At 38.3% G+C, this 72089-nt stretch overlaps 1 protein-coding gene across 3 annotated transcripts; it reads right to left on the bottom strand.

The window, feature by feature from the left end:
* Positions 1-11827: 11827 nt before the first annotated feature.
* Positions 11828-70243, bottom strand: CENPC (centromere protein C). 3 transcript variants are annotated; one of them, XM_075544253.1, is made up of 19 exons: positions 70045-70243; positions 65497-65543; positions 59796-59866; positions 59084-59178; positions 55315-55411; positions 51952-52225; positions 48092-48283; positions 46290-46852; positions 36440-36619; positions 34438-34690; positions 32334-32474; positions 30425-30492; positions 26361-26420; positions 24158-24262; positions 23116-23247; positions 22466-22561; positions 18856-19010; positions 14138-14228; positions 11828-12528 (listed from the first exon to the last, which is right to left on the bottom strand). In XM_075544253.1, exons 1-19 carry the CDS (start codon positions 70060-70062, stop codon positions 12458-12460), a joined length of 2709 nt encoding a protein of 902 aa, XP_075400368.1. In that variant the 5' UTR covers positions 70063-70243; the 3' UTR covers positions 11828-12457. The 3 variants fall into 3 exon arrangements, with proteins under 3 accessions (XP_075400368.1, XP_075400369.1, XP_075400370.1); XM_075544254.1 differs by having other exon boundaries at positions 46290-46840; XM_075544255.1 differs by lacking the exon at positions 26361-26420.
* Between the last annotated feature and the right edge of the window lie 1846 nt (positions 70244-72089).

Below are 72089 nucleotides of genomic sequence, written 5' to 3'. Positions count from 1 at the left end.
TTCAGTTTTCTTTAAATTTTCAGTTCTTCTGCTGGCACTAAAAGAAAAGCTTGAAATAGTCTCAGCTGGTCTTTCAGGGACTTTCCTACTAAGAAGATGGCTTATGAGCAGGAGCAACTAGTGACCAAAGATAAAGTTGAAGCAGCTACAGGAAAGAAGCAGCAGTAAATTTGTGTAAGTCAAATTTTCAGTTCATAAACTAGGAGACTTCCTAAGTATTAAGGAATTTCTCAGACTGACGAATTACTTCCTTTGCTCTGTTTCTGTGTAAGCACTATAAATGGCATGATTCACATGCTAGAACCGTTTTCCCTGTATATCCCAAAGCTTACACAATACTAAACACACTGTGGACACTCAATAAATGCATTTTTCAAGAGTAACAGAATTTTTATGTTTTATTAAATTTTCTAACAGAAAATTTTGTAGTGATTCATTCTAATAAATTTCAGCACACACTTGAAATACATACACATGTATATAAGCATGCACTGGCATGTCAAACACTGAGGTAAACATTAATTTTATTGTATTAGAATACTTTTCCCTTGTCAATTTGATGATATGTTAGAAGTTTTGTAGATTAGTGCATGAAAAATGTGTGTCATAGGGTGATGTTCCATTTTTTCAGTCTCATTTTTCTATTTAAACATAAGATTACCCAACAAAATATAAGAATTATCAAGTACTATCACAGGTAAACAAAATTTTGTTGAAAATAATTTTTAAATGCTTGCATCAGGCATCCTATGCCCTCCTTGCCATCGATTTTAGACCACTTGTTCCCTTTTCCTGGGTTTCTTAACACCCCCTTCAATGCAATGTAACCAAGAAGAGTTACTGAAACCCAAATGAAGGCCGAACATGACAGTGGGACAAGAGGAAAGTAAAAGGAATTAGAGGAAAAATTAGGAGGCAAAGGGCATTTATAGAGGTCTAAATACAGGCATGTACATATGTAAGTATATTTATATATAATTATAGGGAAATAGATGTATTTATAGGTTTAGTATTAAGGTAGCAGATAGACATCAGGCCTCTACACAAGTTCTCCCTCAACATGAGAATACTTTGTTCCAATAACCGGGTTTTCGTGATACTCACCTTCCTGACACAATCCCTGAAAATAAAATGGGTTCATAAGTAAATGTGGTGAAGAAAGCTGATGGTGCCCGGCTATCAAAAGATTTAGTGTCTTGTGTCTTAAAGGCTTGAAGATAAACAAGTGGCCATCTAGTTCAGAAGAAACAAAGTCCATGTGGTAGAAGCACACCAGCCTGTGTGATCATGAGGTGTCGATAGGTTCAGGTATGAGGCATCAAAGACCCAGAACAAAAAAATCATATCATTGTGAATGAGGGAGAGTGTGGAGACCCAAAGCCCATTTGTAGACAATTGAACATCCTTTTACAAAAGGGTCATAAGGAAGAGATGAGCCAGTTAGGTGCAGTATAGCACTGATGAAACATACAACTTTCTTCTAGTTCTTTAATGCTTCCTCCCCTACTATAATGATCCTAATTCTACCTTACAAATCCAACTAGACCAGAGCATGTACACGGGTACAGATAAGAGGTGCAAACACAGGGAATCCAGAGGGAGGGAGGGGAGAAATGAGGAGCTGATACCAAGGGCTCAAGTAGAAATAAAATGTTTTGAAAATGATGATGGCAACAAATGTACAAATGTGATTGACACAATGGATGGATGGATGGATGGATGGATGGATGGATGGATGGATGGATGGATGGATGGATGGATGGGTGGATTGTGATAAAAGTTGTACAAGGTCCCAATAAAATGATTTTTTTTAAAAAAGGTTGTATCAAGAGGGAGCTGTCAAAAATTCAAAGCAGATTCAGAAGAAAACGACATGGCAAGAGGAATATCATGGCTGACCTAAGTTGGATTGTAGAATAAAAGCAGAGAATACCAGAAGATGTTTACTTTTCTTTTATTGACTATGCAAAAATGCTCAACTGTGTGGGTTGCAAGCTATGGATAAGATGTAGAAGAAGGGGAATTCCAAAACTTACTTGTGAGCATGAGGAACCTATACATAGAAAGTGGAATTTGTTTAATTACCTTGAAAGGTACATCATGCTTACAGAAGGGTGGTGACAAAAAGGAAGACCCTCACTCAGACTGACTGGTACAGAGGCCGCAATAATGGGTCCAAACAAAATTTTTAGGATGGTACAGGACGGGCTTTGTTTTGTTCTATTGGGCACAGAGTTGATATGAGTCAGAAACGACTTGATGGCACCAGTCATCATTAGAACGGTCACTATCATCTTCTCTCTTACTTTCTTCCAATAGACCTTAGAATTGAGGAACCAAGAAGAGTAGAGGTAAAGCATATATTTGAGATGATAAAATTATAAAAAGTAGTAAACAAATAATTATAGTTACTCCTATCGCCTATAATATTTATGCAATACTCAACTACTTGGTTTATAAAGCACTGATATAAAATATTCATTTTTTTGCTTCTTTACTTTTTAGTATTCTGAAATTTGGTTATAAAATTAAACTCATTTAAAGTAAAGTCCACACTAAGGATAAGGTACAGGTAGAAAACATTGATTAATGAGCATTGATTAATGGGGTAATTCATTTTTAAAATTGGTTTTAAATTTATTAACAAAATCATACTTAAAAATAAAATAAAATTTCAAATTAAATAAAATCATACTTTATATTGAGAAAACTATTTTTTAAATAATGGCTAAAATGTTATTAAAGTTTTGATTTTCTGAGGTTTTTAATATAATCTCAAAACAACCACAAAAATATTAAATGTGTTTATATGTTGTTGTTGTTAGGGGTTAGGGAGTTTGGACATGGCGATCAACAACTGTCTGGTCTTACACTAGCCTCATATCTTTCATTGAGTCTATTGTTGCCGCCACATTGTCAATCCATTTTCTTTCTCTGATCCTCCCATTTAGCGAGCATGTCCTTCTCCGGAGACTTATCCCTCACATCTAAAGTACTCTAGATGAAGTCTCACCATTCTCTTCTAAGACGCATTCTGACTGTACTTTTCTTCCAACACAGATTTGTTCATTTTCTGGCAGTCCATAGTATAGTCATTGTTCTTTGCCAACACCATTACTCCAAAGCATCGATCCTTCTTCACACTTTCTAATTTGTAGTCCAATTTTGACCTGCAAATAAGGCAATTGAAATAAACCCTGGTTTATTTCTTTTGACTTTTGGAGTGTTGCTTCCATAGGTGTTGCCTATGGATCTAAGTAAGGTGAAATTCTTAACAATGTTAATCTTTTCTGTTTATCGTAATGTCATTGGTCCAGTGGCGAGGATTTTATTTTCTTGAGGTGTTATCCACACGGAAGGCACAGTCTTTGATCTCTATCAGCAAGTGCCTCAAATCTTCCTTGCTTGTAGCAGGCAAGGTTATGTCATTGGAATGCCACAGGTTGTTGCTGAACCTTCAGCTAATCCTAATGCTCCATTCTTCTGTATATAGGCCAGCTTCTCAGATTATTTGCTCAGCATACTGGTTAAATATGTATGATCAAAGAATACAACTCTGACACACACCTTCCTTGATATTTAACCACTCAGTATCATTTATTCTGTTTGAATCATTACCCGTTGGCTCATGTACAGGTTTCACATGAACACAGTTAAATGTTTTGAAATTCCCACTGTTTGCTGAGTTTGTTATGATCCATCCACATGGTCAAATTACTTTACATTGTAATAAAACACAGACAAATATCTTTCTGGTAGTCTCTGCCTTCAGCCAAGATCCATCTGAACCAGCTTGTATTTTGGCAGCTCTGTGCCAAGGTACTGCTCGAATGGTTTTGAATTATCTTCCCCAAATTTCACTTGCATCTTAAATTATATTATGCAACTTCTGAATTCCATTGAGTCACCTGTGCTTAGAATGAGTACAACTATGGATTTCTTGCAGTTGGTTAACCAAATAGCTATCTTCCAACTTGGGGAAGGGATACTGGCAAATGCTTCCAGTGCTTCATCAATTCGTTGAAACATTTCCGTTGCTAATCTGTTCATTCCTGGAGACTAGTGCATAGGAAGCAGCTTGCATTTCTTCCTTCAGTCGATATTGATCATATGCTACCTCCTGATTAAAAGCACTGACTAGCACATTTTGGTAGATTAACTATGTGTAGTCTTTCCATCTTCTTGTGATGTTTCCTGCTTCATTCAATATTTTGCTCACAAAATCCTTCAATATTGCAACTCTAGGCATCATTTATCAGTTCTTTCAGCTTGAGAAATGCCAATCATTTCTCCACTTTTGGCTTGCATATTTGATCAATCTGAGACTGCAAACGCGGATTGAATTCAATTTCCTTACATTTAGCTCAGATGGTTGGTGTGTTAAGTTAAATAACTGGTCTTTCTTAGATTATGTATATTATCTTAACATTGACCACATACTTCAGGACAAATATTGAAAAATGGCTTTTTCCTGGCCCACCAGGCCGTGATGATGATGTTCCTGAGTAGAGCAGCCAGTCCACAGAGAGAACAACATGGCTGGCCCCACTATGAGACATGATGCCCCTCAGTGACTAAGGGCGATACAGGGGACAGCACCGGAGACACAGTGTGGGAATTGCACCTGACCTGATCCCACCACACCGAGGCAAATCACTGGGGGAGTGCAGCGGAACAGCAAGGGAATGGAGTGGCAAGGTCCCCAGGGAATGCTGAAAGTGGACTTCGGGGCCAGGGCGTGGTGCCCCAACAGACTGGACTGGAAAACGCTCCTAAGGGCCAGCAAACGATCCCTGAACTAACTACAAGCTTTTCTCTTGTGAACTGTTTTATTCTGTTCTTTGTCAGTGGTTTGTTTTTGTTGTTTTATTGTCTGGTTGTATACTGTTGCTTTGTTTTCCTCTGTCTAGTTTTCGTGCATGTTAGTGACTCCACAGGTCTGTCTGAATAGGACAGGCTGGATGAACTATCTGGAGGAAAAATAACAGGACCGACAGTTTTGGGGGGACTTGGGTGGGGGGTAGGGGGGGTAAGGAAGTGGTGTTAACAAACCCAGGGACAAGGGAAAAACATGGGACCCCAAATGGTAGAGAAGGGGGAGTGGCAGGCCTGGTGGGAAATGATCAAGGGTAAGGTTGCTTAGAGAAGAGGTATACTCTAGCCCAGGTGGTGATGAAGCATGGTAATAGGGCAGGAGGAAAGTCAAGGGAGATGGAGGAAAGAGCTAGGAGTCAAAGGGCATTCATGGAGGTCTAGACAAAGACATGTACATGCAAATATATATAGGAGGATGGGGAAATAGATCTATGTGTCTATATTTATAGGTCAAGTATTAAGGTGGCGGAAGGACCTTGGGCCTCTACTCAAACACTCCCTCAATGCATGAATACCTTCTTTTATTAAATTGGAACTCTATGATGCTCACTCTCCCGACACAACGGCTGGAGCCAAAGTGTGTGAACAAGTAAATGTGGTGAAGAAAGCTGATGGTGCCCGGCTATCAAAAGAGATAGTGACTGGGGTCTTAAAGGCTTGAAGATAAACAAGCGGCCATCTAGCTCAGAAGCAACAAAGTCCACATGGAAGAACACACCAGCCTGAGTGAGCGAGTGGTCCCAAAGGGATCAGTTACCAGGCATCAAAGAACAAAAAATCATATCATTGACTGCACACCTCCATGATAGGATCGCTGAAGACAAATGGGTGCATAAGCAAATGTGGTGAAGAAAGCTGATGGTGCCCGGCTATCAAAAGAGATAGTGTCTGGGGTCTTAAAGGCTTGAAGGTGAACAAGCGGCCATCTAGCTTAGAAGCAAATAAGCCCACATGGAAGAAGCACACCGGCCAGTGTGATCACGAGGTGCCCAAGGGACCAGGTATAAGGCATCATGCAAAAAAAAAAAAGATATAAGTGTGTGTATGTATGTATATATATGTGTATATGTATATATGTATGTATATATATGTATATATATATCATATTAAATGAAGGGGGAAGTGCAGAGTGGAGACCCAAGGCCCAAGTGTCGACCAATGGAGATCCCCTCATAGAGGGGTTTAGGAGAGGAGATGGGTTAATTAGGGTGTGAGGTAGTATCGATGAAGAACACAGCTTTCCCCCGGATCCTGGATGCTTCCTCCCAACTACCATGATCCGAATTCTACCTTGCAGGGCTGGATAGGACAGAGGCTGTACACTGGTGCATATGAGGGTTGGAGGTACAGGGAATCCAGGGTGGATGATACCTTGAGGACCAAGGGTGTGAGGGACGATGCTGGGAGAGTGGAGGGTGAGTGGGTTGGAAAGGGGGAACTGATTACAAGGATCCACATGTGACCTCTTCCCTGGGAGAGGGACAGCAGAGAAGGGGGGAAGGGAGACTCCGGATAGGGCAAGATATGACAAAACAAGGATGTATAAATCACCAAGGGCATATGAGGGAGGGGGTGATGGGGAGGGAGGAGGGGAAAAAAAAGAGGACCTGATATAAGGGGCTTAAGTGGAGAGCAAATGCCTTGAGAATGATTGGGGCAGGGAATGTATGGATGTGCTTTATACAATTGATGTATGTATATGTATGGATTATGGTAAGAGTTGTATGAGTCCCTAATAAAATGTAAAAGAAGAAAAGAGAAAAAAATGATTAGGCAAAGACTGTACAGATGTGCTTTATACAATTGATGTATGTATATATATGAACTGTGAAAAGAATTGTATGAGCCCCAATAAATTGTTAAAATTAAAAAAAAAAAAGAAAAATGGCTTTTTGATTATGTGTGATTGTGATGCCATTCTGCCTCAATTTGTCATTTCCAGCATAGTAAACATTTTTCCAACTCGAAATGACAAATTCTGGTTCGTTTTGGCTGGTTCATGCCTACAATATTGTTTTCTATGCATTTCACTTTGTTTTTCATGATCTCCAATTTTACTAAAGCCATACTTCGTACTTTTCATGTTCATTTTCAACGGCTCATTCCAGCATTGTTTCTTCTCATTTTGAGTAGTTCAATACTACCAGATGAAGGTCCCCCACTTGGTGCCATCCACCATCATGAAGGTCAACTCTGCTTTGAAGCAGTCCTTTTCTGGCCAGTTTTGAGTGTTTTCCAATCCGAGGGAACTCAATTTCCAGGACCAAATCAGAAAATGGTTTGCTGCTATTCATAAGCTTTCTAGTGGCTCAAATTGCAGAAACTACATGCTCTTTCTCACTAGTCTGTTAGTGTGGGGGCTCTGCTAAAACTTGTCCACTGTCAGTGACCCTGCTGGTCTTTGAAATATTAGTGGCAAAGCTTTCAATCAGAGCGAGAAGCAAGCCACTACAATATAAAAAGTGACAGAGATAAGTAGTGGCTTATACTTTAAAAGATTGAAAGCTTTTACTAAAAACAAGGTGGCTAAGTCTTTCCCTGAAAAAGAAAAAAAATCTAAAAAATATTACTTATAATATAGTTTTAATGCTTTTGATCCACAATGAAACTAGTAAATTGCTGTTTATTTTTGTAATCAGAAAATGCTACATTGTATAATTAAACAATAAAATATGAGGGGGTAACCCCCCCCCAAAAAAACGGTTTTTTTTTCCAAAGCTATCTTTTTAACAAAACAACCTTATCACCTTTAAAGTACTCTCCATATATTTGTTAAATCTGCAATTCCATTCTTGGAAACATTTCTCAATCCCATCTGTTTGAATGGTTGACACAATTCTCTCGTTTTTTTCTTCACTTCTTCTACATCATCAAACCACTGTCCTTTCATGTCCCTCTTCATTCATGGAAACAAAAAGTCATATGTAGCGAGGTCAAGTAAATAAGGTGCATGAGGCAAGAGAGGCATGCTGGGCTGTTTTTTTGTTTGTTTGTTTGTTTTTTGCCAAAAACTGGTGCAGACAGCTGTGTGAGCACGTGCATTGTTATGGTGGCAAAACAAGTCCACTGTCTGCCACAAATCAGGCCTTTTTTGTCACACATTGTTATGCAATCTTTTCAGAACCTCTAAATAGATAGCTTAAGTAACAGTCTGACCTGGTGGAACAAACTTCAAATGTACTATTCCCCTCACAACAAAAAATTGAAAACAGCAAAAAATGACCACCATCAGATCTGATTTCACTTGAGCTTTTTGCGGGGGTGAGGTTGTGATGGCCCCTTCCACTGGCTTGATTGGTTTGCTTTCGGGGTCCTCGTCATGAAAATAGCACCATGTCTCATCACTAGTAATGACCGTGAGGAAAAAAGTCTGGGTCACTTTGGAGCTGTTCTTGCAAAACGGCATGTTTCCACTCGATGCTTTTTCTTGGTCAGTCAGAACCCGAGGCACAAATTTTGCAGCAACTCTTCCAATTCTCAAATCTGTTAAAATTCGCTGAACCAAGCTCCAAGATAGTCCAGGTAACTTCTTTATGCGTCCAACAGTGCGTGGTCATCTAACACAAGTGCACGAATTTAGTCGACATTTTCATCTCTCCAGGTGGTTGACGCACATCCAGGCTTGTCATCAATCGACATTTCAATCACTTTTATTGAAATGAGAAAACCACTTGTACACTTGAGTTTTTCCCACAACACTGTCCTTGTAAGCTGTGTTCAACATCACACGTTTCTGCAGCACTTTTCCTGAGCAGGAAACAAAATTTCAGTCTCACGCTGTTCTCTTAAATAGGCCATCACAAAAAATGAGGTTCGAGCGAAACTCTTTTTATGAAACAATTCACTGTGACCAGAGAAAACTTTCCCAGGTGACCCCACTCTGTGCACTAACTCAGAGTGAGATGCTTGATGCTTGCCTACCATGAAAAATGCATACTACGAAAGCTCCACCCAGGGGAGCTTTCATCCTTGTTCATTCGTGTCACCAGCTACTAATGTAGCACATTCGCTGATCCTGGCCACCAAGAGTTGTGTCACAGCTCACAAATTAGATGAACACTATTTCAGGCCAGCTCCCCAGGCAGCACTTCTCAGATCCAGCCACCTAGAACTACGTGCACTCACATGTTTGTAGTGATAGACGCTTCAGTGTCATATAGGTAGATCCCAGTTCCCTCTGGTCTCACTGCCCTATAAGTTCATTAACTGAAATGTCTCAGAATTACAAAGTATACCATACTTAGGGATTCAACTTGCTTACAACCAAAAAGGGATACAAATGAAGAGACAGACTGTTTGGGGAGGGATCACAGGCAGAGCTTCCATATCCCAAAGAGGAATGTGCTACCTTCTACCTACACATTGTCACCAGCCAGGATGTTCCTGTGAAGCTCCTAATGGCCTCTCATTGTAATCATGATAGATTACATCAAGATTCCTGGGATTTTGATTTCAGCATTTATAACACTTTATTACACTGATTTTTCATTTGTAACAATACTGTTGTGACATGTATACAAAATGTATTCCTTGCTATTTAATAGTAAAAAGAACACTTGCTTGATGAAGAGAAATATTTCTCTGTACAGATGTTAAAAAATTCTTTGTAAGAATGTTATCTTTATAATTTTCAATATTCTATTATCTTCTTTAAAAAGGAAAAATGATGATATTTATGTTTGGTATTTTACAATATTCTAGTCTTATACAACAGCTTATGTTAGTCTTTTTATTGAAATAGCTAATTTCGAAGTGCATAATCTTGGTGGGTGGGCTAGTTTCCTAAGTTACTGTCATTTAGAGTGCTTACTACACATATTTTTCTTTATATTTGCTCATCACCTATGTTCTACCCTCATGCACTTTTCTTTTCCACCTCCTCCGTTTTTTTGTTTTTGTTTTTTAACATTTTATTAGGGGCTCATACAACTCTTATCACAATCCACACATATACATACATCAATTGTATAAAGCACATCCGTACCTTCTTTTCCCTAATCATTTTCAAAGCATTTGCTCTCCACTTAAGTCCTTTTCATCAGGTCCTCTTTTTTCCCCTCCCTCCCTCACGAGCCCTTGATAATTTACAGATTGTTATTTTGTCATATCTTGCCCTATCCAGAGTCTCCCTTCCCCGCCTTCTCTACCATCCATCTCCCAGGGAGGAGGTCACATGAGGATCCTTATAATCAGTTCCCCCTTTCCAACCCACTCACCCTCCACTCTCCCAGCATCGCCCCTCACACCGTTGGTCCTGGAGGTATCATCCACCCTGGATTCCCTGTGCCTCTACCTCTCATATGGAACAGTGTACAACCTCTGCCCTATCCAGTCCTGCAAGGTAGAATTCGGATCATGGTAGTTGGGGGGAGGAAGCATCCAGTATCTGGGGGAAAGCTGTATTCTTCATCGGTACTACATTGCACCCTGACTGACCCATCTCCTCTTCTAAACCCCTCTATGAGGGGATCTCCAGTGGCCGACAAATGGGCCTTGGGTCTCCACTCTGCACTTCCCCTTTCATTCACTATGGCATACACACACACACACACACACATTTTTTTTTTTTTGCATGATGCCTTATACCTGGTCCCTTTGGCACCTCGTGATCGCACAGGCTGGTGTCCTTCTTCCATGTGGGCTTTATTGCTTCTCAGCTAGATGGCCGCTTGTTCACCTTCAAGCCTTTAAGACCCTAGACACTATCTCTTTCGATAGCCAGGCACCATCAGCTTTCTTCACCACATTTGCTTATGCACCCGTTTGTCTTCGGCGATCGTATCATGGATGTGTGCAGCCAATGATGATTTTTTGTTCTTTGATGCCTGATAACTGATCCCTTCAGGACGTGATCACACAGGCTGGTGTGTTCTTCCATGTAGACTTTGCTGCTTCTGATCTAGATGGCTGCTTGTTTATCTTCAAGCCTTTAAGACCCCAGACACTATCTCTTTTGATAGCCAGCCACCATCAGCTTTCTTCACCACATTTACTTGTTCACCCGCTTTGGCTTCAGCTGTCGGGAGGGTGAGCATCATAGAGTGCCAATTTAATAAAAGAAAGTATTCATGCATTGAGGGAATGCTTGAGTAGAGGCCCAAGGTCCTTCCGCCACCTTAATACTAAACCTATAAATATAGACACATAGATCTATTTCCCCATCCTCATATATATATTTGTATATACATGTCTTTGTCTAGACCTCCATAAATGCCCCTTGACTCCTAGCTCTTTCCTCCATCTCCCTTCACTTTCCTCCTGCCCTACCACCATGCTCCGTCCCCACCTGGGCTACAGCTATCCCTCTTCTCTATGCAACCTTACCCTTGATCATTCCCCACCAGGCCTGCCACTCCTCCCTCACTACCATTTTGGGTCCTGTGTTTGTTAACACCACTTCCTTACCCCCCTACCTCCCCCCACCCCAAGTCCCCCCGGAACTGTCGGTCCCATTGTTTTTCCTCCATATAGTTAATCCAGCCTGTCCTATTCAGACAGACCTGTGGAGACACTAACATGCACAAAACCAAGAGAGGAAAACAAAGCAACAGTATACAACCAGACAATAAAACAACAGAAACAAACCACTGACAGAGAACAAAACAAAACACTTCACAAAAGAAAAGCTTGTAGTTAGTTCAAGGATCATTTGTTGGCCCTTAGGAGTGTTTTCCATTCCTGTCTGTTGGGGCACCACGCCCTGGCCCCAAAGTCCACTTTCCCTCCTCCGTTTGTCCATGTCTTCTTCTGTGTTCCCTTTATGCAGATATGTACTGTCTTATTTATATATGTATATATACACATCATTAAATGTATATAATTATATATATATATTGCCATTAAATATTATCCTAAAACAGAGGGAGCCTGAGGATGATCACCATGAAACATCAACTTCAGGAATTACTACAATTACAACATTATCTATACAAAAGAAAGAAAAATTAAATGATTTGATTTATGCACTGCATTTTAATACAAAAATGGGGAGCACAGAAAGCAAAAGCAGAGGGCACAATCTCCAACACTAAAAGTGAGCGGAAATATACATGAGGAAAAGTAGTTTATATATACCTTTATAGATTACAAATAAAGATTATAAAGAAGAAATTCTCAATGTATCATTTACCACAGTTCCCTATTATTGAAACATTTAATGATATATTTAATGTAACAAATAAATAATTGGGCATATTAATTGGATCTGTTGTGAAAGAGAATTGTTTATTTTTCTTAGGGAATAGTGGTTTTGGTATTCCTGACATGTTATTATGAAAGGACTATAAATCTGGACATCACCATAGACTATGGCTTGTTACAAGAGAACCTAAGTCATCAAACTAACATATTTGTATTTAAAAATTTTAAAGGTCTTTTTAAAGCAAATCTATCCAGTGCACTAGGTTTTTGCTGAATACCTGTGGAAAAAATCACAAGACACATATGTCTGCCTAATATAAGTAATCATTAAGCTAAATAAAGTTTTATTTAACAATGTCACAAATAATTACAAATACATAATGTTCCAACTGTACAAACTTTTATATACATATTTACACATGTTTAATCTTTATGTCATCTTTCAACTTTTTATCTGTGTAAAAAGAAGAACACTGTCCTCGTTCAGAAGATTTATGATGTTGTAATAGTTACCTAGAAGTAGAGTGACAAGAAAATAAAATTATTTCCTTAGAGATTATCATTTACTTTTGATTAAGCATTTGGCCATCACTATATGGCAGTCACAATATATAACAAAATAAAAACAATTTATTTAACTCAAAATAACTCTTGAATCCTTGTGGAACTGTTGAGAAGGGTTGGACTGCTAACTGCAAGATCAGTGGTTCAAATCCAACAGTGGCCCCATAGGGAAAATTGAAATCGTCTGCTCCTATAAGGATTTACAAGCACAGAAACTCTAACCATAGTCATGAAGAGTAGGATCAACTCAATGGCAGTGGGTTATGATCCTGATAAGCAATAAAAGTATGTCAATTTCCCATTATTCTGATAATGAATGCAGAAATTGAAACAGGCATACAGGGGGGAAAGTATGTTTCTGAACACAATTTTTATTAGGTTTTTAGAACTGCTGTGGATCCCGATCCCTCCAAATACTTTCAGATATGTTGCTGTTTTGAGTTGCCATCAAGCCAATTTTGACTTATGGCAACTTCTTGTGTGTAGAGTAAAATTGATAGGGTTTTCAAGGTTACGACCTTTCAGAAGCAAATCGCCTGGCCTATCTTCTAAGGTGGCTCTAGGTAGGCTTTGAGCAACCAAAACTTTGGCTAATATTAAGAGCTCTTAAACTGTTTGTACTTTCAAATACCGGTGGGTATAAATATTACGATGTTGGTCAAAGTAAAACCGCAAACAAAAACAGACAATGTAGCTCTTAGATAATAAATAATAACCAAAACAGCATCCCATAAAGCAGACTTATTAGCAGTAAGTACCATAGTGTAACTTTTTTTATAGTGGAAATTAAAACATATTGATTGGCTGAGTTAACAGATCTAAAACATTCAAAACAGTACTGCCATATACTAAGGACAATGTACATAAATTATAGTCTTCTTTGTTAGAATGTTCAGCTTCACAAAAGCAGGAATTAGTATGTATTTTGTTCATATAAGTATCCAAAATTCTTAGAGCGATCAATACCTGGCCACAACAGACAATCATATTTGTTGAATAAATAAACCCAAATTCTAACTTCCAAAACCTTGTACGTTTCCATAGTTGAAGCACACTGTTATGCATGTTTAAACTGTTTTGACTATATGAGGGAATTTCAAAAAGTTTAGGGAAAAATTCCATTATCTTTTCATTTCATTCTTCAATGAAATTTTAAAAGTTCCTTCACATAATGTCTTAGAGATAACATGGGGGAACTACTTTCTTTCTATTTGAGGATAAGTCATATCTTCCACTTACTTTCATAAATAGCAATAAATAATGCATTCAATTTTCATGTCACAAAATATTAACATATTGATCTAATGATAAAAAATGAAGACAAATATATACCAAATTGCTTTGGCACAGCTCCTATCACACTTCATTTTGACCATGATAGCCTAATTTTCATGACACTCATGTGCAACTATCTTAGAATTACATGAGGGGGCTTCAAAAATTTGTGGCAAAAAATGAATTAAAAGATAAAGGAATTTGCACAATATTTGTGTTTTTGTACAGTTAAAGCATCCTTCAACTGTAACTATGTGAAGTAAATAGCTTTAATTACTCTTACCTGAAGGAACATAGAATGAATCTCCAGTACTCATTAGATAAGGTGTTTCATGTAAGGTACACAAAAGATCACCAGAGTAAACATAGAAAACCTGAAAAATAAAATATAAAAATACGAAAGATATAACAATCTCATTTCAAATGAATCCACTTCCACATCAACTACATTCTAAAAGACCCTAAAAGAAGTATGGTAAAGCAGAAAATAAGGATTGCAACTCCAATCCACAGTATTTATGTTATGCTGCATGGCCAAAGGGACTCTGAAATAGTGCGATTACCCTGGAATATCCATGTAGGCCAAATGTAATCACATGAGTTCTTAGAAGACATTTTCCTCCTACTGGAAAGCAGAGAACCAATATAGCAGAAAATGTAAGAATGTGAATGTGGTGGTTACATAATCTGTTATTAATTTGAGACTTAAGAGTGAAGGGGATAGAGTTTAGCCTGTCAATCAGATCGCAGCTTGATGACCTCAGTTGGAGGCGCTAAAGGGATAAATAGATCACTGGAGGCAGGACACCTGCTCACTCCCTGTGAGACATTCCTGCGGACGAGACACATGTTGCTACACTAGAACCTTGGAGCTGAAGGAGCCAATTGGAGACCCAAACCAGCACTGACATGCTTACACCCGCCATTGGATCCACAAAACTTTCCACGCATTGGCCTGTGATCTTTCTACCTGCATTCAATATCATTGCATGTGCTGCGTGTGTCTGAAGAATTTACAGACTGATAACAGACATATGGGCTAATAGTGGACTTAGGGACGTGATCTGGACTGGGTGGGGATGCTTTCCCAATATTCAATTGCTCTTGTATTTAAAGTTCTTTCTTATACCCATGAGTGTCTATGAATTTGTTTCTCTGGTCTACCCATTAACACAGTGAATGACTCATGCTGTTGTTGGCATTGAAAATGAATCGAAATGGGTCAGAAGCCACACATGATAGACTATTTCTAGAAGCTGAGGAGAGGGCAGCGAGGAGGAAAACCTGGTCAAGAACTTGCCAGAGAACAGGGACTCTGCATTAACAACATGGAACGGAATTTGGCCAACAACCTGAGTGAACTTAGAAGTGGATTCATTCCCAAAGCCTTCATGTAAGAATGCAGTCCTGACAAAATGATTTGAGGCTTGTTGAGATTCTAAACAGATATCTAACTTCTAGTACTATGAGATAGTAATTGGGTGTTGTTTTAAGTCACTACATTGATGGCAATTTGTTAAGGTAATAAATAGAAAATATGGCCGATATGTTTTACTTATGGCTTATTGGTTTATAAAAATTCATATGCATATCTGCAAAAATTTACATATTTCTGCTTATACTAAATTTTTTAAATGGCTACTTTTCAATGTACTTATTTAATTATTTAGCACTTTAACATGTACTGTACTAAGCAACAAAATGCTTAGTATAGTACATATAAGAGTGCTAAATAACTGCTTATAATAGTTTGTCTTAACATTAAGCCACTAGAATATAATTGTTTATCCTATCACTAAGTCAAAACAATATTAACTATTTTTCTTCAAACAGTACATTTCATTGTTTCTAATTTTTGCAACTATAGTCAGTGTGACAATAAATAACTTAATATATTCAGTCCTTCCCCCTCATAACTCTATTTCCCTAGGAGAATTTCTATAAATGAGGATCATAGGTCAGAAGGCATGAATATGTTTTAATAATTTCTACTAACTCAGTTAAGTATAACTTGTCTTTAATGTGACTTCATTTGTTGCTGTTTTATATAAATCATTTTATTGGGGGCTCTTACGGCCCATAAAATAATCCATACATCAACTGTATCAAGCACATTTGCACAAATGTTGCCATAATTTGCAAAACATTTTCTTTCTACTTGAGCCTTTGGTGTCAGCTCCCCCACCTAACCACCCTCCTGAAACCTTGATATGTTATTATTTTCATGTCTCACACCGTAATATGGACTCATTTGAAGATTAAAGCCTTCCAAAATTATACTACTTAAATTCATTTGTATACTAAAATAATTAGTTTACTGGGTACTACACTCAGTAACGACATTTCTTTCAATAAATTGTATCTCTCTTTACTTTTAACTGTACTTTTACTATCTTATTGAAATGTGTTGTTTTTAATCTTTAATACCTGAAGATGTTACGATCTGTGGTGTTAGATGCAGCTGACTCATGCTAACTCACAGCAGTGCCGCATACAACAAAATCCCGCACCCATCCTCACAATCACTTATTGGTAGAAGCCCATTATTACATGGTGTCGATTCATTTTGTTGAGGGTCTTCTGTTTTTACTGACCCAATCCTTTATCAAGCATTATGCTTTTCTACTCAGACTGCTTTCTCATGATCATTTGTCAAATTATGTGAATGAAGTGGAGTCATCCTCACTTCTAATGAATTTTTGGCTGCACTTCTTCAGTGAAGATTTGTGCATTCGTCTGAAAGTCCACAACATATTCAATGTATCTGTCACCATAATTCTTTGAACGTCTTAATGTATAATTTTCGAATGTGTACGAGGTAATTGAAAATAGCATGGCTTCTTAGTTCTCAAAGTGACATCTTCACTTTTAAACTATTCAGTATTTCATTTTTTTATTAAACCTTTTATTAGGGGCTCATACAACTCTTATCACAATCCATACATATACATACATCAATTGTATAAAGCATATCTGTACATTCTTTTCCCTAATCATTTTCAAAGCATTTGCTCTCCACTTAAGCCCTTTGCATCAGGTCCTCTTTTTTTCCCCTCCCTCCCCACTCCCCACTCCCTCATGAGCCCTTGATAATTTATAGATTGTTATTTTGTCAAATCTTGCCCCATCCGGAGTCTCCCTTCACCCCCTTCTCTGTTGTCCGTCCCCCAGGGAGGAGGTCACATGTAGATCCTTGTAATGAGTTCCCCCTTTCCACACCAGTCACCCTCTACTCTCCCAGTATCGCCCCTCACTCACTAGTTCTGAAGGTATCAACCACCCTCAATTCCCTGTGCCTCCAGCTCCTATATGCACCAGTGTACAATCTTTGCTCTATCCAGACTTGCAAGGTAGAATTCGGATCATGGTAGTTGGGGGGGAGGAAGCATCCAGAATCTGGGGGAAAGCTGTATTCTTCATCGGTGCTACATTGCACCCTGACTGACTCATCTCCTTCCCTAGACCCCTCTGTGAGGGGATCTCCAGTGGCTGACAAATGGGCTTTGGGCTTCCACTCTGCACTTCCCCCTTCAATCACTATGGTATTTTTTTTTGGATGATGCCTTATACCTGATCCCTTTGGCACCTCGTGATTGCACAGGCTGGTGTGCTTTGTCCATGTGGGCTTTGTTGCTTCTGAGCTAGATGGCTGCTTGTTCACCTTCAAGCCTTTAAGACCCCAGACATTATCTCTTTTGATAGCCGGGCACCATCAGCTTTCTTCGCCACATTTGCTTATGCAGCCGTTTGTCCTCCACGATCGTATCATGGAGGTATGCAGCCAATGACATGATTTTTTATTCTTTGATGACTGATAACAGATCCCTTCGGAATCACGTGATCACACAGGCTGATGTGTTCATTGTTGCTTCTGAGCTAGATGGCTGCTTGTTTATCTTCAAGCCTTTAAGACCCCAGATCCTATCTCTTTTGATAGCTGGGCAGCATCAGCTTTCTTCACCACATTTACTTGTTCACCCGCTTTGGCTTCAACTGTCAGGAGGGTGAGCATCATAGAGTGCCAATTTAATAGAAGAAAGTATTCATGCATTAAGGGAGTGTTTGAGTAGAGGCCCAAGGTCCTTTCGCCACCTTAATACTTCTGTTCGAACAACTGCTGCTTGTTTTATCTACAAGTTCCAAATGAGCACAATTAATTGTTCCAAAATTTTAATTTTTTGCAATGTTATCCATAATGTGTTTGTGTTGTCTTAATTGTCTTTTTTATCTCTCTGGGTTCTAGGACCCATTGCCAATGACTACACAGAACTCACACACAAAATTCATGATTAACAGGTCTATTAAGGAAGATAGTTAAGTTGTAATGCTAGGGAGAGAGGCTCAGGATTATCAGTACATGTTACAAACTTCATTCAGGTATGCTAATAAATGTACACAGGGGTATATTACTGCATTGTACGCCTCAACCCAAAGGCATTCGGCTCAAGTTCCATGGGTCAGCGTCCGAGTCTGAATTAAGTGTCCAGAGGTACCCTACTCCAGTAAACCTCAGTCCAAAGGTACTCTTTTGCATAACTAACATTCCAAAAGTACGTACAGGAAATTGACACTTGAGTGTATGTTTGTGGCTCACCTTGAATCTCATTATATCTGACCATAATATTGTATAAAAGCATATTGTTCAGTGTTGGTTGAAGGAACTACCTCCTTTGCTGAGTCTGTTGCTAATTTCTTGACTTTTGAAGAAGTCTTTTGAACTCTCCTTCTCAATTACAGTATCTGAGATAATGAGAAATTAGGCTTACTCGGTATAATCCCACCCAACTCTAACCTTCTGATGATTTATTCGAAAACCTGTATTCTAAGACTCTTTTAAGTACAGACCATTGCTCAAGCTTCTGACTCTCAAAGCAAAGAATGGGTACTTTTAAATAATTATTGACGAGTTGTCTAAACAGATTCAACATGCTTAGACCCTACAGGTAGAAACCGTGGCGTACCTATAGTAGTTAAAAAGAGAGAGAGAAAGATAACACTCACCAATGTGTCTAGACCAACAAACTGCATTCCCTTTTCTTGACATGGTCCTAATATCAATTTTCCAGTAGAAAAAAAGGGGGTATCCAGTGTTTTATAGACTTTCAACTCTTCATGGTCAACAAAAAATTGACATGTATCTCGTGGTCTTACAAGATCTATGAGGGAAATAATATTATAAATATAAAGCAGTAGCAATACTACTTACTGATACAGCAATATAAACACGCACATGAGGGATCCCAAAGGTTTGTGGAGAAAATCCATGACCCTTAATGCCACTTTTCATCAACTTTATGAAGCCCCCTTATATGCTCAGTAGGTTACTTCTAAGTATAAACCTGTCTTAGAAAGAAATAATAAATGATTAAGATAATGACTATGAAATTACAATGCTGGAGGATTAAAGTCTGCCTCTGCCTTATTAGGTGTATGATCTTAGTTAAGTGTGTAGTTCCATAATCTGGTGTCAATTTGAGGATTCAGAGTGAAGGGGTGGAAGCTAGCCTGTCAAACAGGTAGTAGCTTGATAACTTCATTTGGAGGCACTAAGGAGAAAAATAGCTTGCTGGAGGCGGGATATTTGCTCACTTCCTGAGAGCCATCCCTGTGGAGAAGACACATGGAGAGTGGCTGATGGAGCCAGACCTCTGGAACCAGAGAAGCTACATGGAGATTCCTGGAAGCACTGAGATGCTTACAATGTCTCTGGATAGACAGGACGTCCCACCCACTGGCCTGTGCTCTTACTGCATTCGGTGTCATTGCATGTGTTTCATAAGAGAAGAGGACTTTATAGACTGGTATCAGATATATGGGATAATATCGGACTTATGGACTTGATCTGGACTGGGCGGGGATGTTTCCTCAATATTCAACTGCTCTTGTACGTAAAGCTCTTTCTTATACACATGAGTGTCTATGAATTTGTTTCTCTAGTCTACCCAGACTAACACAGTAAGCAACTTGACTTCTTTCTTTATGAGTTTCCCTACTCTTTTCTGTGAACAGGCCTAACAGTTCATTGATGTTAAAGAGTTGCTGTGGATATCAAATAAGCTATTATAATATATATGTCTTCACTATTAAAAATCATAATCTTTTACTACTACTATAATTTAAAAATAATAATAGTTCGAGACTAGAAAAAATGTCCTTCAACATAGACCTCAATACAAATGTATCATCATTATGAAAAGAAGGAGTTTGAGCTAATTTGATTAACAACAATTTTGTCAGGTAAAGGCTATGAAAAACTAGAGTTCCAACTGTTTTTCACAGATTAAAATCTTACTTTGGAATGTCCTTTTTCCTTACAAACCTTTCCTGTTATACAATGAATTGTTTCTATCAGCAGCAACAACAGCTTCTGTCTGCCACCCTCAATATAGAGGAATGCCGTCAAGTAGTAAAGGACATAGAAATACAGAGACTCAAGGGGCAAATATGATAAACTACATAGCAAGTTTTAGACATGACACCAAACAAAACTCGCTGTAATTCAACCTATGTTTCCAAATATCTGAATGTGGAGATGGCTCTGGTACTTAAGATGGCACAGGCAAGGTTGACTTGAGAATGCCCTTACTGCCTCTCTGATTTGACATACAGGAGACTCATGGAAAAATGGAACACAAAACTAATGTAACTTTTCCAAGAAAATTTTGAACTCCAAGAACTTCCTGGTCCTCTGACTTAGGATAAAAACTACGCAATACACGCTAGCATAATAATAATTATAAAAATATTTAAATAAATTGTGTATGTAACATTACTGGTTGGTAGACAGCTGAAAGCTTCCTACTAGCCCCTATCAATTACAGACCCTCTGTTGGGACCTTCCATGGCCTTCTCCACTGTCGAGGGACTAAATTATGAATGCCTATCGAATACAAAAAGAGGCTTAGTTCTAAGACTTTGCGGCAACTTTTAACATTTCACATCCAAGTATCACAACTGATATCCCAAAGCCTGGAAAGTTGTCTATATGCTGCCCATAGTTACTGGCTGCCCCTAACGTTATTGGAACATCTGGGAAACTAACACTGTGGGAAATATGACGAGGACTTATTCCCTAACTTATTACAGAGGGCATCTGGAAAGCTAGTATTCCCTGGTAGTAAAGCCACCACTTTGGTAAGTTAGAGATAGAGTTCAAGTAATTTTCCTGCTTTAAATACCATTCCCAGATTTTCCATTAACAGTTAAGCTGCCTTAAAGTGATCACATGGTTGATTCTATTCTCCCTATGGAAGCAGACACTTTTCTTATGTCCTTCCACTGTGGCACCCATCCCCTCTCATACCCTCCCCCTAGGCAGGCATTAGGTTTCCTCACCTGTGAGCTCAGGAACTTTTCTGTGGTTACCGCCCACCTTGTGAGGTATGCAACTACTGAATATGCATGTCTTATGGCTACCTACAAATATTGCAAGGTAGTAAGGATTCTCTCTCTCCACAGACCTGGCTGCTAAGATCATGGCTGTCCCAGAGGTGACCATGCTACCATGAAATGTGTCTGACTCTTTTATCTTTTCTCCTACCTATCCCTCCGATTCTCTATGATATTATTATAATCTCTTTATATTACCACCATACAGTTGGGCCTACAAACCCTGTGGTTGTTAGAGGATGGTTTACTCTAACAGGAACTGTCAACTAACTTGGTACAATTCCCATAAACAAGCTTTTGTTCCTGTGCGTTTTCTTAGTCACAGAAGAACTGAACCATGCTGAGGAAGGCAATTTGTACCCCAGAGGGCAAACACATGGTATTATATGGCCCATCAAGGTTGTCTGCCATCAATATTTCCCCAGAGACTGCTTGCTTAAATCAGACCCTCTGATGGGCATTAGCTCTGAAGGAGCTAGCTAGAGAAAGAGGAAAGCAGACAGGCAGGTCATCAGGTCAACAATTACTCTTATTCAACCCAAATCAAACTTACAGCCACTGAGTCAATTTTGACTCACAGCAACACTATAGGACACAGTAGAACACCTCTTTAGGGTTCCCGTATACACTCAAATATAAGCCACCCCGAGTATAAGTCGAGGTACCGAATTATTACCTAGGAAACCAGAAACACTGATTGACTTGAGTATAAGCCATGGGTGGGAAATGCAGGATGTGAATTAACACAGAGACCAGAGGGGAGAGACGGAGCGCAGCCACAGACACATCTTTACCAGTTCAGCTGCCGATTAAGTGAATCACTATGGGTGCTTCTGCAAATTGGAGCTGTTCACATCATAGGATGGCTCTGATTGGTTAGATGTGAGTGAACAAACATTCAAAGCCCTGCAGTGTCAGCGGGGCTTTGAATGAACAACAGAGGAACGGCAATCACCCACGAGATGTTACAGCTCGCTGGGGTACCACTGACCTGTGTATAAGCCGAACCCCAGTTTTTCAGCACATTTTTCGTGCTGAAAAACTTGGCTTATACACGAATACATACGGTATGTATGGGAGTAAACGCCCTCATCTCTCTTCTCATCTCTCTTCTGTGGAGTGGCTGATGGGTTAAGCCCAAAGTTTACTCCATTAACCTCCAGGAATCCTTTATTCTTACAACTTGTTAATGAATATATTTTCTTATCACATCGGATCTTACCCATGAGAATACTCTCATCTGTTTCTGGGTCTTTTACCCTTGTTGGCTGAAAAGGATCTCCTAGAGGTACATTTAGATTTGCCACTAAATTATTTTCTGCAAAAGAAATAACAGTGAAACATAAACTAAGAACGTAAGATTCTGTTCAGTTAAAAAAAATTCCAGGATAAACTACAGCTACAGACAAGTGTAGAAGAAACTTGCCAGAGTAGTAACAGACAAATTCTAATTTAGATACATTCATTTAAACTAAAAGCATAGGCCTTAAGTTTCATATTTAATAAATGCTGATTATGACAATTCTTAAACTCTTATTTGATCAAAGAGTTAAACACTTTGCATAATCTTTAAGAAAGCTGGGAGCATATAATACACATTAGAAAGAATGCATTAAAATGTCTACTTTAACCAGAGTTTGAACATGAAAAAGTAAACACCATTAATGTGAGCAAAGTGTTCATAAGGATATGGTTTGTATTATGCTAGCTTCTAAACTTGAGGGGAAAACAGACATTAAAAAGCAAATTTTACCTATATTATTATGTCTGATGTTTTTAAGGGTAAATATCAAAAGACACATAGAGCTTCTTCTCAAACCACTATGTTATTAAAATAAAACCTAAAAGTTACTGTCAGGAAAAAGTTCATACTTCTTTCTTCGTTAGCAAGGCACATCCTTTTCGTATTAATTATTTCCTTGAATTTTCCTCTGCCTCCATTTGCCTTCTTCCCTCTGTGTGGCATTGTGTCTGGGGATAGTATTCCACCAATTACAAATCCTCCTGAAGTTTTAGAACAACTACAAGTTAAAACAGCATACCCTCTTAAAGTGAAAAGCTTGAAACTGTACCACTATCACTACATTCTCATAATTGAAATAACAATCAATATGACTTATGTCTCTACTACTCTTAATCCAAAAGCACTAATAAAATCTGTTCTTGCCTGATATCAAGTAATCAGGGAGGCTTACAGGGGGTAAGAGGAGCAGCCAGGAATAAACTATAGCAGTTTGCAGTTGGGCTTTGTCCTTTGATTTAGCTATAGTCATTAAAGAAAGGAAATAACTTTATGTTAACACTATACTGCCCAGTAGTCACCTTTTTAAATTAAAAATATGGTGAGATAACTGGATGGAAAAACTAAAAAGAAATACTTTGCCAGTTATAATTTTCTTTTCTTCTGATTTAATGCCTTTTTATATGCAATTACAAGCAGGGCTAATAATACAGAAATAAAAACACTTCATAATGTCATATTGTCTTAAATAGCTATCAAAGGTAGGTGGGAAAAACTTACTGTCTTTTCTTTTTTTTCCCAGTTTGTTATTTTTTTATAATCATTCTATCGGGGGCTCATACAATTCTTATCACAATCCATACAAACATCCATTGTCTCAAGCACAGTTGTACATCCCTTGCCATCAACATTCTCAAAACATTTGTTTCTATTTGACCCCTTCATATCAGCTCTTCCATTTTCCTCCTTCCCCCAAAACTTACTATCTTAACAGGAATCAGACAACCCTGGATTTGAATCCTATTCTTATCATGTTATTGGCAGCGTAGGTAATCACATGAGATAAATGTGTGTGTATATATGTATATATATTTTATAGGAAAATGTAAATAAAATCTGCAACAATTATTATTTTATTATTGAGAAACATTAAAGAATCAATTCTAATTCTACCTGACAGCCTTGCTTGATAATCTATCCTCTCCCCTCGCCAGTATTCTAGAGGTTTCATTCGGATTCTTTTGGTTCTGCGAACATTTGGTGAGCTGGAGGGCATTACTATAAAAGATGTTAGAGAAAAACAACCACAAATAAACGTTCAGTTGGACGATACTTCGCAATTGATATTACCATTTAAAATATAAATGCTTTGAGACAATTGACTGGAAAAAACAAACTTTCAATATTGATTTATACTAATCATTAAGAAAATTCAATAAGATACAGTTAGATTGCCAAATTTAAAACTTGATAATATCCAGCTGTTATTGTCATTAGTACTGTTGAGTTGGTTCCACCTCAGTTACTTTATGAAAAATAGAATAAAACACAACGAATGTCATCCTCACAGTTGTTCTGTTTGAGCCCACTGGTAGCCACTGTGTCAATCATCTCATTGGAAGTGTTCCTCTTTTTCTGTGACCCTCAACTTTACCAAGCAAATGTCTTTTTCCATGAACTGGTCTCTACTGGAAACATGTCCAACGTGCATGAGGTGAAGTCTCACTATTCTGTCTGCACTTCTTTTAGGACAGATTATGCCAAGGGTCGGAAATATTAAAGGTACATAGGAACCCTCATATATTAGTAGAAACACAATGACAGAGAACAACTTCGCAATATCCACTAATAACTGTAGCCTTTAACCCAGAAATTTCACTTCTAGGAAATGAGTTTACAAAATATAATTTAATACTACAAGCATATGTATTTTCATGGAAGTACTGTTTATAACAACAAACAACAAATTGAAAATAATCTAAGTGTTCTTTGTTAGGAAAATTAATAAAGTGAGATATGTGTATACATGTACATATTCACACACATACATATTCAATTTATCTCAACAATGCAAACTCTATTTTTTTGTTCCGTTAGAGCCAATTCTAAGTGGTTTATTAAAATCTCCCATTCTATTACTTAAATGAAAATATCTTTGTTTCCATTATTTCATTATATATTTTAATTGCTTGGTTACTTATGCAAAAACATCCACAAAACCCTCCAACTGCAGACCCAAATCTATCTTTAAACCAAAAAAGTATTATCTGCTACTTCTTAACCTGTCTTCTCTTCTTCATCTGTTTCTTCTTCTAGAAATCCACAAATGATTCGAATATTTTGCTGCTGTTTCTATGTTATTTGCACTAAATCCATCCTTTATGGTTTCAACATTTTTGTATTTTTGCTCTTTTCTTCCATGTGCAGAACACAAGTTACGAATTCAGATCTCAACAATGACTACTCTTTCTTTCTGTTCATCTCCTGACTTCTTAAGCTGAAGATCACGATGTTTTAATACCAGAAAGTCTTTATATCATAATTGAGTTTCTGAAAGTGCTCATATTTCCTTTATTTTAAAATGTTTAAGCTATCGCCTATGGATGTTCTAGTTAACCAGAATTTGCTGAGCACTAATAGCATAATGCTTGATTTTGTTCTTTCTAGATGCTGGAGCCACTGTTAACAAACATTCTGTTCCTTTTGTCTACTTCTGGTTCTAGCCATCATTTTATTCTAAGACAGGAATTAAATATTGAGAGATATAGCAGCCTCTGTTAATATAAGCCAGGGAAATACTAATCGGAAGATATGAGTTTTCATTGTACCAATGAGAAAAAGTACCACGGCCATTTAGTAACCAGTGTATGCATGCTCCAAGCCATAATATAAGGTGGAACACAGACGGTAATGCCACCAGGTATGAATTCCCACAATCTTGATTTGCAAACATTTCTCCCTCAGTGGGAACCATGGGAGCTCTAATCCTCCTATCAGACACTAGCTCATAATTGTCTTCTTGCCTGGCTTAGCTACAGCTTCTTAACGTCTAAAAATTGGGGAAAGTTGAGAGTAAACCTGTTAGGAGTGCCATCTCCCTAGCAGTTAACATTTCCCTTGACAAAATCCTCCCCCTAGCTATCTAGTCTCGCTGGCCCTCCGCTTGGGGCAGACTCTGGAAGAGGGTAAGATCTGCAGACAACAGAGTAATCAATAGCTGTGAAGATTTCCTATGGGACTCATGGAAACAGAATGTATAGTCTCAATTTCTCTGCCACTTAAACCAGGTATTTCCAGCATTTTAGAAGCAAAGGTATAGTAATAGAAAATTCCTCAACATAATATTTGAAAAAATAAAATAATAAAATAATCTTACTTAATTTGTGATGTATTTTGTTCTCTGATCTCGCTTTTGATTTTTTAATTTGGGAGAGACCTGCAAAAAGATAATATCACAGAAAAATGGCTACTAATTTAGTATTGTATGTTAAATGCTCAATTTAAATGTAAAATTTGAACTGATAAAACACTCTATTAGTTCTTGTACTGTTCAGAGGAACTCAGGTGGCATACTGCTTACCTGTTGAGCTGCTAACCAAAAAGTCAGCAGTTCAAAATCACTAACTGCACCATGGGAGAAAAGTGAGGCTTTATACTCTCATAAAGAGTTACAGTCTTGGAAACTCAGAGAAGTAGCTCTATCCTGTACTACAGATTTACTTTGAGTTGAAATCAACTGGGAATTGAGTTGAGTGCTTTTTCATACTATTCAGTAGGAAACAATGAAAACTAAACAAAGACAGCATAATATTTTCCCAGGGTTTGACAGAGAATAAATCTAATAGTTAAATAACACTTCAAATAACAGCTAATTTTTAAAGCAAGTTATTCATGGTCAGATAAGATTCATTGGGTGAAATCAAAATGCAAGATATAAAACAAATGGTTAATAGACTAATATCATTTATGCATTATATTAGAATATCTAGTTATATAATGCATAAAATATAATAATATATGTTCTATTTCCATAGCCTGTCAGTTTGTTGTAATGTGGTGCCTAATGTGTTGCTGTGATGCTGGAAGCAATGTAATTGGATTTCAAATCTCAGCAGGATCACCCAAAGTGAACAAGTTTCAGCAACTTCCAGACTACAAAAAAGGATGGACTGGATGTGAGGGCGGTCTGGCTGCAACATCTGTCACCCCATTGATCGCCAGGGTTGACTCGGCTGACCTGGCTGGCTAGGCGGTGTGCCCTTCCTCCCTCACTGCTCCATGTGCGTCCTTCCCTAAGCGGTGTGCTCGGTTGAAGAGGACGACCTTCCCTGATTGAAGGAGGACTGTCCTTTGGTCAGGGGTATACAAGAAGCTGCGCTCCCCTGCTAGAACCTCCAAACAAGTCTCAAAAAAGGATGAACTGTCATTTCTCTGAGGAATTAGTCACTGAAAAATTATGAATGGCAGCAGAACACTGTCAAATCCTCATGAGAAGAAGCAGAACACTGGCAGAAATAGTGCCACATAAAAAGCTCCCAGGTCAGAAAGCACGCAAAAGATAACTGAGGAAGAGCTATCTGCTCAAAGTAGAAGTGATCACGGATGGAGTAACACCTTTAGTAGTAAAGTCTTGGGGAACTTCTGTGGGGCACAACTCAAAATGAGAAGAAACAGCTATAAGCATCAATTAATAATTGGACCTTAGAATGTATAATATATGAAGATCAGAAATTGGAAGTCGTAAAAATTACAAGGAAAGGCACTAAGCTTTAGTAAGCTGAAAGGACTGGTATCAGCCATTTTAAAGCAGGCATTCAGACAGCTTCCTCTGCCAGGAATGACAGGTTTAAGAGGAATGGTATCAAATCATTGCCAAAAAAAGGCATTTCAAGGTCTAGAAGTACAATGCTGTCTATGCTAGGATTATATCTATCTGAATCCAAGGAAGTCCAGTCAATACAACTATGAGTAAAAATTACACAACAAGCACTAAAGCACAAATTCTACCATACTCTGAAATTGATCAAACATGCCATCAAGATGCATTGATAATTATTGGCAACTGGAAGGCAAAAGTTGGAAAAAAGAAGAAGGAATACTAATTGGACATTATGGTCTTGGAGCTAAAGAGAGTATGACACAATTTTGCAAGACCAGTAACTTCTTCCCTGAAGAAGACATCATGCTTGGTGAAACAAGAATGGCAACCAAAGAGGAAGGCCCTGGTGGTAGTTACATAATGTTGTCAATTTGAGACATAAGAGTGAAGGGGTGAAGCTTAGCCTGTGAATCAGGTTGCAGCTTGGTAACCTCATTTGGAGGCACTAAGGAGATTTAAATAGCTCACTGGAGGCTGGACACATGCTCACTCCCTACGAGAAATTATTGTGCCAAGCAGCATGGAGACATGCTGATGGCAGCCAGAGCTTCGGAGCTGGAGGAGCCACATGGAGACCCACAACAGTGCTGAGATGCTTCTACCGCCACTGGATCCACAAGACTTCCCACCCACTGGGACACGATCTTCTTGCATTCAGTGTCATTGCATGGCTGAGAGTCTAAAGAGGAATTTATGGACTAGTATCAACATAATGGGATAATTTCGGACTTATGGATTTGCTCTGGACTGGGCTGGGATGTTTTCTCAATATACAATTACTCTTTTATATAAAGCTCTTTCCTATACACATAAGAGTATCTATGAATTTGTTTCTCTAGTCTATCCAGACTAACACAACCCTCAATAAGATGGATTGACACAATGGCTGCAACAATGGGCTTAAACACAGGAACAATTGTGAGGATGGCATAGGCCTGGATGGCACAGGCCTGAGTAGTGACTATAAACATAGACTTCTCCAGATGGAATATGCAGAAACCAAATTGAATACATCTATTGAAGAGACGATGGAGAAGCTCAATATCATCAGCTAAAACCAGCAAGGGGTCAACTGTGGAGCAGACCACCAATTCCTCATCTGTAAATTCAGGTTGGAGCTGAAGAATATTAAAATAAGTCGATAAGAACTGAGGATCTGTGGGATGACATCAAGACTATCACTCAGGAAGACAGCAAAATGTTATTAAAAAGACGGGAAAGAAAGAAAAGATCTGGGTGGATGTCAGAAGAAACTGAAACTTGTTCTTAATCATAGAAAGAGAATCAAAGAATAATTTGATAAGGCAAATGGAAGAAATGATGAAATCAAAGAGTTGAACAGAAATTTTCAAAGGCCAGGTTGAGAAAACAAAGTGAATTATTATAATGAAATGTATAAACAATGGAAAAAAACATTGCCAAGTCCTGTGCCATTCAGAAGACCAAGTACAATAACACCCATTACCCAACCTATGACCTCTATTGTTCTACTCTTAGCAGCTCACAAATGATTGATAAGGATGTGTTTTGGTCTCTGACTCTGGGAAAAGAAAATCCCACAAGGAGTTTCATTAACAGTTGCCTATGGCAGTAGTCAATAGGTCAAATGGCTGAGAGAACAATGGCAAGAGACATAACTGCCAACATGCTCAGAAGAGGTGCAGAGGACAAAAGAACTGTATACTTAACAATGTGTAACCTATGAGAGCTTCCCTGATACAGCCCGTAACTATGAGCATTGTCTATGAATTAAGCAGAGTGCAATGGGAAGAAGGGTGAGTGTGAGAATAGGGTAAAGAAGACTGAAGGATGGAGGCATGTCAGATATCTGCCTACTGGGAGGATCCTTGGACAGATGCAGAGTTGAATTCGCCTTCTCTCTTCTGCAGGTGGAGACGGTCATATCTGCACTTCGTTCAGTAATCATCAACATATCATCAATCTTAACTCATTTAAACCCTTTACTAGCTTAGAAATTCAAAATATTGGTGTAGATTTCCATAAGCCACTATTTCAATATGCCCTACTTAAAAGTACTACTACTTTTCTCTCCTATTCCCTCCCCTCCCATATGGTGTGTGCTCCACTCCCTCTGTCTTGCACATTCACTGTCTATGGTCACCTGGTTCCACTGAATCAGTCCAGACTCAGAGTGATCCTCTGTACGACAAAACAAAATCCATGCACCGAGGCACCAAACAGAAAGAAACCAAACTCACTGATATCAAGTAATTTCTGATTCAGTGACCCAATGGTGTTACAGTATAAAACTTCCTGTGAGATTTCTTGAATATTATCCTTATGGGAGCAGATTGCCAGGCCTGACTTCTGAGGTGCATGTCAGGTGAGTTTGAACCATCAATCTTTAGGTTAGTAGCCCATTACAAAACACTTGCACCACGCAAGACACGTAGGTCTTACAAATCTGTATGGTAGAATTCTGAAGCACAATTACTCAATATATATTGGTCATTGGTGAGAGTTTAAATAAAATAATACACCTTACTCCATGTATATAATGTGATAAATATGCAGACAGAAGAAAATAAACAATATCTTACCTGCTCTTTTTTTAGCTTCCTTTCTGCCCTTATCAGACATTATATATTTTCGGGTCCTGGAAGGTCCACTTAAGAAAAAAGGAAAAAACCTCAATCTGTGTATTTTTATAATACATACATACATATATACATATATATGTGTATATGCATATTTCTCCTAAAATTGCTATTTATTTTTTACAAAACCAATAGTGATATTATGTCACCAAAGAGATAATGCTTGTAGCATAAAACAAAGGCTACAATTTACAATTGGCTGACAAATATGACAATTACTGGGTCTTATAACCTTTTAAAACTAAGTCATGGATCAAGGTCATATATTAAGTCAACTCAGATAATAACAGGAAATTCTGGGAAGATGTCAAAATAAATAGATCATTGTTCAGACCCCTTTCCACAAATACACCAAGAAATTTAAGAAAAAGGAGATATTTGGCTTTGAGGGGCTCTGAATCAGGGTAAAAAAGACAATAGCACAGACCTACAGATGGATAATAAACACTGAGTCAATGATGAGTCACAAGGGATATGAAAATGGCTTCTTCCAATATTCCATCTTTTTCCCAAGCCAGGTAAGATAGTGCTTACTAAAATTGGAAAAATGGCCCCAGAAAAAAAGGCTAGTATCCCAGCCACCAAGCTCCCTGTTTGTGGGAAGAATCAAGAAACCCAAGTTTCTGCTCTAAAATTGACATGGCATGCTTCAAATTCCTATAGAAGACCTCCCTAAGTAAAATCTGCTCTATGGTGCAGTTCTCCTCTGCACACATGGTATCAGCAGGAGTTAGAATTTACGGTAAGGCAACTAGCAGCAAGAATAAACAAATGTAGAGAGACCAGAGTAAATAGTGGTGGCTAGGGGTGAGAGGGACAGAGAAACAGGGGTCATAGTCTAATGCTGAGATTTTGTTGATGGAGATAGAAAATCTGATGACAGCTACACAATGATAAAATTCGTGAACAGTACATGTGAAAAACAAAGTGTGTTACACATTGAATTTTACAATGAAAAGTACCAATAACAAATTATAATCAAAATTAGGAAAAGTTTAACTTTAAAGGATGTTACACCATTCTTTAAGTCTGAGAATATCCTACAACTTACTATCAATGGATTTTTTAAAAGGGTATAAAAGCTCCAAAACAAAATTAACTGTAATTGAAGTCAATCTGACTCAGAGCAACCCTCCAAAACAGAGTAGAACTGCTTCTGCAGGGTTTTGAATCTGTAACTCTTTATAGGAGCATGAAGAAACTGGTGGATTTAAACTAACCTTGTGGTTAGCACCCCAATGAGTAACTCATTATACCACCAGGACATATGGCCTTATTGAGGGCCTATTTTAGTACACTGGAACAGTATACTGGTTTATAAGTATAAACACGTAAATTAAGTTTCATACTCTTTCCGTGAAAAGGTGAAACCTAGTTTCCCTCCCTTTGAGTATAATCATGATGATTGAATAAAGTGGAAGTGATAGAGAGAAACTTCAGATACTAGTCATTTTAAAACCACTGTGGTTTCCCTTACAGTCATATTCTCTTCATTCACATGCTCTGTGGAAAGCAAGGTACCATACTGAGCAGTCATACGGAGGCCCACTAAGAACTGAGGTATCCTGACAATAACCAGCATGGAATTGGACTCCTAACGAGCTACCAGAGCCATCTTAAAAGAGGGTCCTCCAGGTAAGCCTTCAGAGGCCCATAAGTCAGAGGAACATCTTAAGTATACCTCATGAAAGTCCTCAAACCCTAACTAGTCAGCTATGCCTCTCCCAGATTTCTAACCCACAGGGCAGAAAAGGCAAGCTACTAGCGATATTAAAACTAAGTGATGAAGCAATTTGTTATGTAGCAATTAATTTAGTGAATAAAGCCTGTTATCCTTAGACAAAATACATACCTTCTTTCTAAAATTGAAGTCTTCAGCTTTTCAAAATACGTTCCTGTCTTCCGTGCATAGTCACTAGTTTGACACTTGAGATGAAAATTTTGTGCAATTATACTATTTGAACTGTCATGACCTTGTGAGCTTCCTAAAGCCCTATGAAAATAAAAATAGTACTTGTTTATAATCACACAAGACATTTCTTCCAGAAATAACAGATGGACAGGTAATATAACCTACTCTTTGTCAATTAGTGTGTGTGTGTGTGTGTGTGTGTGTGTGTGCGCGCTGCTATGATACAAGAACCTACGCCTCCTGCGTCGACAGCGTGCACTATAACACAGTCGGCAGGTTTCACTGGAGTTGCCACACGAAGGTAAACTAGGAAAAAAGGCTAATGATCAGCTTCCAAAAATTAAGCAATAAAAATCTTACTGATGACCACAGAACATTATCTGATATAGTGCGGAAAGATAATCCCTCAGGTTTGAAAGCAATTAAAACAGAAGTAGGGAAGAACTGCCTCCTCAAAATAGAAAACAAAACCCACAGAACCAATCAAGTAGATTCGGACTCACAGCAGTCAGACAGGAAGTTTTCAGGATTGTGGCTCTCTCACGGCAATAGCTAGTTTCTTCATTATCTTGAAGAGTAACTAATGGGTTTCAATCTAGAAGCTAGCAGCCTAATTGGTTCTCCCATTTTATTTGTTAATTTGGTTATTTGTGTCTTCTCCTATTTTTCTTTTGTCAATTTGGCCAACAGTGTGTCATTTTCACTGATCGTCTGAAAGGATCAACTTTCAGTATTACTGATTTTTTCTATTGTTTTGATATCATAATTCCTGCTCCAGGGTGGTCCCTAGGATTTCTCACTGGCTAATTTTCAAAATTAGAAGGGCTAGCTTTTCTTTTTGGTGCCCTCTGTGTAAAAGCACACTGAAGCATGTGCAGCATCTTAACATTCAGGCTTTCAGTGTCAGCAGTGGTTGCATGCTAGGTGGAAGGAGCCAGGAAACAAATTCGTGTTTCCTTCGTGAACTGTTGAATCCACCAGATTACTTTAGTAAACATCTAAATACATTTTAATACAGCTTTACAAGGCGGCACGATAAATCCATGGAGACACTTGCTTTCTTAAGTACTGGAAGCTAAGAATGACTTCTATATTTTTGAATGGTTTTATTTTAAAAGGATATTTGAGCACCTATATAATAGCCTCAACTTTGTCTCTTAGCCAACAGAGGCTAAAATAGTTGCACTCTGGCTCTTTAAGAATAATTTATTAGTTTCTACTATAAAGTAATAAAATAAATTTTTATCATGAGTCAATTCCAAAAAGTGCATACTAAAGAGAAAAAAATAAATACAATGAAAAATATAGGGAAAAATTTAAAAACAATACAATGATGTTTATACATACATGTATATGTAAGAAAAGTGTAAAATATATTCACGAGAATGCTAGCATAGTAGTTCCTTCTAAAAAAGGGATTTCAAAGGTCACTATAATGTCTTACATCTTAAAGAAGTTAATGAGGAACCAGATATTTCATATTATTATGTTTTTGAACACCTGAAATCATTCATAAAGAGAACTGGAACGAGAAAACAGATAGGAGAGTAATCTGAAAATGTTAAGTAGACTGTGTAAACTGTTCTTTGTTGCACCATAACACACACAAGTTCATTTGGGGGCACTATCTTTTACTGCAGTATATCCCCAGCACTTGGCAGTTTCTAACAAGATAGTGTACTCAATATTTATTGATTGACTGAATGGAAGCTATTAAAAGGAAAAAGAATGCGTAAGAGTGTGTTCATACCTCAATAGTTTAAGACGTCATCGAATGCATCTAGCAAATACTTGGCACATAACACTCAAAAGTGTTAATTATTCTCATCATTGGGAAAAACTATTAAGACATAGTCTTAATTAATGACATAAAATTAAACATCTCTTAGGGGATAATAATTTTTACCTTATTAAATATAATACTCATAATCCCTGTGTGACATAATTCCCCATTTTGAGTTATATTAAAGTTGACTAAACATTTGAGACAAACTATTACATACTGTAACAAAGATAACTCTATTGTACACATAGCAAATATTACCCAGAATGATCAACATTTTTCTTCTTAGCTACATTTTCCTTGTTATTTTGCAATGACTTCTCATAGTCAATAGATCCAGACCCTTTATCATTTGAAAAGCATGCTGTTGAACTGCCTTGAGTAGCTATCTTCTGCCTTTTCAAGAAAGGAGTTTCTGTCCCAGTACTCTTAGATGACCGATTTATTTTGTTAGCTTTGTTCCCACTTTCATGATGCAATAATTCATTTCTTAAAGAATTGCTATTGACAGGACCTGGAGTGAAGGAAAACCTAAAATTAGCATAGCATCTATACAGATTATCTGGTTCTCTGAGTATCAGTATTAGCTATATTTACACATTAAAAACTCACACAAGCAAATCTCATGGGCTGAATTTTTTTTCCAAATTAAATTCTTAAACTATGTAGTACTTCAATTTATAGCACAGAGACCTACCAATCTCACTGTCATCGAGTCGATGCTGACTCAGAGACCCTGTAGGGCAGGAGAGAACTGCTCCTGAGGGTTTCCAGGACTGTCACTCCTTATGGGAGTAGAAAGTCCCAACTTTCTCCCAAGTATAGATACCAGACTCTTTAAATTTATGATAAACTTCCAAAACTCTCTCTGGTTCTCCCCATTATTATTGTGGCTACCCCGGTGTTCCTCGGCATTTCACCTTTAGCTTTTAACTATATATGCATATTTGCTTTGAGGAGGTCTATTTATCTCATGGCTTTAATCCCTATCTTTGGCTCATTTATTTTGTACACAGTATCCAAGAGATCAGTCACTACAAAAGGCTCAAAAGGCTAGCATGGTTGGTAAAGTCGAAATAGATCAGCAAAGTGCTGAAAACAATGGATACTGATGTCATGAAGATGCACAACTCAAGAGCAGGAAACTGACAGTAATATGCTGCCTAAATTAAAAAGTCACTCAAGACCCATGAACAATCCCTACATCTTGGCAGATCACATTCTTTAAGGAATTTTAAACCTGTTGCTCTAAAGCTTTCCTTTCATAAACACAAGTCCTTATCATTTCTTTGTTCTGCCATTCCAGTGGGTATAAAGTGGCCCATTTCAGAAGCAGAGAATCCCACCCAACCCTTTCCCCTACTCCACCCCCGCCACACACAGGAAGAACCAAGAGTGAAGCACACCATGATCTCTGCTCTGTCCTCTGAGGCACAGAAGAGCTACGGTAGTCATTGAGACAGATGGATGGGATTCCCAGGTCATGCACGGAATGAATAAAGCTGAGCACCTCCAGAGTAGGCTTGTTGAGTAGACTGCCCTTTGGATACTTATTGGTCTTAAACAGGTCAAGGGAACATGTGACTGAGACTGAGAATCAGAGAGATTTTAATGCAACATGGTTAAGAAGAGACACTGCTGACAAGAGAACTATATGCTTCTGATCTTAGCATGTTTGCTTGCCTAGTAAACCCAGTAATTGTGAGTATTATCTATAAATTCTGTGTGGCCACTGCAAAAGATTATTGAACCAAAGAAGTAGGGTGCCACGGTGATGAGGGGCAATTGGTGGTAAGGGTCAGGTAAAAGATGTTGGATGATAGAGACAAGTCTGACCTCTGCCTTGTGAGAATCGACCTTGGGCAGGTGGGGAGTTCCCCTTGCCACTTGTATAGCCAAAGAATTTCAGATGTGGTTTCCACACCATTTCTACATATCTTTCCCTGTTGTGTTCTTTTCTGGGCTTTTCTTTATTACCTATTATTAAGTGATACTATTAATCTACCTTGTCTTTCTTTCCCCACTAACATGTGAGCTCTAAGACAACAAAAACAAGCACTGCATGTGGATTTTGCTTTTCCAGATGCATCATGGCTACCTAGATTCCCGCAAATGGCAGAGCCTCAATGAGTATCTTTTTAATTGATTTAATATTGCTATTGATGACCAAATGAACTTAGTTCTCATATTTTCTCTGGAGAATAGAAATATAAAGCAAAGTTATAGAAAAATGAGTTAGCAAAATTTTAGTGAACATACTTACTGTGCTCTGAAGTTACCTCCCACCATTTAGATGGTTTCCTGGAAATTCTTTGACTTTTTGTGACAGTTACATTTACTTCTTCAGAGCTAAGTCCCTTTGAAACACACTCGTTTTTAAATTTTCCCTTAACTTTGTTCTGATTTTCTTTATTAGGAACATGGGTGATGCTTTTCTTTTTTCCTAAAAAAAAGACCACAAAAACCTTAATGTACTGAACCAAAGAGTTTTTAGAAAACCACAATAATTTTTTAAATCCTCTCAGCTATTAAAAATTATCCATACCCTTTGCCATCAAGTCAATTCCAAGTCAGTGACACTATGCTGAGTTTGTATATCTTCACAAGAGCCAACAACCTCCTCATCCCTCAGTGCCTGATGGGTCCAAAGCGTGAACCTCAAAGTTAGCAGCACAACACTTCACCCACAGCCCCTTCTTGTCAAGCCTAGCAATGTCTTAAATTGATCTTGTAAGTTTTTGTTTCATCTCTATTTTTAAATAGACTCATGTTCTCAAAATGACCTTTAACGTTGTCAATGAAATACAGTATTTTCACATTATCATTCATTCCTAAGTACCCCCCAAAAAACATCCAAAATCAACTGAACAAGAATTATAACTATGAAAATTAATACCTATATTTTTTCTAATCATGTACCCCAATTACCCAAATAAAAAATGGGTCTCTCTTGTTTTGAAGTAATTGATAATTTGAAATGGTTAATGATTAGTAATTTAATATTAGGAATAGGATAATTTTTTAAAGGAATAGAACATTTTAAAACAGGAAATGAAAGTAGAACAAAATAAACATAACAAACAATAAGTAGTGAAAATAATTAGTAGCAATAGCACTTCTACTGAAAAGACAGCTGGATAAGAAAAATTGATAAAATACACAAATTTTAGTTTTGGTTTTGTGACTATCAACTAGGAGAGAAGGAGGAAACAGGCTATTACAATATAAATACTACAATTCAAAGAATACAAGGTTACCAAAGTGGATGTAACAATGGAAATTCTATTGTCCTTAAAAGTATGTTTAAAACATTAAATGTCAGTAGATCAGAACTGGAACAATTTACTGACCATCAAATAAATATGAGAAGTTCAAAGAAAAAAATTAAAATCACTGCAAGTAGGAAGTGTTAGCATAAATACAAGTAAAACCAACAAAGTTTAGACATCATATGGAATTACATAACTATTAAACTATCCAGAACAAAAACAAACAAGAAATTAGACGTCATGGAGATAAAAAAAAATTACTTAGAGTGCAGGTCTATCTTGATAAGATAGGCTAGATAAGCAATCTGGAGGAGAAAACAATGGGAGCGACAATTACAGAGGGACATGGGAGAGGGGGAGGTGGAAGAAAGGAAGTGGTGTTAGCAAACCCAGGGACAAGGGAACAACAAGTGATCCAAAATCAGTGGTGAAAGGCCTTGTAGGGTCTCATTAAAGGCAATGTAACCGAGAGGAATTAATGAAACCCAAATGAAGGCTGAGCATGATAATGGAACAAGAGGAAAGTAAAAGGAAATAGAGGAAGGAATTAGACAGACATGTACATATGTAAATATTTTTATATAAGATGATGGGAAAATAAATCTATGTACATATATTTATAGGTTTAGTATTAAGGTAGCAGATGGACATTGGGCCTCCACTTAAGTACTCCCTCAATGCAAGAACACTTTGCTCTATTAAAATGGCATTCCATGATGCTCACCTTCCCAACACGATTGCTGAAGACAAAAAGGGTGTATAAGCAAATGTGGTGAAAAAAGATAATGGTGCCCGGATATCAGAACATATAGTGTCTGGGGTCTTAAAGACTTGAAGATAAACATGCAGCCATCTAGCTCAGAAGCAACAATGCCCACATGGAAGAAGCACACTAGCCTGTATGATCACGACGTGTCAAAGGGATCAGGTATCAGACATCAATCAAAAAATCATGTCATTGTGAATGAGGGGGGTGGTGTGCAGAGTGGGGACCCAAAGCCCATCTGTAGGCAACTGGATATCCCCTTACAGAAGGATCGCGGGGAGGAGATGAGCCAGTCAGAGTGCTGTGAAGCAACGATGAAACATACAACTTTCCTCTAGTTCTTTAATGCTTCCCTCCCCACTACTATCATGATCCCAATTCTACCTTAAAAATCCAGCTAGACCAGAGGATGTACAATGGTGCAGATAGGAACTGGGAACACAAGGAATCCAGGACAGATGAACCCCTGAGGACCAGTGGTGGGAATGGTGATACCAGGAGGGTGGAGGGGAATGTGGGGTAGAAAGTGGGAACAGATTACAAGAATCTACATATAACCTCCTCCCTGGGGACGGACAACAGAAAAGGTGAAGGGAGACTCCAAACAGTGTAAGACATGACAAAATGATAATTTATAAATTATTAAGGGTTCATGAGGAGGGTGGGTGGGGAGAGAGGGGAAAAAAATGAAGAGCTGATACCAAGGGCTCAAGTAGAAAGTAAATGTTTTAAGAATGATGATGGCAACAAATGTACAAAAATGTGCTTGACACAATGTATGTATGTATGGATTGTGATAAGACTTGTACAAGCCCCCTAATAAAATGATTTTTTAAAAATACTTAGAGCTTTTAATAATGTTAATTTGGGGAGGGGGAACTCATAGAGGTAATATCTAAAGCACGGAAATAGTTTTCCCATGAGGCAATGTACAGAAAGCACAAAGTAAAAAGACTACGTTTTGAGGATGTGGAAGGAATTCACAAGATTTATTAAGTGATATAAGAAAAATCCAAATGAAGTCACAAAAGAAAAAGAAACAGTGTGGAAGCCTAAACTATCAGAAACTAAAATAAACAAAACCAAATTCACTGTTTTCAAGTCAATTTGCAATAGAGCCCCTTTAAAACTGGGTTTCTGAGACTTTAAATCTTTACTGGAACAGAAATCTTTCTCAGAGCAATTTGTGAGTTCAAATTGCTGGTCGATGGTATATAGTTAACAGTCCATTGTGCAATTAATTCACCATGTCACCAGTTTTGCTCAATCAAAATGAAAACTGAATTTTAGTCTTATTTGACTATAGATAGACACATTTTCTACCTATAACCATTACCATTTTGTTTGGTATCTAAGTACTATAGAAACTAATGACCTACCTTTTGTACATCACTTTGTCATTCTGTGGTGGCATGTATATTGCAAACTATGCCACTGGCATTTCATAAATCAGCAGCAAGGGTAACCATGAGTGCAAATCAACTCAACTGCAACCTTTTTCCTTTTAAAGTAAGCTAATCAAAAGATAGAAGTAGTAAACCAAAGAGGGAAACAAGGCAAGATGGCATGTTGACCAAGTAACACCGGTGGGAGTCTAGAGGATGCTGTAGGTCAAGGTGCAGGAGAGAATGAGCAGGAAATCAGTGGACCAGCTGATGCACGCCCCAAATGTCATCCCCCATCCCTGAGGTACAGCTCTGCATGGCCTGTCTTGAGGCACAGGAAAAGCAGGCTGTTTCCTTTCTTGTCTCTCTCCTTTGCTTATCAGACAATACACACACCTGGTCCATTAGCAAGGTAGTAGAAGAACAATTCAAAAAGAAACTGCAACAGTTGTGCATGGGACTGACAATAAGTCCCAGACCCCAGAGGCTGCTCCCAGCTAAGTACTGGATGGATAGATCAATTCACTAGCTGTCCAACACCAGCCCCTGATCACTACCCCAGGCCCCTCAAATACTAAGCAACCTGCCTTCTGAGGAGGTAATTGTTTCATCCCTCCATCCCAGACCACATGGGTAGGTCACAGTAATAGACCTCACTACACTACCCCTGCTTGATCACCAACAGTATCCAATCAGAGCGAACCCAGTCACTTCCAACCTGATAATTAACCTGATAATTAACAAAAAGATAAGTAACAAAAATCACAATACAGGACTCTCAGTACTACCCAACCACCAAATCATCCCCCTAACTCTACTCTCAACCATAGCCTGCTGTGCTAAAAGATCCCAAGGCAGTAAAACATACTACAAGACACTGTCTCCAACTGCTCAAAAGACCTGTCCCATAGTCCTGATTTCCCTCAGGATGAGGCCTAGACCCAGCTGATCTTTTGTTGCCACTGTTGTTACTGTGTATTCTTTCATTGCTATATCTTCCCCGTCCTTAGAAAAAAAAAATTAGTATACTATTCTTATAATTCATCCTTAATCAGGACTCCTCCATCTGTTGGTCTAGTTTAAGGACAAAGAAATACAAATACATTGTTTTACTTTTTGGCTTTCAATCTACATTTTATTTCTAGTCTTTCAGACTACCAACAATCCACAAGTTAGTACCCACACTGGAGACAAAACGCCTGGGCAAAGTTTAGAGCACCAGCAAACATAAATTAATAGCTCTTCCACTTCTTACCCTAGAATCACTTTTAATACTTTTATATCTTGCCTTTCCCTTCTATAATTTAATATCTAGCTTTTCATTTCATAGTCCCTTTTGCCTATCATATTTTTCCTTTTTCTTTTTTTTTCTCTTCTTTTTGTTCTTTTCATCAATCTTTCTCTTTCCTTCTCATCCTCCTAACACCAAAAGCTAACAATAGCCTAGCAAATATTATTCCTTCATCACTGCAAAACAAGGCAATTTTAGCACTAACCCCCATGCTCAATGTAAACAGAGCTCAATCAATTAAGAAATTTGTACAAAGCAACATCTCCTGAATTACAGATCACAGTTGTACTATCCTTGTATAAACTCCTCATGTAACAGTCATAATATGACCGCCAAAGTAAAACCAGAGTTGTTCGTAACCCGCAGACAAGCAGATGGATTCTGGGCTTACACTTAATTCTAGACCCAATCCAAGAACAGCTAGTTCTTATACCATGGTCTTGTGCTCCATACTCGGCTTCCAAGAAGAGATCACTAAAGATAAGGATGCTACAGCAAAGTGTGGTGAAGAAAGTAGATGGTGCCCTATCAAATCGGAATAGTTCCTGGGGTCTTCAAGGCTTGTATTCAAACAGCAGCCATCCAAGGGAGGCATCCGTTAAGTCCACATGGAAGAAGCACACCAGCCTGTGTGATCCAGAGATGACAATAACAAAATTCAAATATGACAAAGGGAAAAGTATTAGAGCCGAAATTGTGAACACACAATGTGTAGGTTATGGAGGACAGTGGGAACCCAAAATCCACCTGCAGAGTACCTAGTCACATTAAGTTGCTGACAGATCCCCTCTGCCACAGGTGAGGAACTCAATCAGCTTCACCATCTGACACAGACTGTTGTAAACCTAATTATGGTGCTCAAACTATGGCAAATGACACTCGGTCAGTCGACCTCCTTTTTGACCCAACCTAAATTTAATCTAGGCTTAACTATTTCTAACCTTTCCCATGACAGAAATTTGTTTGCTTGTTTTTAGTATTGTGGGCGGTCTTTTCTTTTTACTCTTTATTTTCATTTTTATATTGTTATTACTTCCTTCATTTTGTTTTTGTTTTCATTGTTTATGTTAGGTTTCCCAGTTTATGAAACACAGAAGGAATAGGTAAATAGAGGCAATAACCAATGCAAGGGTTTATTGGGGACAGAGAGTGGATGTAGTGAGGAAAATGGAGAGGCAAACAATGAATGCAGGAAAAATATTCAAAGTACCATGTGCTGCTCAAAGGACAGACCATCTTAGAAGAGGTACAGCAGAATGCTTCTTAGAGGCAAGGAAGGCAAGACTTCTTACATGTTTTGGATATGTTGTCAGGAGAGAGCAGTCCTTAGAAAAGGATGTCCTGGTTGGTAAAGTAGAGGGGCAACAAAAAAGAGGCAAGCCGCCAGCAAGATGGACTGGCACAGTGGCTGCAATCATGGGCTCAAGCACAGGAACAACTGTGAGTATGGCACACGACTGGGCAGTGTTTCGTTCTGTTGGGGGAAAGTCTCACTCACTATGCATGGAACCAACTTGATGGCACCTAACAACAAGATGCAGATTCAGAAACAAACACAATTATTTTGTTACAGAAGAACCTTGGCCAAAGGACAGTGGATGGCTTGTGAACCACAGGAAGTGGCCTCTGCCCTTGGCTTCTAAAAGATAATCTAAATCCTTGGAATGTTGCACTGATAAGAATCTCTTTCTTTCCTTGGCTCTCTTGGTTAGCCCTGCCTAGCCTAACAATATAATGTACGGTGAGAATTGGGCATCCCAGAAACACCAACAATATGATTTCATGTGGGGACATAGTTGACCTGGAGCTGAGCTCAACTATTTAGGTTACTAATCAGTAAGTCATGCCTATATAATGGAGCTCCAATTGAAACTCAGAACACTAAAGTTCTGCTGAAAATAACTGGCTGGCTCTATTTCATTTTATTGCTCACTTTAATCTTATGAAAAGTTAACACTGAACAAACTACAGAAGGACAGCTGAAGGTTCATGTTTGGTAATTTCCTGGTCTCTGCCCTACACATGTTTTCTTTTGGCTAATTTTAATTTGCACCCTTTAGCAATAGTAAAAAAAATTATAAATTTTTTATAATTATAAAATTTTCTATAAAAAATTTATAAAACTCACCTTAATAGTGAGTTTCAGAGCTTTCAAGAAGTTCTATGAATTCTTCTAACACATTATTAAACCTAAGAGTGGAGCCTCTCAAACTATCTCAATAAAGTCATATTCTATGTTATATTTTCTTTAAAAACCACTAATTAGAAGCTAAAGGATGCAAAACAGTAAAAATGACTCACTAAAAAAAGATGGAATATGACTGACATTTACAAAAGAGAAAGCCTTAATTTCCAAAATAGAAAGGCCCAAGGTAACTTTTTCTCCCTTATCTTCAATGGGATTTTTCAAACTCAAACAAAATTGAGTTTGAAAAATCAATTGTTTCAAGTAAAATAAAGTCTACATTATAGAATATGTAATGAAAATGAGTGATTAAGATCATTAAAAGCTTGATTCTTTATTTAAAAGATTTCCTTAAATATTTTTGGTGATACACTTTTCTTTTGTTTAGCAATATTGTAATGAGTCATCTTTAGCCTTCCAACGCATAAAAATCTTGGATCAAGAGAATTTTTATAACACACTAAGTTTCCCCATTAAAATATTTTCATTTATACCAAAATTTCTTGGTTTGGTTGAAAGAATATGGCCTCTAAAGCAGGTAGATCCTGGATCAGTTTTTAAAAACCTGTTTTGAGTAGTAATTCCTACCTTATAGGTGCTCAAAAATAATATTCATAAACAAAGTGCCTAATGCCTTTAATAAAACTATTCTGAAGAGAGTTCTGTCTAGAAGAAGAAAGCCGCTTCTATTAACTAAATGTAAGGAGCCATGGTGGCACAGAGGTTACGTGTTGGGATGCAAAGTCAACCGTCTGAAACCACCAGCCCCCTCCCTGGGAGAAAGATCAGACTTTCTACTCCATTAGAGAGTTACTGTGTCGCTTTTGATCTGTTGGGCAGGGATTTGAACTTGGAAGAATTGATCCAGGTTTCCCCCTGGGACCCATCCCATGCTTAGGGTGAACAGAGTTCATTGGAAAGGGGGACCGAAAAACCCACGGGTGGCAGTGCACGGTGGACGTGTCTTTGCACACCTACAGAGCTCAGAGTGCTGTGCCTCTGGGAACACTGTTCTCCCAGTGTCATCGCCTTACACCCCAGGGGGGGTGGTTGACCATGTTTTACTATTCTGTTTCTAAGGGTTTGTGTTTTCCTGCCTTCAGTCTGCTTGTTTTTGTTTCTTTGTCTTATTTTTGTTTGTCTTTTGTTGCCTGCTAGTTGGCTAGTTGCTGTTGTTCAGGTGGTTTCTTATGGGGTTGTGAATTTGTCATAACACAACCACTAAAGTAAACTTAAGTCATGCATATCCCATATTCCAGGGACAAGCAGGTGGATTCTGGGCCTCAAATGAACTTGAGCCCCAATCCAAGAACAGTTAGTTCTGATAACATGGCCCTGGCTAACCTTAGTGAAATGGTCACTGAAGATATGGGTGCAACAGCAAAGTGTGGTGAAGAAAACAGATGCTGCCTGGCTATCAATCTGAATGGTGTCTGGAGTCTTAAAGACCTGTATTTGAATAAGCAGCCATCTAAGCAAGGAGTCAAATAAGTCCACATGGAAGAAGCACACCTACTAGTATGATCCAACGCTAACAATAACAAAATTCAAATAGGACAAAGTGAAAAGCATCAGAGCCTAAATTATGAAAGCCCAGTTTATAGAAGGCTATGGAGGACAGTGGGAGCCCAAAAACCGTCTGTCGAGTGTCTAGTAGATTAAGCTGCTGGCAGATCCCCAGGGTCTCAAGCGGCTTTACTATCAGATAGAGAGCACTGTAATTATTATACTGGATCAAACTTGATATTTGGTCAGTTGACCTCCCTTAGGATCTAACCTGAAATTGTTCTAGATGCAAATATGTCTAGCTTGTTCCATGACAAAAATATCTTCCCTAGCCTTTTAGATGGTGGTCTTTTCTTTCTTGCTAATTATTTGTATTTTATCTTTGCATCGTTATTATTTTATCCATATCACTTTATTTTGCTTGTTTTCTATTTTTTCTGTTGGGTTTCCCAGTTTGTGAAGCACAGAAGTAGTATATGCATAGAGATAAGAACTGAGGCAAGGGTTTATAGGGGAGTTAGGGGTGGGGGTGGGAGATAGAGAGGGTGAGGGGGTTGGGGGAACGAATAATGTTTGTTGGAGGGGTGAGGGAGCACTAGAACTGATGGCGATTACACAACTCATTTTAAAAGTGATTTAACCATGAAGCAAAATAATATTCTAAAATTGATTGTGGTAATGATGATACATTTCTTCTTGTTACAATTAAACTACTGAATTGTGTGATATGTGAATGAAGTTCCAATAAACTGGAGTTACTATGCTGGAAACCCACAAGGGCAGTTCTACTCTGTAATACAGGGTTGCTGTAAGTCAGAATCAACGATAACAGTGAGACTGAGTTTTTTGACTTTATTACCTAAATGTGGTACAAAAAAACAGCTTTATCCTAATTTCCTGGTTCAGTGCTATCAGCACAAAGCGCAATATATTCTGAAGACATACGCAGGTGGCCATATGCCCAGGTTTGCCAAGGACAATAGTTTATACCTAAACATTTTCTTGCGTCTCAAAAGTACCCTAGTTTAGATGACAAATTATAATAATTACCCAAACTATAAAAACTATCTATTGAGATATTTAAATGCATATAAAATAATTCTATACATAAAATAATTCTCTGTGCTTCCATTATGAAAACTGTGTATATGTGTAAGTTACCTGCTAGTGTACATATCCCACCAGACTGATCATTTTAAGCTCGGCAATCATGTCGAATTAATTTTTATTAACAGTGCCTAATGCAAAACCTGGTATTGAATGACTATTAGGCAAATAAGTGATTAGTTAAACAACTGAATATGAACATTTGTTTCTATAAGTAATAAACCTAAATTATTCTGGCTTTTTTCCTCAAACATTTTCTATAAATTTTCAATAAAGCTCAAAAATACATGATCCAGTTTTATTAGTGTTCTGATAAGTAACTCATGTATTAGTCTTTCTCCTTTAATTTCTCCTTCCATGTTGCCACAGTACGAGTTAAACAAAAATCAAAAGAGTTGGGATTAAATTATATGTAAACATGGAAATGGTAGAAACGAGCCTGTGGGTTTCTGAGGCTCTGGAGAGATTTAGGTTTACTCTGCTTTCTTCACAAAGCACAGGAGGGATATAAAGAAAGGTTGAACCATGGAATTATATGACATGTGAATTACATGCCAATAAAACTGTTCAAAAAATTCTATAAAGATTTAATATAAACACTTACCTACATATTTCATCTGTTTTTTAGAAGTAGGATCATTTCTCATCTCTTCACATACTTCCATACTTTGGTCTGGATTTCTTTGTGACTTGTGTTGGGCAGCAATCAACTTATCTATACTTTTATCATTAGGTTGTTCCCTTTCAGGCTGTTCTTCAACTACATTGGCTTTGACTTTTCTTCTCTGTTGTTTTATAGTCCTTTTATTTCCAGATGACTTTGCTGTATTCTCAGAAAACACTGCATCTTGTGTAGATTTACATTTATACTCTGAAGGACAAGATGGTTCCAGGTTCTTTCCTTTAGAGGGTAGAGGGTCTTTTACTGGCTGATCTTTATCATTTGTCAGTGTCTCAACTTCTATACTGTGAAGTATTCCTCTTGATTTCCTGCCTTGTGGGACTACGGTGCTCTCAACAGGGGATACTGCTCGTGTCTTTCTGGGTATCTTAATCCAAGACTGATTGGCCAACCTTTTCTCTGATTCATCAATTACAAATTCATCTTCCAACAAGTTCACATCATTTGGAGAAGAAGAATATAGTGGTGCATGCCTAACAACAGAACTAAAAGAGTATAACACAATAAACAAATAGCTTGTCCCCCCAAAAAAGGCAGCAACTTTTTACAAGTTTAATGAAGGCACTAAATATTAATCTACACAGAAAATAAAACATTTTACATAGTATGTAAAGAGCAGTTCAAATATCTTCTCAGTTTTCCATTACGCTTAAAACTCCTTCCCTCCTTCGCATTTTTGTAACATCTGGTCACCTATTTACAGGCATTAGTGGGATCATAGGATCCATGGTGGGATCATGGATTATAGCCATTTGTGTGCTAACCACAGGACTAGCAATTCGAAATCACCAGTCCAATTCTGCTCCTGTAAAGATTTAGCCTTGGAAACCCACAGGGGCAGTTCTCTAGGGTTGCAACGAATCAGAATTGACTTATAAAGGTAATGAGTTAGTGTTGTTGACAGGATCACAGAATTTTAAAGCAGGAAAGAAGCCTGTAGTTGTAGGAGTTTGAGTCAATCCCAATTCATAGCAACCCTACAGGACAGAGAATTTCCCAAGATGAAATTTTGAATTGAGTGACATTTGTTTAACCTTTTGGATAGCGGAGAAGTACTTAACCACTGCATCACCTGGGCTCCTTGAAGGAAATCCAGATAAGTCATACTTGATTGCCCTCACTTATTATTTACTAGCATAAAAAAATAGTCAAACTGCTAAAATTGGTCCATCTGCTGTACTGTTTATTATTTGCAATACGTACTAGTTCTCTGTAAATAAAGAAAATGAACACTTCTCAAATTCCAGTCAACTTAACTCAATGCAATGGCTTCTCTTCGACTTCAATAAAAGGACTTCCACCTAATCAGTTATTCAAATAAAAAATACCTTAGAAAATACCCTTGATGCTATTAAAGTTCAAATCAAGGAAAGATCACCCTTGTTATCACCATGTGTCTAAATAGAGCTGTACTCCACCCCGTTTACCATGGCAAACCTTGAGAGTGCCAGGCCTACCTTTCAAGGTGCCCCTGGTGAACCCCAACCTCCAACCATTCAGGCATGTCAACTTCTTACACCACTTACTATCTGTCAAAGGGTAATTGTGGGGATGAGTCTCAGAAGAAACTATATGCTCTTTACTAATCAGGTAAAATTTCACCATCAACTCAGCTGCCATATTAGTGGCCCATTAAAAGATTAATTTTAACAGTATTAACAATCCTTAGATTTTGATCAGAGAATTTGAAGAAAAAGTCTCAAAATGCAGTTTAAGTAACTTACCTAGATTCAGTTTTCCTTTTTACGGTTTCTAAAAACAATGCTGAGAAACTTTTTTTAGCTTGTGATTGAATTTCAGAGTCTGAAGTCTGTGTTCTTTTCTGAGCTGTCCCTGATGACTTTCTCCGTGGCCCTTCTGAAACTTCATCCTCTATTCCTATGTTCTTTGACATATTGTCGTCTTCGAAATCTAACCTACATATTGCAAGGTGAAAAGGAAGTTAAAATGAATGCATTCACAAAGCTTACTAAACCCGGAGTCTTTCTAAACTTCCTTAAGGTAATAATGTAGAAACCACTTGTGTAACTTACTAATTTATAAACTCTGAATATAAAATATATGAGGTAAAATGCTCAAGAAAAACTATTTTGCCAAAGAAATAAATAAAGAGCTGTTAAAATTATACTCCCCGGATAGCTTAAGAGTACTGGTTCTCAAACATTTACTGTACCATTTGAAATATCTAGAGCAGTGGTTCTCAAACCTGCGGGTCGCGACCCCTTTGGAGGTCAAAGGAACATATTTCCAATGGTCTTTTCGGGACAGAGACACCGTTGCTCTATGCATCTCCAGGCGGGTCCGCCCACATGTATATATGCCCACAGACGAGTACCTGGTGTCAAGACTTACCCATGCTACACCATGCTTGAAGACAAAATTTCATTTATTTGTAATTAGAAATAAATACTTCACAATACACAATTACATATTTTTGTGATTAATCACTATGCTTTAATTATGGTCAATTTATAACAATGAAAATACATATCCTGCATATCAGATATTTATATTATGATTCATAGTAGTAGCAAAATTAGTTGTAAAATAGCAACTAAAATAATTTTATGGTTGGGGGTCACCACCACATGAGAAACTGTACGAAAGGGTCGCGACATTAGGAAGGTTGAGAACCACTGATCTAGAGAATAAATGAATCAAAACTGACTTGAGAGCATTGAATTTGGTTTGGGGAAAGAATCTTATTAAAAAGCAGATTCTGAATCAGTAAGTCTAGGATAAAGTTTGAGATTCAACATATCTATCAAGTCCCAGATATCACTTTTGCTCTTCATCCTTAATTGCAGGCTTTGTTGTGAATAGCAAGTCTTAGAGCAGGCTTACTGGCTCCAGAAATTGTACAAGAATATAGGCAGGAAATATACTGATTTCAGTGAAGTCTTCCAAAATGAAGAATCTTGAAAAGTCTACTTTGGTTTTTGTAGATTGAAAGAGAAAATTCCAAGAAACAGACCTGTACATACTAGTTAACCACAACTCACACCCAACAATATTTATGCTTTACTCCTCTAGAAAGAACTTGATACCTAGCTGTGTAATTACAAATAACATATGTACATTCTCTTAGAAAATTATTTCAAGCTTATTATCACAAAGAAAACACATTTTGATATAATCTATACAAAATGTACCTAACTTCTTTTAGCGCTCTTTAGTCTTATTAAATATGAATTGAATATATACTAATTATATCCTATAGTTTTCTCATAATTTTCCCCCAAGGATACAAAGTAATTTAATATTTGATAAAGTTAGCATTTCAAATCAGTAAGAAAAATTTACTCTTTACTGAGTTATACAACATCTGTATAGCCACTGTGAAGAAAAAAATTGGATTACTAACATACACAAAACATGAATATTAAACAAGTAAATAGGAAAGACAGAGATATCAACAGGGACACAGAGAAAAAGAGAAATATTCTAGGAAAATAGAGGTGACTAGTTTAATCTAAGGGTGGGGAATGCCTTTCAAACAGGATACCTAAATTAAAATTAATTGAAGAAACTGATGAATTTGACTGCATAACAATTTTACATGTTCTTAATGGTAAAAAGAAAATCACAAATTTACTCAGGATTCTCAAAGAAAATACACACATACTAGAAGTCAGAGCAGTGCTTGAATGTGGTACCATTTCTCATCTATCAAATGGAGTTCAGAGAGATACTTATACCAGTGTGTGGTTGGTGTAGAACATACATTCTGATTAACTGTAGAGCCATTTGGCAATATGCATCAAAATTAAAATTTGTGTATTCTTGCACCTGCAATCCATTTCTAGAAGATAGATAAAATTTTAGAAATAAAATGCCTTCCTAGGATATTGATAAGACTAAAAAAAGTTTTCATCAATTATCTGGGGTTATTAAGATTTGGTTAAACGCATTACAGAACATCCTTAAAATGGAATATTAATGAACCATGAAAAAGAAGCTATTTAAAGTCATTGGCATAGAAATATCTCCACTAATTATACGCATACATGCTTGTGAGTGTGCATATGTGAGCATGCTCATCTGTAGAAACATACATAAGCCCATATACAGAACAATTAACAGAGATTTCATTGGTATGATTCAACATTGTATAACCAGGTATTTGATGAATTGATGAAAGAATGTCTAAAATAATATTTACTGCAATAACTACTCCCTCTGGGTAGTAGTAGGTTTTTGGGTACTTATTACTAAATATGTAGCATATTCTGTCTTATCTTTATAGTCAGTGGGAAGAAAGAAAAATAAAAGTCTGGAAAACCCTATGGTACGATTCTAATTTTTCATATGGGGGGGTCACCATAAATTGGATGAAATTAACTTGACAGAATCCATCAACATTTTCATTAATTGAAAATTATGGGAAGATTTAACTATGTTACCAATGACTCTCTTTTAGATACACAAATAACAAGTCACGCTTAGCAGAAGAATCATGAAAGAAATGCAGTCATCTTTTTGATGATATAATATGAAAAGTGAGAAAATAACCTATCGGAGGAGGGCCCCTTCCACCCATTAAGATAGCCAATAAGCATTCCCCAGGTCCCCATTCTTTTCCAGGAACTGTACCAGCTGCTACCAAGTCAACTCCAAATTATGGGGTACCGTGTGTATCAGAGTAAACTATACTCCATAGAGTGTTTGAGGACCAATTTTTCTTTAATTTTTATTGTAAATGGGGTGAAAATTTACAGATCAGTTTTCCATTCAACAATTATACACATCTTGTTCCATGTAATTGTAATTCCTACAACGTAATATGATTTATTCCACTTCTTCCTGGCTTCCATTTCCTGATTCCCTAACTCTTCTAAACTTACTCTTTGGGCAAATGTTACATTTTGATCCTAAATGGTTGGTAATTCTGAAGTGTGCACTCTGAATCGTGTTAATTTTCCCCTTACAGAGTGGTCTGATGTTGAGCCACAGGGTTAAATTCAGTTCCAGACTTGAAGGGTAACTAAGAGTCAGTCTTGTAGTTTCCACTAGTCTCCATCCGACCAGTAAGCCTGGGTGTTTTCTAGGACTTTGCTCAGGATTTTCCTCCCACTCTTCGAGTGCGAGCCCCATCAGAGCAGCTAGTAGAGCTAGCTGACACCATCCAGTTCTGCTCTCGGAATGAAAAAGACGATGGTCCATTACCTTTTGGACCAATTATTTCAATGAGTCTTCAATTTTCATCACTCTTCCTCTCTTACAGACAAATGGGAAGGCCGTTACACTTTAGATGGCCACTCACTAACTTAAGCTCTCTCTCCCCCATCGCAGCTCACCAAAATAGACACTCCCTGCCGTCAATTCCAACTTACTGCAACCCTACAGGACAGGACAGAACTGCTTCTGTGGGTTTCTGAGACTAAATCTTTAGAGGAGTAGAAAGCCTTGTCTTTCTCCTAAGGAGAAGCTGGTAGTTTAGTAGATAGTTAACCTAAAGTGTTCATAACATCTTCATATTTCTTAATCCTTAAATTAAAAGCCTGACTTAAAAAACGAAAATGCCACCTTTAATATAAAACTAATTTTTTTAAGTAGGATTCATATTATTTAAAAATAAGGTTACCTTTTTTTGGTTTTAAGAGATTTTTTTTTACTTGAAGATAGCATATTAACTGAATAAGTCTTTCTCTTTGGGGTATTAGATGGATTAGCATTTTTTGATGAAGATATCTTTTGATCCAAAAGAGCAAAAGATGAACCAATAGATAAGTAAAATTCTTCATCCGATTCACTGTGATGGTCATTTCGTTCTCCACCTGACACATGTTCTGAGTCATATGGATTTTCAAAACCAACATCATTTGTCGTAATTTTCTGGTAAACTTCAGGGGCCTGAACTAGAAAAAAAAAAGCATATAAAGAGAGGAGTCAAAAAAATTCATATTAAAATCAAACATGCTTTAAAATATAACACTAATTTAACTATAAATAACCTTAGAAAAGTGATAGGTCTTTAAAGTTGGAATAAAAGATCTGTAACTCAAATATATAATTACTTTGAAAATTCAGATTTCTGAAATTAATGAAATGAGGTATGCATTTTGTCAAGCTATCTAAAGTTTTAAAATGGCATAAATCTTTAAACATAAAAATTCACAAGGTTACTGATGCATTTTTCCTATTTGAAAAAATACATATTCCGGTCTCTGGAAAAGAACAAGATGCTTATCACAGTAGAGAGGCAGCACAAATGGGGAAGACCCTCAGCAAGATGGATTGACCCAGTGACTGCAACCATGGTGCAGAGATAAGAGCAGCTACAAGGATGGCACAGAATTACTGGGGTTTCCTTCTGTTGTACACAGGGCCACTGTGAGTTGGAAATGCAATGGCACTAGCAGCAAAAACAATATTCAGCTCAAGTAATGAAATGACCTTGAAAAATGATGAGATTCTTTCTTTAGGCTATGAATTGTTAAGCAAGGGCAGCTAAATAAGCACACATGTACACATCTATCTCACGGCTGCTAAGTCGATTCTAACTCATAGTGACCCCACATAAAGTTTCTGAGACTATAAGTCTTTACCAGAGCAGACGACCTCATCTTTTTCCCAGGGAGTTGCCCTTAACCTTAAAATATCAAAGAAATAAAAACTAGCTCATAAGTATGCATACTGAGTCAAACCCTTGAAAAGCAAAGATTTAAAAAAAAAAAGATGACACCAACAAAACGGTTCTAGAACAAGATGGCCTAGACTCAGTTTTCCTCTAAACTGTATTCCTTCTAATACAATTGTGAACCCTGGAAGCTATGCATCAAGATAATTCTAATAGGACTCTGAAACGAGAAGGAAGAGGGCAGACTGGTTAAGACCCCCAAGATTTAAAGAACCACACCGTGGCGAGTCCCGTGGGTTTTCTTTCATTCTCCCATAGGCCCTCCCAGGAGAAGACTTGAGTGACATAGTGATTAAAACGTTCAGCTGCTACTAAAAAGTTGGCAATTCAAACCCACTAGATACTCCTCAGGGGAATGATACGGGCGTCAGTATCGAAAAAATTAGCCTTGGAATCTCTATGGGGAAATTCTTCTCTGTCTTATGAAGTCGCTATTCATCATACTGGTTCGGAGTGTGTATACACACACACACACACACACACACACACACACACATACACATATATATAATACACACACACACACACATATATATAATATATATCTTATTTTTTACCCAGAAGGTGCCCCGGTGGTACTGGGGGTTCGACAGTTCAAACTCACTAGACACTCTACCAGAGAAAGGTGAGACTATCTACCACAAAGGTTTACAGTCTCAGAAACCCCATATAGGGTTCTTGAGTCAGCATTGACTCAATGACAGTGAGTTTAGTGTGGTTTCTGCTTTATATCCAGACCCATTCCCCAATAAGCAAAGGAGAAAGAGACAGACACAAGAAAACTCTGAACTCTCAGGCCAAAAGATCTAGAGATGGAAACCCAATATTTAAGGAATTGCCTCAAGTTCAGCTCTCAAGGCAGTTCAACAAGTACACCATATCCCTGGGGCACTCCAACTGTTCCTTCACAAATATTATGGACTGGGAACAGCAATGAAAAAAGCCCATAGCCTAGCCTCTGGGCCAACCCAGAGCCCATCCACTCCACAATCAAGGACAGCAGGCAATCAAAGAACCAGCAGTAGTGATATATTGGACCTTCCGACCCTCTGCTTCAGTGGCCAAGATGACATTTGATCCACTGGCAGTAGCAACATTCCAGACAATCCAAGTCTCCATTTCATAACTAAGGCACCAGCCAACAATCTGATCATTATCAGAATGCCTGTATTATTCTGTTCACAACCACTCAGTAGCAGCAGGAGACCAAAACCCTGCAGCTTCTGACCCCAAACTCTCAAAAGGTGACCAAGAACATCAGGCAGGCCAGGGAAGCACTTCCCAATCAATCCAGCTGGCAGCTGCAAGCACAGAGCTGGCATCTCAAGAGCACCCAAAGTTGAAAAGATCAAAAAGCTATTGTGAGGACTGTCAGTTGAAATAAAACCTACAAAAGAAAGCCAGCACTACACATTAGATAAAGAGAGAAACTGTCTGATATGATTTAGTAAAAGAGTTCCCTAACAAAATAACCAAAATGTCCAAGCTACAACATCAGTCATTCCTTATACCGTAACAAAAAAAGCTCTAGGTCCAGACATGCACAAATTCCTGATACAGCTACAAGTACAGTCCCCACCAGAGGCCCACAGTGACACTCCCTGCCAGGCTGGCCTACTGTATCCAGCCTTAGGCTTCGTTAAGTAGGTTCCTGTGAGCTTAATAGGCTTTTATAGAAGTTGTTCAAAATGACAGATTATACAGGGACTACATCCAATCATATAACATGCTAGTTCATCTGGAGTGAACTACGTATAAAATATAAATGACAAAAAGATTTTTAAAAGCAAATTCAGGTAATCAATAAACTTATAAAAAGGTGTTCAAACTAAAATAGAATAGATTACTTCATACCTCCCAGACTAACAAAAATCTAGAATAGTAAATATTCGGCCAAACTGAAAGGTACACGCAAACACTACTAGTGATACAGAAAATTCTAATAGCCTCTTCTAAAAGTGAACACACATATATGCATTTATAATTTTTATTCATGAATATCAAGCAACATGATGGGAGCAACAATTAGCTTTCTCTTTCAAATCTTTGCTGCCACAGATGAAATACTTTTATAATTTTTAAATGTAAATGAAGACAACTTTTAGAAAGTAGCAGCACATATAATTGAAAAAGAAAAAGAGCAATGAGAGAAAGGGGCACTGGAAAGGGACTTGAAAGAGAATCAAAATCATCTTCATCCATTTCATAATTCTGTAGACTTACCCTGAACTTGTCACTCTATTGATTTGCAATTCTAATCTTTTAAAGCTATCTAGACAAATAACATCCAAGGGGATGCTAACAAACCTGATTTGCTAACATCTTTATTTGGTTCCTTTATTTGAAAACTGTCTTCTTTCTTCCTTGAAGAAACTGGAAGTGACTCTGGATGTGATTTCTGGCACTGAACACAGGAAAATTACACATTAGATCTATTTTTACTAAAATGATCAATTGTTACTATACACAATTGTTTTTAAAATGGGGGAGAGGGGAGTATAGGATTTTAAAACTACAATCTAGTTTGCAATGCTAAAAACTGAAATGACTACTTTTGAAAACACTTTGGCACTCTCAAGTTGAAATGACATAATACATTTCAAATGACAAAACAATATAGTTCTATAAAGCAAAAACCTATTCCCTAACAAACTGAATAAATTATTCAGGTAAGAGAATATCATAAATACAAGGGTAAAAGTGAATAAACCATGGAGTGCACGTAAATGATCACTGACCAAAACAAAAAATCTCCAATTGCTAAAATATCGAGCAATTCCATTTATATAGAACACAAAATATATTACGAAGAGATGGAAAACTAAAGGGATTCATTCTATACACAAAACCGGCCTTATCAGAGGGCATATTTCAGAGCTAGCTATTGGTCAACATCTGGAGCTTGGCTTTCAGAGTACGACCTTCCACAGCAATCAGCAAGTTTATGTCTCCCATGTAAACTGTCCATACTGTTTGTACAAGCAATGAGATCTATAGTGAATACCTCCTTTCCTTCTAGGGGCCTGGAATATTGGCACCAGAGGATTATCCAAGTCATCCAACCCACTGCCGTCAGTTGATTCCAACTCACAACAACCCTATATAGGGCTTCCCAAGACTATAAATGTGTCAGGGATGAGAATAGGCTCATGTTTCTCTGGTGAAGTGGCTGGTGGTTAGCACTAATCATGTGGTTAGCATTCCAATGCTTGCCCAAGCAGTTCCTTCAGACCTCCTTGCCTAAATGTTCAGCCCTCAATAAGAATGAATTGAGTCTCAAATGGACAGAAATGATAGCACAGGATAATGTATTTCACTGCTAGAGGTAACTGAGTGTACTGTGTGGCCCCTTTGAGGGAGAACATAACAAACCTGTACATGGATTCCTCCAAACTCTGCCTGATGTGTCTTCTTCCATTACTAATTGGGCTGTGTATGCTGACTGTGTGGCCATTATAAATCTCAGCAAGGAGTCAACTCTATGCTGAATCATACGGTTCTTACTAGTGAAGCACATCAAGCACACAGCTGGTGGTAGGATTTCTGATATATGAGGGTTGAGAAGTGTTAACAAATATCAGCACACTTATGTGACAAAACATAAAGTACAGGTTAAGAATGATGAACATGAAATTCAAGAGAGCAGATACCTCTACAAAGAGGGGAAAGGAAGAAAAAGATAGAATCAGAAAGGGACACACAAATGATTCAAGGGTACTGGTTATTTTTACACTGAGTATTAACAGTGTGAGTTATGTGTTGAGCTTCTAAATGCAAGGTCAGCAAGTCAAAATCACCAGCTGCTCCTCGGGAGAAAGATGAGCCTTTCTACTCCCCTAAAGAATCACAGTGTCAGAAACCCCCAGGGCAGTTCTGCTCTGTCCTATAAGGTTACTGAGCCAGAAGAAACTCCACGGCAGTGGGTTTGATTTTCGGAATGAATTCAAAGGTGCTTATATCTGTTATTTTAATACCTTACAAGCACTGTATATTTTCTTTTGTAAATTTAAAGTAGGTAAAGACATACATTTTTAAAATTCAGAAAGACAAAATCACATTTAGACAGGAAGTGGGAAGAAAAATTCACAAATCGTTTTGTAGAGAAACTTGACAATATTTAATAATTTAATTCCAAACTGTGCACATTCTAGAACAATTCCATTTGTAACATATAAACATAAACGAAGATGTGCATTGCATCACTGATCATGATAAACCTGAAAATTTACCAAGAAAATTAAATAATGGACTTACAATTAATATAAACAATTAAAAATCACTCCGTAAGAAACAAAGACAGGTCTTCATTTACTATCTCTTGAAACTTCATTAGTTTAAGAGGTTTTAACATGTGTAATCCCAAGGAACATGAACGGACACTTCATCAAAAGGAACATCCAGGCAACTAGCAAACATGCTCACCACTATTAGCCACCAGAGAGATGCAAATGAAAACCAACTCAGAGCATCCCTAGAAGACGGGGCTGAACTGTTCCTCCGGGTTTCACACACTGTACTTCTTTACGGAACAGAAAGTCTCCTTTCTCCCTCGGAGTGCCTGGTGATTCCAAACTGCTGACCTTACAGTTGGCAGCTCGGCATATAGTAAACACTATGCCACCAATACTCCTTTGGTACATATACACAATAGAATAAGAACAGTGATGAATCTGTGAAACCTCTCTGAATGAACCTGGCGATATATGCTGCGTGAAGTAAGTCAGTCACAAAGGGACAAATATTGGATGGTCTCACTTTTATAAAAAGTCCAGAAAAAGTATATACATTGCTGTCAATGCTTTTTATCATTAAGCGATAGTAAGCACTTGGGTTTTTTTATGATGGAAAAGGTAATTCCAATATGCATGAAACTTGCACAACTTAAGGTAAATGAAGACACTAAGACACAGAAAAGAATAAGGGGCAATATGGTAAATGTTTTAATATATAATTTTACAGCAACAACCACAAATCAAAAATATAAGTAGAAACATATATACATATGTATACAGGAAAGTACACAATGAATACATGGGTATGCAGGTATAGGTGTATCTGTAAGCTTATATACATAAATGCATGTGTGTGCTGCAGAAACCACATAGGGGACAGTTACATAACCAAACAACTCATGGGACTGGTTTAGTTGATTTGAAGGCTTAGAACAATAAAGAATCACATAGGACAGTTCAGCCAATTGGCATAGCATACATCATAGTTCATAAAGATAATGTTCTACAGCCTAGTTTGGTGAATAGCGAATGGGGTCTTAAAAGCACGTGGCCATCTACTGTATCTACTCACGTGAAACAAAAGAGAATGGAGGAAATCAAAAGCTCAAGTAAGAGACCTGTGACATTCTGACAATTGTTATGTTTGATCACATGATTACCCAATTTGATCCATGATTATGTAATTATCCTCCATGCTTGTGATTTACCGTATGGCAAATTTCCATGGAAGTGCAGTCTGTGTCAGTATAAAGAAATGCTCTGTCAAAGGTCTCATTTCAATTCTGCTCATCATCTCTAACCTCTGGTTCTTAGCTAGCAGCCTGACACTGAATCAGCAGATTTGGGAATTCATCAGCTTCTACAGCTCCGTGAGCCAGCAGCTTGCCACCTGACTTGCTGGTTTGGGGGTTCTTCAGTCCCAGAAACCACTTGAGTCAAGAGAAGTAATTTAGCCTGAAAAACCTGACTCACAGATGTGGGGCTTGGCAGTGTCCACAACTGAATAAGCTATCTCTCTAAAGTAAACCTCTGCCTCTACCTCTCTCTTTCTCGATATATAGACAGATAAAAACATGATTCACTGTTTTGTTCCTGTAGAGAACTCAGCCTAAGATAGTATCATTTTAGGAAGAAGTGGAAGATAATCATGTTACAAGCTGAAACCCAGGAAATACCAAACAAATTTTCACAAAATACCTCCAATGTTTACAGAAGTATACAATGCAAATGTAACTTATCCCTTTTAAGAATAAGAATTACAGATCACTAAAATATACCTCACTATATTATGTGTCGCTTTTATCAATAAAATATTAAACCTAATAGTTCCTCTCTTGACTCACCTCTCTGCTCGTTGATTGAAGACAGCTGTCTTTTTTTTTGGGTGTTGAATGAGAAGACGATTTTATAGAATCTGCGCTAAAATCACTGGCAAGACCTGAAAGAATGAAAATTTTTTAAATGAAATATGGTGTGGTATCTATTGACTATAATTAAAAGCCCCATGTACCAGGTGAAGATGTCTTTTCTCTCTTCTGTTACAATTAGATTAAACAAAGTACTGATCAATTCAATATTCAAATGTTCCTGGAGGCCTCAAGAAGTGGGGCAAGTACAAAACTTTCTAAAAGAAATGTGTGCCAGCTCTTCTTTCAGACTTTATAAAACAGATGTTCTTTCATCCTTACTTTCTAATGGTGACCACTTTTTCACCATTTCCTTAAAAAAGAGTGCATATCAAAATTATCTCAAATTCTCTAGACTGCTACATCCTTATTTCCACTATATAACATATTTTCTCTTTTACATAATTATTTAAGGACTTTCAGACTATAATAATTTAGTGAGAACTAAAATGGATGACATTTTTACCAGCATTATCCAAAGTATACTTGAAAGATATATAAAAGCACATGAACTATTTTTCAAAATATCTGGGAAAATATTTTACTTGTTTCAATACTAGAATATATTTGTTGCATTTGACTACTGAACAATGACAAATGTATATTTTTATCCATTTCAACCCCACTCCATATAAAAATGAAGCCTTACTTTTTTCTTCAAAACAGTCTTGTAAGATTTCCAGAATATCCTGACCTTGTTCCACATTAATCTTAGGTGCCCTAATGGAATAAAAAGAAGGAAAAAATGCAACCTTTCATTCCCATAAGATACTTGTCAGTCTGATACTACCTACCTTAAACATGTTTTTCTCCACTATGAAACTTCAACGCACAAGTAAGTGAAGTAAACACAGGTACATGTCTTTTTCTCCTACTATGAAACTTCAACGCAAAATTATGTGAAGTAAACACAGGTACATGTGTTTTTATCCTACTATGAAACTTCAACGTACAATTATGTGAAGTAAACACAGGTACCTGTTTTTCTCCTACTATGAAACGTCAATGTACAATTATGTGAAGTAAACACAGGTACATGAGGATCTGATAGTGCCCAGGTAAGTATGTGTAGTATGTCACTGTCAATTTTAATAAGAGTTCTTCATTTAATGGCCATATCTAAAATTGATTTAAATACTAGTGTATCTCAACAAAACATTTTTAAACAAATCTAATTCTTAACTTTTCCTTTTAAGAAACACTATAGTTGCAAGCATTAACTTTACCTTAAAATATACTCTTCCATACAAGTTCTCAAATTATATTTTTAATTCAAGATCACTAATCTTACCATCAGCTTATGAATTAGTATAAAATTTTTAATTAAATTATATTAGGATAAATTATAGAATCACATGCAGTTGTAAGAAATACAAAAATCCCCTTTAAACTTTATCAAGTTCCAATTGTAACACTTGAAAAACGGTAATGCAATATCATAACTAATAACTGACATTGATAAAATCACTAATCTTATTATTCAGACATCCCCCGTGTATGTAATTTTATACACCACCAGTGAAGACTGAAGAGTTTCATCATCACTAAGATCTTTCTGTTGCTTTTCTTATAACACCAACTCCTATTTTCCCTTCTTCCTCTAACCCACTCATAATCTCGAATCTGCTCCATTTCTAAAACTGTCATTTGAAAATGTTAAACAGAATCATATACTATAATATTTTGTCTTGGCTTTTTCCACTCAGCATCCTTCTCCAGAGATTCATATACTGTTGAACAATTCACAATGAAAGACACATGAACTTGAATCAGTATAAAATTTTTTTTGGCAAATTTTCCAAACTATAACAAGAAGTCAGAGATAATACATAAATAAAGTGGCAATGGTTATGTTTCAGAATTAAACAAGAAATCCAAACATTGCAGTTTGCTGATACCTGATGTACAAAGTTCTTATCTTTCTTGAGTTTGAAAAGTTCTATGTACACAGAACCCAGGACTAGGAATGGGAATAGTGATACCAAAGGAGGTGGGGGCCAGGGAGAAGGGAGGAAGGGGGTACAGATCACAATGAATGGCACATAACCACACAACCCCCTCCAGGGGGAAGAACAGAAACCAGAGGGGAAGGGAAGGTGTGAGATATGGAAATAATAACAATCTATCAAGGGGCCATGAGGGGGGAGGGGGGAATAATTGATGTATGGATTGTAACAAAAGTTGTAAGAGCCCCCAATAAAATGATCTTATTTAAAAAAAGTCCTATACATTCACTCAAGACTGAGTCATAAAGAAGCCTCTCAACATACACTTTTAACAGAAAGATCATAGAAATCATCTAATTTTAAATTTCAATGGCCACATGCATGAATATCTGGGGTTTTGTAGAGATATGCATGCTTGGATATTTCAGCCAAACCACTAACTGAGTCATAATTCTTCATTTTACAGAAGAGAAAACAGAAATCCATAAAAGTTAAATGACATATCTTATAAAAACCTAATATAAGAAACCCAGTGGATGACTATAAATCTGAGACTAGATACTACTGCAAGACACCACAGATCCTCAAACAGCTATGGACACTGTTGTTGTTGGTACTATTAAGTATTTTACAATGTATAGTGACCCTGTGTGCAAATGCACTAAGCACTGCCTGGTGCTGTACCATCTTCACAATCAGCACCATTCTTAAGCCCATGTTTTAACGCCATTGTGTCAACCCATCTCAATAAATAAACTACACAAACATAAATGGAATCTGGGTAACCTCAATTTAAAGAGCCTGATGGCACTGCAGGTCAGCACTGGGCTACAAACCACAAAGATGGCAGTTCAAACCCCCCCCCCCCCACACCCTAAAGGAAATCCATGAACATAGAGATGGCTGTCTGTTCGCATAACGATTTATGGTCTTGGAAACCCTATATAAGTTCACTATGAGTTGAAAAGATCAACGTAGATGTCCTAAGAGACTCTGATACAAAAAAAGCTAAACGGTAAATTTCAAGGGACAACTCTGAAAAGAAGGCAAAGAAGACTCATAATGAAAAATGCAGCAGCCTTAATCTAAGAAAAATTAGTTCTTAGGGCACGGCCCTATTTGATATTTGCCCTCATGGTGCTGAAGGAACAAGTCCAAGTGCAATGAAGCATTAGCCAAAAACAAGACTCCAAAAACCGATGAAACACCAAATGAAATGTCACCATCAGCTGATGAAGCACTGGACACACTTACCTATGCCAAGAAATTTAGAAAGCAGCTACCCGGCCAACTGGGGTAGTTACATCACTTCAGAAGATATAAATGTGTAGGAGTGGAGTTTAGCCTGTCAATCAGGTCACAACCTGATGGTGCCTTCGTGTGGGTCTGACTTTTTCATCAGGAGGGCTGTGGGAACCTCCCCCTCCCACCCACCCTCCTCGCTGCTTCACCCTCCTGCTGGCTAGCCACTGGGAGATCTGCACCAGCCCTGTGATGCTTCCACCGTCAGTTAATCCACAAAACTTTTCACCCACTGGCCTGAGATCTCCCGGCATTTTGCATCATTGTTTGAGGCTGCATGAGTCTGAACTATGAGTCAGAACTGGCACCAAACAACAACAAAATTTGTATGGTTCCACCAAATCATTTGGTGGAAGTTACAAAGACATGGCGAGAAGAACTATACTAACAATTCTCACTTGAACACACTCCTCTAAGATGCACTGTTTGTCTTACGTGTACAATCCAAGAAGATTTCAAAGAATAAAGTCTTTAGCCTAAAAGTCTAATATCTGCTTGGAATTTAGAGAACAACTCTGTATATATATGTCTCATGGGCACAGAGTTCACATACTATGGATGTAATATTCTAGAATTACCTGTCAGTTTGTGGTACTGTAGTGGCTTGCATGTTATTATGATACTGGAAACTAAGGTCACTTGTTTTCCAGACACCAACAAAAATATCTATGGTAGTCAGGTTTCTGCAGTTTCTAGACCAGTGGTTCTCAACCCTCCTAATGCCACAACCCTTTAATACAATTCCTCATGTTGTGGTGACCCCCCAACAATAAAATTATTTTTGTTGCTACTTCAGCACTGTAATTTTGCTGTTATGAAACAGGCAACCCCTGTGAAAGGGCCATTCGACCCCCAAAGGGGTCGTGACCCACAGGTTGAGAACCGCTGTTCTAGAATAAGATCAAGAAGAAAGGTCTAGCGAATTAAAATGACCAATGAAAACCTTATGGATAACAAGACACTGTCTGATATAGTGATGATTAGAAGGGACTCAAAGTACAACAGGGAAGATCTGCCTCCTCTAAGCAGTCAACTTCAATTCATGGAGTAAAATCCTTGGGACTTTCACTTGCCAATATGACACAACTCAAAAAGAGAACTAACAACAGCAAGCATCCCCTAGTAACTGGAACATGGTACACAAGACTATTGCAGTCAAGAAATCCAACAATGCATTGCACTGAGCAAATCTGTTGCACAAGACCTATTTATAGTGATGAAGAGCAAGGATGTAACTTTTAAGAATAAGCTAAACCTGACCCTAGCATGATATATTCAGTCCCTCATATGCATGTGAAAGTTGATATTCAATAAGGAATACTATGTAGTTCTACTCTGGCCTATAAGATCATTTTCAGACAGAATCAACACAATAGCATGGGTTAAGACAGGTCTGCCTCCTGAGGACATAAATAATACAAGTATCGGTTACTTTGTTTATTTATCTATGTCTAAAATGTACTTTACCTTATTTTTAAAATCATTTTACTGGGGGTTGATACAACTCTTATCACAACCCAAACATATGTCAATTGTGTAAAGCACATTTGTACATTCGTTGCCTTCATCATTCTCAAAACATTTGCTTTCCACTTGGGCTCTTGGAATCAGCTTATTTTTCATTTTGTCCCCTCCCTCCCTGCTCTCCCCTCCTCATCAACCCTTGATAATTTATAAGTTATTATTATTTTGTCATGTCTTACACTGTCCGACATCTCCCTTCACCCACTTTTCTTTATACATCTCCCATGGAGGAGGTTATATGTAGATCCTTGTAATCGGTTCCCCTTTTCTATGCCACCTTCCCTCCACCCTCCCGATACACCACTCTCCCCATTGGTCCTGAGGGGTTCATCAGTCTTGGATTCCTGTGTTTCCAATTCCTATCTGCACCATGGCACATCCTCTGGTCTAACCAGGTTTGTAAGGTAGATATGGGATCATGATAGTGGGGGGAGGGGGGAGGAAGCATTTAAGAACTAGAGAAAAGTTGTGTGTTTCATCATTGCTACACTGCACCGAGTGACTCGTCTCCTCCCCACTATACCTCACTTTACCTTATTCTTTAAGCTTCTTATTCAAGGACCACTCCTCACTTTAAAGCTTTCCTGAATATGAATGTATATAGACCCTAATTGAGCATCTAACATGGCCAATTATAATGCAAATTAATACCTAATTATATATTTCTTTCTGACACAGAAGTTATTGTTTCATATTACAAGTAATTTTCTGTTAATTATTACACAAATGTACATCTACATCTTTGCAACAGGAAAGAAGCCTCAGTACACATTTCTATGCTCCACTGGACCTAATAAAATTCAAAACTCAATAAATATTTAGTAGTTGATGATATCTTTATTTTCAGAAGCATGCTACTCGTTGTATTACTATTTAATAGGTAACCATAAAATTTAACTTTACAGGTTTTACAACTAAAACCCAGGCCAAACCTAACTACTGTTAAGTTATTTCCCATGTGTTACAACAGAATGACCTATACTCTGCAGGGTTTCGGTGGCTGGTTTTACACAACTAGAAGGCCAGGGCTTTTTTAAGAGATTCTTCTGAGTGGGTATACCACAAACCTTTTAGCTAGTAGTCAAGCACTTAACCAGTTTATGTCAAACTAAAAGAAAGCCCCAAAGCAATGATAATACACATCCACAAATAATATGTTCATACACAATTCACCGCACTGAATGTGCTGCAGTCTTTTAGTATAACCATTTAGTAGCTATTATTCACCCATGGGCTGCAACAATGAGCTAAAACACTGAGTGTGAGGCTGGAGCCGGACCCGGACCAGGCAGTGTTCTATTGCACGTAAGGCTGGGATAAGCTGGAACCGACTGGACAGCACCAAACAACAAAAACATCAGCGTCTAATCAGAATTGAGGCTGCCTTTTCCTGGGCCACCACGTTATCGGATGAATTTCTTTTCCCACTGACATTACCATCATTGCATTAAAATCTCTATTAATACAAAACTAAAACTATATTTACAGAAAAAAAGATGACAGCTTCCTTCATTTAAAAATGTACTTTCTGATGACTGGAATAAAATTCAATCTGGAAAGAATAGGTATATAAATCACCTGGAAGGGAGGCAAAATCTTCTTCGGTAATCATTTTTCAGATGATCCTGGAAGAAAAGTAAATAATAACTTGGTATTTTCATTTACAATATATTCAAATTAAAGTTGTTTTGAAAGTAATTTCTTCCCAAGATGGACATCCAGAAAATTTCAATTCTTCATTTAACAAGTATTTGCTAATCACCTACCATAAAGAAGAATTGTTCTGGATCTAGTAAAAGAGAACAATTTGCATCAGTTTTACTAGTTCCAAATCTTGGCCTATAAAATATCTTCCCCTTATAAGATTTATTCATCTCCATCAATGATTCCTCCTCTACCACTCCCTCATGATCTTCCACCATCAAAATCCAAACTGCCTGGGCTTCTTGTAATTCACTTATTCATATCTATTTATTCTTATCCTCTTTCCCTACAGCAGATTCCACTAAAATAATAGTAAATAAATTAAAAGTCATAAAGCAACAATGAAAAAAGAGTGCAGAAGGGAGCATCAATGAACTAATTTTACCAATTTTTGAAGTTTGAAAATATAAAAAGTGATCATTCATGAAACAAACAATATAAAAAGCAGACAAGGGTTATCTTACTTAAGTAATAATAAGGATAATAATAATAATTAAGGATAGTGACTAAAAAACACAGGCTACCAGAAAGATGTTTAGTTGAATTTTATTGACTCTGTCAGTTTGGGTGTTTGAGGGCGGATGCAAAAGTAGATACGGGCTATAGTACAAAAGCTTTTAATTGATGGGAGAGCTGAGTAATTTTCTTTTTCTTCTGAAAAGGGGGCAGGCATTTGGGAACTTATAGACTCTGTGTAAAGGTATTTAAATGTGCAGATTTTAAAAAACTGGATAATATTGCAAAGAATGGGAATTTCACAACATTTCAATGTGCTCATGTGGACCCTATAGAGAGACCAAGAAGCAGACATTCAAAGAGAACAAGGGAATATTGCATACTTTAAAATGGGATAAGGTTTAGGTTAGAATTGTATCCTGTCATCACACTTATTCAATCACCACACTTATTCAATCTGTGTGCTGAGCAAATAATAAAAGTAGGAATATGTGAAGAACTAAGCCTTAGAATTGAAAGAAGGTTCATTAACAATGTTCAATAGGTAGATGACACAACCCTGCTTGCTATTAACCCAAGAGAATTTAAAGTACTTACTGATAAAAATCAAAAGACTACCACCTTCAATACAGAATGCAACTCGGTGTAAAGAAAACAAAACTCCTCACAAATGAACCAATAGACAACATCATGTTAATCAAGAAAAAGATTGACTTTATCATGGATATTATTGTACTTGGACACAATTGATGCTCATGGATACAGCTGTCAAGAAATCAAATGACATATTACACAAGACAAATCACCTGCACAAAACCTATTCAAAGTGGTAAAGAGCAGAGACATCATTTTGAGGACTTAGGTGTGCCTGGCCCAAGCCATGCTATTTTCAATTACCTCATACGCATGTAAAACCTAGACAATGAGGCCTCAGTTTCCCCCATCAGATGGGGCCCTAATACCAAGGAGCTCACTTTGACCCCCTCATGCCCCACCCCCAAGGTTCTGGTTCCACCCTCCCTCTGTTCACAAACTACCTCTGGACAGTTGTGTTGTTTTCTGTTCAACGTTTCATTCTTCGGACACCCATCATTCATCATCGCTGCTGCTACAGTGCCAAACGGTCATCCTCCTCGCCCCCCCCCCCAGGTCTGCCCTCCTACCTCCCCCAGGATGCTGCTTCTAGGGGAAGGGGGCCAGGCCCAGCAGGCTGGGTGACTGACCAGCCCAGGCCCAGGCAGGGTGGGGGCTTGCCCCTAGGATGCTGCAGCAAGTGAGGAGGGGTGTGGCCCTGGGGAGGGCACAGGGCCGCCCTCTCGTTCTGTGGGGAGGGGCAGCCATTCTATGTCTCACCTGGGGCCCTCCTCTGGTTTCCTATTTGCAGTTACTTGAATAAAGAAAAATATCCTTTAAAAAAAAAAAAACCTGGACAATGAATAGGGAAGAACTCATGCATTTGAATTATGGTGTTGCCAAAGAAAATTCAAAGTACTGATTACTACCAGAAGAATAAATTTGTCTTAGAGCAAATAGAGGCAGAAAGCTCCTTAGAAAGGAAGACTGCATCATCTATTTTAGATTGCTTATCATGAGAATGGTCCCTGGAAAAGGATACCTTGCATCAAAATGTAGGGGGTCCTCAAAAATGAGGAATCTCCTCTACAAGATGAACCCACCATGGCTGTAACAATGGGCTCGATTGTAACAACTGTTATGATACAGACTGGGCAGTGTTTCATTATGTTGTACACAGTGTCACTGTTAAGTCAACAAACTCCATGTCAACTAACGGTAACAAATAGGATTAACAGCAAGTTTTCAGATATGAATATACTATTTTAAGTACCAAATATTTCATTAGTCTTGGTTTTACTGGGATTAGGCGATGAAGCAAATATAATAGGCTATATTTCACACACATATAGATGTGAAATACAATGAAACTATTAGGGTTTTAAACCCATTTTGTACTATCTCAGTCTCAACCCTTAACCCATATTATCTAGGGTAGCCTAGTTGTTAGTGGGGAATGAACAAGTTGAATCATTATGTTAGAGGTGCTGCTGACTCTCCAAGTGGCTAGTTAGGGAATAGCTATGTTTATCCACAGAAGGGTAAGCAAAAAAGTACTACGGCAAAATCACAGAAACTTTTATTAACTAAAGTATCAAGATGTGAAGCTATATTGTTTGCCATTGTATCTTCCCTCTAGGTCTTAGACTTCTGAAGGCAGTGTTTCCATCTCCCTTGTGACCCAAGAATACTTAGTTCTGGTGTGCATAAAGTCGGTCTTAACTGACTTGATGGCTGGCACCTAACAAAACAACCCTTCCATGAACAATTCTGCGTTAATTTACACTACGGCAAAACGGCAGTGTAGACATGCTACAGGACTTAAATCATGTTCCTTTTAAATGTTCTTTGCATTTGAGCAACAAGATGGAGCAATATCAGGGCTATAGGGCAGATGAGGTAAGGCTTCCCAATGAAATTCTAATACAGCACCCCTTGCTACTCTCAAAAATGAAACTGCAACCTGGGTTATGTGTTGGATTAGTAACAGAAATGTCAGCAGTTCAAACCCACCAAGCTCCATGAGAGAAAAATAAGGCTTGCAGCTCCTGTAAAGATTTACAGCACCTGAGCTCACAGGGGCAGTTCTACCCCCTATTATATGGTGCCCTATGAGTGGGAACTGAGTCAATGGCAGTGAGTTTTCTGGACCCACTATGCCATCAGGAGTCCTTAAATAAATACTCAAGAACTATCACTCCTCAGTCAATTGTAAACTGAACTTCGATTCTGTGTCCAGAGATCACCAATGACAACAGAAATGATGTATCTCAATAGCGTTCTCAAGGTTGGCACTATAGACATCTTAAGCTGTAAAATTCTTCGTTCTTGGGGCTGTCCTGCGAATTGTCGGATGTTCAGAAGCACGTCTGGCTTATAGCCACTAGATGCCAGTAGCATCCTCCCAAATGTGACAACTAAAATTTTTGTCAAACATTGCCAAGTATTCAACTGCTGGAGTTGGGGGATCCCAAGTTCCGTTCCCCTTGCTGTGTAAATAGGAACACTGGTGGCACAGTGGTTCCGTGTTGGGCTGGGATCGACCAGCAACTGGACAGGACTTTCGATTCCTGTAAAGAGCTACCGTCTTCTCTGTCCCACAGAGTGGCGAGGAGTCGGCATGGACTGGATGGCAATGAGTTTGGTTTTTGGTGTAAAAGTGATGCAAAGGCTGGGGCAATGTTTTGCGTTTTCTTCCAATTCTCTTTCTGCAAGGAGAATGGCTCGATTCTAATGGCATGTATATAATGTAATCCACGAGTGCTTGTAGTGAACATACACTAACATACACGTCCGTCTTTACATACGGAAGATCAATACTGCAAAGCCCGGCAAAGGGAGATAAAGTAAAAAACACAAGTCGGTGAATATTAAAATACATTGCAAACAATAAGCAATGTCTGAAAATTGCTGAGGAGGTTCGGGAACGTGAAAACAAAGCTGAGTCCACACGCCCCTCCCCGTTATCATACACAATTGGTTTCTTTGAACGAATGAAGAGCCGCCTTTCGGAAGGCTTGGCCCAAATAAGGCTTGGAAAACAAATGAGAACGTCCGACTCTTAAAGAGCAAACTGTGCTGCACAATCAAGACCCTGTTGGCGACTAGCACGTCTGTGCAAACGTGCACTTTTCACGAGTTTCACTGGTTCGGCTATGGGCAGAGAAGCATGTGGAGGAGCGGGGACGGGAAGCAGGCAAAGCAGAAAGCACACATCCTCTGAGGAAAACAGATGCCGACAGTCGAGAAGAAGCAAAAGTAAAGAACGCGTCTTCTGGCACACAACCACACCCGATTTCAAAATGTAGGTGGCTCTCCCAGTGAAATCTCCAGGAAGCCAAAGGAGCCGCTCAAAGCCCCAGTCTCTCAGGCCTTGGGCCCGGCCCCACTCACCAGACTCGAGGAAGCCATCGTCCGGGCCGGCTCCGCCCGCGGAAAGGTTCCCGGGGGACGCTCACCCCCGCAGCGGCCCGAAGACGCGGGGGTCCGCGAAGTGGGACTCTGCGGAACCTGACCGAAAGTACGCGGTCGCTGGAGAGCTCCCCACCGGCCCCAGTTCCCCTCCCCAGACGCGGGCGCCCGGCCGCCTCAGTATTTGAATATAAGCGGCACATGCGCAAACGGGCCCGTCAGCCAATAGCGCGAGAAAACCGTTGTTGGTCCCGCCCCTTCATTGCCCTCCCCTCGTCCTTTTCATAGCCCCGCCCTCTCTCGCTCCGCTTCCTCTCTCGGCCCCGCCCAAAGTGGCATAGCCCCGCCCTCGCCCGCCTGCTTCCTCTCGGCCCCGCCCAAAGTGGCATAGCCCCGTCCTCGCCCGCCCTGCTTCCTCTCGGCCCCGCCCAAAGTGGCGTAGCCCCGCCCTCTCCAGCCCTGCTTCCTCTCTCCGCCCTGCCCGAACAGGGAGTAGACAGATGTTTTGTTCCGGAAGCGAGCTTTAGAAAACGGCTATCAGAAGAACCTCCCTTTGACTGGAAGGCTGACTGGAAGCGACCGGCCCGTAGGTTTCTGAGACTGTGACTGCTTACCGGGAGGAGAAAGCCCAGTCTTTTGGATGAATAGTCTGGAGGAGAAAACCACTGGACCAATGGTTTGGGGGGGGTGGGGGAGACGGGAAAGGGTGAGGAGGGGGCAAGAAGGTGGTGCTGACCAACCAGGGACAGGGGAGCAATAAGTGATCCAAAATCAGTTGCAAGGAGGGTGTGAGTGGTCTGGTAGGGCTTGATCAAGGGCAAAGTAACCGAGAGAAATTACTGAAACCCAAATGAAGGCTGAGCATGATAGTGGGACAAGAGGAAAGTAAAATAAAGAACTAGGTGACAAAGGGTATTTATAGAGGTCTAAAGACTGGAATGTGCATATGTAAATATATTTTTATGAGTGTGGGGAAACAGATCTATGTGCATATATTTAGAGGTTTAGTATTAAAGGCAGCAGATGGACATTGGGCCTCCACTCAAGCAAGTACTCAATGCAAGAACACTTTGTTCTAATAAATTGGCATTCTAGGATGCACACCTTCCCGACACAATTGCTGAAGAAAAATGTGTGCATAAGCAAATGTGGTGAAGAAAGCTGATGGTGCCCGGCAATCAAAAGATAGTCTCTGGGATCTTAAAGGTTTGAAGATAAACAAGACGCCATCTAGCTGAGAAGCATCAAAGCCCACATGGAAGAAGCAAACCAGCCTGTCTGACCACAAGGTGCAGAAGGGACCCGTTATCAGACATCAAAGAGCTAAAATCCATATCAGTGGGTGCCCACCTCCCTTATATGATCAATGAAGGCAAATATGTGCATAAGCAAATGTGGTGAAGAAAGCTGATGGTGCCCAGCTATCGAAAGATATAGTGTCTGGGGTCTTAAAGGCTCAAAGATAAACAAGTGACCATCTAGCTCAGAAACAACAAAGTCCACATGTAAGAAACACACCAGCCTGTGTGACCATGAGCTCTCGAAGGGATCAGGTATCAAGCATCAAGGAACAAAAAAGCATATCATTGAAAAGGTGGGTGAGTGCAGAGTAGAGACTCAAAGCCCAATGGTAGCCAACCAGACACCCCTTACTGAAGGTTTGTGAGGAGGAGATGAACCAGGCAGGGTGCAGAGTAGCAACAATGAAACATATAACTTTCCTCTAGTTCTTAAATACTTCCTCCTCCCCCTCCACTATCATGATCCCAATTATACCTTATAAGTCTGCTACACCAGAGGATGTACATAGGGACAGAGAGCAACTGGAAACACAGGGAATCCAAGACAGATGACTCCTCTAGGACCAGTGGTGAGAGTGGTGATGCCTGGAGGGTGGAGAGAATGTAGGGTAGAAAGGGGGAACTGATTACAAGAATCTACTATAGCCTCCTCCCTGGGGGAGGGACAGCAGAGAAGAGGGCAGGGGCAGACATCAGACAGTGTAATATATGACAAAATAATAATAA

Source organism: Tenrec ecaudatus, chromosome 3, assembly GCF_050624435.1.
Source record: "Tenrec ecaudatus isolate mTenEca1 chromosome 3, mTenEca1.hap1, whole genome shotgun sequence".
Taxonomy (NCBI): Eukaryota; Metazoa; Chordata; class Mammalia; order Afrosoricida; family Tenrecidae; genus Tenrec; species Tenrec ecaudatus.
Note: the sequence above shows the minus strand (reverse complement) of the source record. Positions and strands in the feature narration are given on the sequence as shown.

Bases quoted from the DNA above. Each gene is read 5' to 3' on its own strand.
- CENPC (XM_075544253.1), bottom strand. The intron at 55,412-59,083 runs GTGAGTCAAGAG...TCCTGTGTTCAG, and splicing joins TTCAATCAACGAGCAGAGAG to TGCCAGAAATCACATCCAGA. The intron at 14,229-18,855 runs GTGAGTGTTATC...TTTATTTTTCAG, and splicing joins TTGTTGGTCTAGACACATTG to GTTTTCTATGTTTACTCTGG.